Consider the following 72,089-nt stretch of genomic DNA (forward strand, 5'->3'; position numbering starts at 1 on the left):
TGTCTAATATTAACTCTCTACCTACTTATGAGTCCTGCCTAAAAGGAAAAATGACTAAATCTCCTTTCAAAGGGAAGCCTGAGCGTAGTCAAAATCTGTTGGATTTGATCCATACAGATGTTTGCGGACCATTTAGTATCGGTACTAAATTTGGTCACACCTACTTCATTACCTTTACTGATGATTATTCTAGGTATGGGTATTTATATTTAATGAAATATAAGTCTGAATCATTTGAAAAGTTCAAAGAATTCAAGGCTGAAGTAGAAAACAAACAAAGTAGAAGTATTAAAGCACTTCGATCGGATCGAGGTGGAGAATACTTAAGTACCGAGTTTTTGAGCTATCTAAAAGAGAATGGGATTCTCTCTCAGTGGACTCCTCCTATGACACCTCAGCTGAATGGTGTCTCGGAGCGTCGCAATCGAACTTTGTTGGACATGGTTCGATCTATGATGAGCTTCACTGAGCTCCATCCTTCCTTTTGGGGCTATGCACTTGAAACGGCGGTGTTGTTGTTGAACAATGTTCACACCAAAGCAGTGAATAAAACTCCATACGAGTTATGGAATGGAAAAGCTCCTAAGTATTCGTACTTGAGGATTTGGGGATGTCCTGCTTACGTGAAGCAGACAGTGGGAGATAAGTTGGATAGTTGATCCACCTTATGTTATTTTGTAGGATATCCGAAGAATTCAATCGGATATTATTACTATCATCCTACTGAAACAAAAGTGTTTGTTTCGAGGAATGCCACCTTCATGGAGAAGGAGTTTTTATTAGATAAGAAAGGAAAGATGATGGAACTCGAAGAAATTTGAGAAGAACCTGAGATACAAAATAACGATCCCACACCTCAAGAACCTTCAGTGGACACGCCTACATCTAGGAGATCCGAGAGGACTTCTAGACCTCCTATTCAATATGGTCTTCCTCTTGAAGGGGATCAAAGTGAACCCGACATTGGATGTGATCCAAGAAACTTCAAGGAAGCAATTTCTGATGCGGATTCAAATTTATGGCTTGATGCTATGCAGTCGGAAATAGACTTGATGCATACAAACCAAGTTTGGTCTTTAGTAGATCCTCCCGATGGAATTGTTCCAATAGGGTGTAAATGGATCTACAAGAGAAAACTTGGGTCTGATGGAAAGGTACTAACCTACAAGGCACGATTGGTAGCAAAAGGTTATACTCAAAGACAAGGAGTCAACTATGATGAAACCTTTTCACCAGTCGCAATGTTCAAGTCCATAAGAATCCTTATTGCCATAGCAGCATGGTATGACTATGAGATATGGCAAATGGATGTGAAGATTGCATTTCTTAATGGAAACATTAAAGAAGAAATCTATATGATGCAGCCCAAGGGATTCACATCCATGGGAAGCGAGCATAAGGTATGCAAGCTTCAGAGATCAATTTATGGTCTCAAACAAGCATCAAGAAGTTGGAACCAGAAATTTGATGAAACAATAAAGGACTTTGGTTTCATCATAAACCCGGAGGAACCATGCGTGTACAAAAAAGTAGTTAAGGATGCGGTGACGTTCTTAGTGCTTTATGTTGATGACATCCTACTCATTGGGAATGACGTAGGGATGTTACAGTCAACAAAGATATGGTTATCAGGTAGATTCTCGATGAAGGATTTGGGTGAGGCCTCCTATATTCTAGGGATACAGATCTATAGAGATAGATCTAAGAGAATGATAGGACTCACTCAAGCAACCTATATCGACACCATATTGAAAAGTTTTTCTATGGATGAGTCCAAGAGAGGACATCTACCTATGTGTCATGGAGTTTCTCTATCCAAGACTATGTGTCCCAAGACTGACAAAGAGATAGAGAAAATGACACACATACCATATGCGTCAGCCATAGGTAGTATTATGTATGGGATGATATCTACCAGACCGGATGTAGCCTTTGCTCTGAGTGTCACGAGCAGATATCAGGCCAACCCCGGTCAAATGCATTGGAAAGCCGTGAAGGATATTCTTAAGTACTTAAGAAGGACTAAGAATATATTCATGGTTTATGGAGGAAGAGAATTGAAATTGGAAGGCTATACCGACTCTAGCTTCCAAAGTGACGTGGATGACTCAAAGTCAACCTCTGGATTTGTATTCATGCTCAATGGCGGTGCTGTCTCTTGGAAGAGTTCCAAGAAGGACACCACAGCGGATTCCACCACTGAGGCAGAATACATTGCAGCATCAGCTGCTGCTAAAGAGGCCGTTTGGATGAGGAATTTCGTCCAAGAGTTGGGCGTAATTCCTGAAGCTATTGGTCCAGTTTCGGTGTACTGCGACAACACTGGTGCCATTGCTCAGGCAAAGGAACCAAGGTCTCATCAAAGATCCAAACACGTACTGAGGAAATACCACATCATCCATGAGATTGTGGAAAGAGGAGACATCACTGTCGAGAGAGTGGCCTCTACAGAAAATATCGCTGATCCACTTACTAAGCCCTTGCCAGGACCATTGTTTGACAAACATCGCGAAGCAATGTGATTACGTAGTATGACTAATTGGCTTTAAGGCAAGTGGGAGATTGAAAGAGTGGGTGCTCGGTTAGCCAACTTGTAGCTAAGGGCTTTTATGACTCTATGTATAAAAAATCTTTGTTTAATATAATTTACATTCATTAATGGCATTTTCTTTGTCTTTCTTCATATTGTTATATTGTGATTTACTATTGTTGTTTTGATAAAGACCTTGAATATACTATAGTGTAAGTAAGATGAGATAATGAATAAAAAGAGATCACTATTATGAAACACATCTTATAGTCACTGTATATTCTAAACAGTTCCTAGTCAATTGAGCCGTCCGCTAATAAGGATAAGGATCGCTCGAGATTGAGACTAGCATTTGTGATGCCAAGTACCACGTTTCATTGGTAATGGACATGAAGATGTTCAAAGCATGCAAATGGATATTCATATGATGAATGATCGAACTACCCTATATGGACTTTCCAAGTGGTTATCACTTATCGAGTGGATAAAGTCCGCGGTTTTGGTTGTACACCATTAGTCCTTACTACTTGAAACATCATTGAGACTCTATATGCTAGTACTGTACTTTGACTCATTTATCGACTCTATTGGGGTCATCAGGTGTCGGGATTGGGTAAAGTTACGACACATATAGGAGTCGATGCTTTGTTGTCAAGGATTCACCACATACTTGCGAGTGTGGATATCCTATGCGATCTGAGGAGATATTAGTGTGACGAATCTCTGGCCAGAGTACATGATGTGTTTTAGGTTACTCGGTTTTCCTAGTAACACATGAGATGTCACTATTTGATCTCCAAGATGTAATGCATAGTTATCGAATCTTGAACGACTCTCGATGCACCAATGGTTGTTGATTCGATCGGGATATATGGATGAAGGGACCGTACTGTACGCTAACCAAAATCTACTGGTTCTTGCAGGCACTATCAGTGATACCTAGGGAATCATGGGGCGATGTTGCTAGGCGCTCTTACCATGATTCGATGGGTAAGTCGAAAATTGTTGTTCCAAGTCACAAGGAGTTGTGAGCCCACGGCTAGCTATATCCCTGAACCATTGAGGGTCACACAAGTAATGGATTACTAAACCCCGTTGAGATAGTTAAATTTAAAGAGTTAAATTTAATGAAAGATAAATTGGACTTCTTAACTAAAAGGGAGTGGAATTTCCTAAAATGACATAGGGATGGGCATTTTTGGAAATCACTGAATTCGGATTCAGAAAAATTATCTTGACTTCAAAATATGCAGAAATGGTTTTTGTGCACATTGGTAAAATCAGTTTATCAATCGGAGTCATGATGAATTTTATATTAATTTCTATAATAACAGGCTTGGCTTGTTGGGCTTAAGTTATGGATTGTGGGCCCTAAGGAGTTAGAGTCCTAATACAATTATAATTTAATCTAGTCTAGAAATTATCTATAAATACATGTGTAGTGTTCGAAAATTAGACACAATTCCTCTTGCAATTTTCGAATTACACACATATATTTTCAAGGGGATTTTTCGAAAATCCTCTACTCCTTTTTGAGATAATTCAGTCTGTGATTTTTCTGAAAAATTACATTCTGAATTGACAGATCAAATCTGTTTAATCTCTTCGGTAAACATCTGATTGATTTCTAGTGCAATCAATCAGAGGGTTTCTGTTTTCTATTCGTGGACCTAATTTCGGAGATTGATCGAGCAAGTCATCGGTTCCCGGGATTTACAAGAAGAGCAGATTAAATTCTGTTGGAGTCCAAAATCAAGCCTTAGCTTGAAGAGGTAAAAATATTTAATTGTGAATTTATATTTTTACTTGCAAGATTTTAATCGTTAGGATTTGATACCCACGATATGGAATCGTTCCATATCAAAAATAAAATTTTTAAAACTTTCGCTGCTCCGGGTATCACATCCGTGTGATCAGAGAACGCGTGTTCCAACAAGAATAACTTGGCCCTTGATTCCGAATCTGAAGATGAGTTTGAAGATATGGCTGAAGACGAGAATAACTGCACTTTGATGGACATTCATCGATCATTGGTTGGAGGATATTGATCCAGCATTGTTCGCTCTACAGTTCAGGCGAACATTTTTGAGCTTAAATCATCCATCATCCAGATGATTCAAATGCAAGTTAGATTTGGAAGGGTGCCTTCTGAGGATCCGAATGCTCATCTGGATCAATTCTTGTCAATATGTGACACCTTCAAATTTAATGGAGTGACTACTGATGCTATTCGGCTGAGGCTATTTCCATTTTCTCTACAAGGAGAAGCGATAGAGTTGGCTTCGAGATTTACCAGAAGGATCGATTACTAGCTGGGATGGTCTGGTTGAAGTCTTTATGCATAGGTATTTTCCACCAACTAAATTTACACAACTGCGGAATGAAATCATGTCTTTTAGCAGAAGGATGGGGAATCATTGAATGCAGCATGGACAAGATTCAAAAAGATGTTGAGGGTGTGTCCTGTACATGGGCTATCAGTAGGCCAACAAGTAGAGACTTTCTACTATGGAGTTGATTCATCTGTGCGCTCTATGCTTGATGCAGCTGCCAATGGAAGTCTTTATAGGAACACTCCAACCGCAGCACTTGAAATCATATCGAATTTGGCTGAAAGTAATGTGGGTTGGCTACAACAATAGAGAAAAGAAAGTCGTACTGCAGGCAAATAAGTCGACACCATTAAAATAGGTGAATCATGTCCAAGGAAACACTGAAGCGATAGGAGAACCAACAAGTAATGTTCCATTCATGCCAGATGTATTTTTTTGAAGGGATGCCATTTTTCGATGAATTATGTGGAGAACCAAGGGCGAAAATAGTATAATCCATTCAGTTTCTCATATAATTCGATTTGGAAAAATCACCCAAATTTTAGGTGGAACCAAGCTGAAAATTCGGTTGAGCCACAATATTTAAATCCTCCTCAACAGCCTACACAGCAAAGGCCCCCTCAGCAAGTAGTTAAACCTCCACAAAGTGTTGGACCTTCTATGCCACCGGGTTTCAAACCATTTGAGAATAAGTCAAGTTTGGAAGATATGCTTGCTACATAGCTGGGAACGAGATGAGATGGCAGATTGAAAGAGTGGGTGCCCAGTGAGCCAACTTGTGGCTATGGGCTTTGATGACTCTTTGTACAAACGATCTTTTGTTTAATGTAATTTACACTTTTATTAATGGCAATGACTTTATCTTTCTTCATATTGTTATATTATGATATACTATTGTTGTTTTGATAAAGACCTTGAATATACTATAGTGTATGTAAGATGTGGTAGAACATGGGGATGTCTATCATGAAATACATCTTATAGTCACTGTATATTCTAAACTGTTTCTAGTCGATTGAGCCGTCCGATAATAAGGATAAGGATCGCTCGAGTTTGAGACTAGCATTTGCGATGCGGAGTACCACGTTTCATTGGTAGGGAACATGGAGATGTTCGAAGCATGCAAATGGATATTCATAGGATGAATAATCGAACTACCCTATCCGGACTTTCCAAGTGGTTATCACTTATCGAGTGGATAAAGTCCGCGGTTTTGGTTGTACACCATTAGTCCTTACTACTTGAAACATCATGGAGACTCTATATGCTAGTACTGTGCTTTGACTCGTTTACCGACTCTATGGGGGTCATCAGGTGTCGGGATTGGGTACAGTTACAACACATATAGGAGTCGATGCATTGTTGTCAAGGATTCACCACATACTTGCGAGTGTGGATATCCTATGCGATCTGAGGAGATATTAGTGTGACGAATCTCTGGCCAGAGTACTTGATGTGATTTAAGAAATGGTTTCTTAGTAGCACATGCGATGTCACTAATTTGATCTTCAAGATGTATTGCATAGTTATCGAATCTTGAGCGACTCTCGATATACCAATGGTTGTTGATTCGATCGGGATATATGGATGAAGGGACCGTACTGTACGCTAACCAAAATTTACTGGTTCTTGTAGGCACTATCAGTGATACCTAGGGAATCATGGGGCGATGTTGCTAGGCGCTTTACCATGATTCGTTGGGCAAGTCGGAAATCGTTGTTTCGAGTCACAAGGAGTTGTGAGCCCACGGCTAGCTGTATCCCTGAACCATTGAGGGTCACACAGTGTAATGGAGTTTTAATCCCCGTTGAGATAGTTAAATTTAAAGAGTTAAATTTAATGAATAAAGAAGTTGGACTTCTTAAATAAGAGTAAGGGAGTAGGATTTCCTAAAATGACATAGGGATGGACATTTTTTGGAAATCACTGAATTCGGATTCAGGAAAATTTATCTTGACTTTAAAATGTGCAGAAATGGTTTCTGTGCACATTGGTGAAATCGGTTCATCAATCGGAGTCACGATGAATTTTATATTAATTTCTGAACATGCGGGCTTTGCTTGTCGGGCCTCAACTTATGACTAATCGGCCCTAAGGTGTTAGTGGCCTGCATTATAAATAAGTTATTGCAGTACAGAAATTACAAACAACTGGTCATAATTTGAGAGACAGAAAATCGAAAACCCTAGCTCTCTCTCAAAAGAAATTCGGCCGCCCCCTCCCTTCTCTGCGTGAGAAATTTCGGTCTGTGATTTTGAATTGCAGTCTGGAATAGCGAATCAAATTCGTTTATTCTCTTCGTAGAAAACTTCTGATAGATTTTCTAGTGCAATCTATCAGAGGGATTAAACCTCCATTCGTGGACCTGATTGAAGGAAAGCTTGTTCATCAGTTCCAGGGAGATACAAGAAGCGCAGAGAAATCTGTGTGGTGTCCAATAATCTCGCTTCGAGATTGAAGGTAAAATTTAATAATAGTTATTTAATTTTACACACACAAATAATTTAATCGTATGGTTGATACCCACACTATGGAATTGTTCCATACTAAAAATTTTAAACTTCCGCTGCACCGGGTATCAATCGTGATTGATCTGAGAGCCGCGTTTTCCAACAGTGGTATCAAAGCCAGGTTGCTCAGATCAAACGATTAAATTAATCGATTGTACAAAAATTTTTGAGTCTTGGTTTTTTAAAACAAAATAAATATTTTAAATAAAAAAAAAAATTTTTTTCGGGCAAAACCCGGGCAGCGATTGGATCGCTGCCCGGTGGGGCAGCGACGGTCGCTGCCCCGGGCGGCGCACGGCGCCGCCCAAAGGGGGCGCACAGCACCGCCCACGGCGGCGCACGTCGCTGCCCTGCGCAGCGCTCGGCGCTGCCCAGGGGCGGCGCCAGGCGCCGCCAGGGCAGCGATTGTCGCTGCACTAAAGGGGCAGCCGGGCTGCCCCGGCCCGCGCCCACGGGTGCGGGCCGGCCCGGGAGTGTCCCGGGCGGCCCGCGGGAAAAATTATTTTTTTTATTTAAATTAATTTTAATGTGTTAAAATTTTATTTTTGGTTCGGTCAAAAATTGTTTTTGATTGGTTCACGAGGCATCGGATCGAATTGTTCGAGTCCGAAAATTTTAAAATTGATTTTTGGATAAATTTGAATTTTTGGAAAATTTTAATATTTTATCCTTAAATTGAATTTTGAAATCAATTATTTTTGGTACAATTGATGATAAGATTTGATCTTATGTATATATTAAGTAAAATATGATTTTATCTATAAAATTAGATTCTTTAGATAAAATATGATTTTATTTAATAAAAGGTAAAATATGATTTTATATGTAAAATATGATTTTATATATAAAATATGATTTTATCCTGTTTAAATTTAAATTGCCATATGCATGATATCCAATAAATTAATTTTGAATTAAATGTTATTGGATAAGGATGATCGATTGCCATGACCAATTTTGTAGGTGTATGTTAGGAATTTACATTTGTTTTATTGTTGTTGGTTTTATTAATGGGCCTGGTTTATGGCCCAATATGAATGTCATATGTAATAAAAGAGGGCTTGGTTTATGGCCCGTTCCCACCCCTAAAATGTATCCCCTACTTGTCATTGCTATTTATTGTAAATACATTAGATTTAGTGGGAGATCAAGATTTGAAGATGGAGGTGGGCCCAGCAGACAATAAAGACGAAGAAATGTAAATTGGAAGCTAATGTAATAGGATTGCATTGCATACTGCATATTACCTAGGATTGGACTAAGACTCGTGATTGGCAACCACGAGTCAATTAGAAATGGAATCGATCATCCTATATATAATATATGATATTATGATTGTATGCATGTTTTAGACATAATTGCGTGAATCCGGCAAGCATGCAATAATTTGAAATTGATGAGACAAATTTTTTATAATTAAAAATCCCTCATTTTAAATATGATTTAAAATTGATATCAAGATAAATAAAGGAAATTTAAATTTGTTTAAATATTCCTACCTTCCATCAACGGTCAATGTATGAGATGCTACCCGCGGATACGGTCCGGCTCATATTATTGGGGGGGCCCGTCCGTCGGAAAGCTGTACATTGGATCGACACATGTTGTAAGTTGGGTGGAACTCCCATGGGATCGGCTCATATTATTGGGGGATCCACATGGCGACCGTCCATCACAACTTAATATTGATGGGTCATCTTGACATGTCACTATAAACGGCGTCATATTATTGGGCCCTTATTGGACATGAGGTAAAAACATGGGGGTTGCTTTGGAAGCAATTGGGCTCTACCTTTTGAGAATTATGGTTGGCTGATATTATTCGGGACCATAAGTTTGTCAATTGGACTCCATGTTCTCACTAAGGAAAAAGTTTCCCGTTTTCACTAGAGGGTAGTGAAATCGTTAAAATAGTGGGAGTGAGATTCATAAAATTAAATTCGCCTATTTTATGTCTTAGTAAATTGCTTAAACAATCATTGATATGTCTGTTTTTCTTTTCAGTATTTCATACAATGAATTCGCGTAATCCATTATTCTCGATCCTCGAACAAAACAAGTTGACTGGCGCAAACTATACGGAATGGTTCCGGAAGTTGAAGATTGTCTTGACTTCGGAGAAGATGCTCTACATGTTAGAGAAATCACCTCCGAAGGAAGCACCAGCTGACGTAAGTCCGGAGGAATTGGCCAAACTTGATGCATGGTGGGACCATGACATCAAGACCAAATGCTATATGCAAGCCTCGATGTCTGATGAACTCCAGAGGCGATTTGAGGACACCGTGAATGCTGCTGACATTCACGCTCAACTCAAGGAACTTTTTGGGGCTCAATCGAGGGCTGAAAGGTTCGCTACTGTTAAGGAGCTAATGACGTGTCGCATGCGTGAAGGGACTTCGGTCCGTGATCATGGGGTACGAGTGATTTGGCTCATACAGAAGTTAGCAACTCTTGATTTGGTGTTGGAGCATGAACTCAACGTGGATTTACTGCTTCTGTCTCTTCCTTCTTCGTTTGACGGATTTGTGGTAAATTTTAATATGAACAAGATAGAGGCCACCCTTGAAGAGATGGTCAATATGCTTGTGACATATGAATCCACACTAAAGAAGGATAAACCAGCTTTCTTGGTGGGCTCCTCATCTTCTGCTAAGAAGGGGCCAAGTACGAAGGGTAAGAAACGTTCTGCCCCACCCAAGAAAGTCAAACCCGAGAAGAAGCACAAGACAAAGGCTTCAAACAATGGAAAATCCAAGGATGTTTGCCATTACTGCAAGAAGCCCGGTCATTGGAAGCGCAACTGCAAGGAATATCTAGAGCAGTTGGGAACTGCAAAGGGTATGTTCTATATTGAAATAAACATTTCACTTAATACTACTTCTTGGGTATTGGATACCGGATGTGGATCTCACATTTGCAATGATTTGCAGGTGATGACAAGAAGTCGCAGACTTAGAATGGGTGAGACCCAGCTGAGGCTCGGGAATGGTTCCAGAGTTGAAGCTACAGCCATTGGAGATGTTTGTTTAATTTTGCAGAACGGTTTTAAGTTATTTTTAAGAGATGTTTTATTTGTTCCGGATTTAATTAAAAACATTATTTCTGTTTCTATGCTAGATAGAGATGGTTATTCTTGCAATTTTATGAATGGGATTTGCAATATTTACAAGAATGAATGTTTGATTGGAAATGGACAACTTGAAAACGATCTATACAACTTAAAACTAAAAGACGTTCCAATAAATTATGTTGATAAACCGGCGACAACAAACAAAAGGAAAATCGATAGTCAAAACCCGGCAAACCTTTGGCACGCTAGACTAGGTCATATTTCCTCAAGGAGGATGAACAAGCTAGTGGGAGAGGGCATGTTTGATATGTCTGATATTAACTCTCTACCTACTTGTGAATCCTGCCTAAAAGGGAAAATGACTAAATCTCCTTTTAAGGGGAAACCTGAGCGTAGTCAAAATCTGTTGGATTTGATCCATACAGATGTTTGTGGTCCATTTAGAGTTGGGACTCAACATGGCCACACCTACTTCATTACCTTTACTGATGATTATTCAAGGTATGGGTATTTATATTTAATGAAATATAAGTCTAAAGCATTTGAAAAGTTCAAAGAATTCAAGGCTGAAGTAGAAAACAAGCTATGTAAAAGTATTAAAGCACTTCGATCGGATCGAGGTGGAGAATACTTGAGTACCGAGTTTTTGGACTATCTAAAAGAGAATGAGATTCTCTCTCAGTGGACTCCTCCTATGACACCACAGCTGAATGGTGTATTGGAGCGTCGTAATCGAACTTTGTTGGACATGGTTCGATCCATGATGAGCTTCACTGAGCTTCCACCTTCGTTTTGGGGCTATGCGCTTGAAACGGCGGTATTGTTGTTGAACAACGTCCACACTAAAGCAGTGGACAAAACACCATACGAGTTATGGAATGGCAAAGCTCCTAAGTATTCGTACTTGAGGATTTGGGGATGTCCTGCTTACGTAAAGCGGACAGTGGGAGATAAGTTGGATAGTCGATCCAGCTTATGTTATTTTGTAGGGTATCCGAAGAATTCAATCGGATATTATTTCTATTATCCTGCTGAAACAAAGGTGTTTGTTTATAGGAATGCCACCTTCTTGGAGAAGGAGTTCTTATTGGATAAGAAAGGCGAGATGATGGAACTCGAAGAAGTTCGAGAAGAACCCGAAATACAAAATAACGATCCTACGCCTCAGGAACCATTACTGGACACGCCTGAACCTAGAAGATCCGAGAGGACTTCTAGACCTCCTGTTCGATATGGTCTTCTTCTTGAAGGGGATCAAGATGAACCCGACATTGGATGTGATCCAAGAAACTTCAAGGAAGCAATTTCTGATGCGGATTCAAATTTATGGCTTGAAGCTATGCAGTCTGAATTGGATTCAATGCATACAAACCAAGTTTGGTCTTTAGTAGATCCTCCTGATGGAATTGTTCCAATAGGGTGTAAATGGATCTACAAGAGAAAGCTTGGGCCTGATGGTAAGGTATTGACCTACAAGGCGCGATTGGTGGCGAAAGGTTACACTCAAAGACAAGGAGTTGACTATGATGAAACCTTTTCACCAGTTGCAATGTTCAAGTCCATAAGAATCCTTATTGCCATAGCTGCATGGTATGACTATGAGATATGGCAAATGGATGTGAAGACTGCTTTTCTTAATGGAGACATTAAGGAAGAAATCTATATGAAGCAGCCGGAGGGGTTCACATCCATGGAAAGAGAGCATAAGGTATGCAAGCTTCAGAGATCAATTTATGGTCTAAAACAAGCATCAAGAAGTTGGAACCATAAATTTGATGAAACAATAAAAGATTTTGGTTTCATCAAGAACCCGGAGGAACCGTGCGTGTACAAGAAAGTAGTTAAGGATGCTGTGACATTCTTAGTACTTTATGTTGATGGCATCCTACTCATTGGGAATGATGTAGGGATGTTGCAGTCAACAAAGATATGGTTATCAAGTAGATTCTCGATGAAGGATTTGGGTGAGGCATCCTACATTCTTGGGATACAGATCTATAGAGATAGATCTAAGAGAATGATAGGACTCACTCAATCAACCTACATCGACACCATATTGAAACGGTTTTCAATGGATGGGTCCAAGAGAGGACATCTACCCATGTGTCATGGAGTTTCTTTATCCAAGTCTATGTGTCCCAAGACTGATGCAGAGATAGAGAATATGACACATGTACCATATGCGTCAGCTATAGGTAGTATCATGTATGGGATGATATCTACCAGACCGGATGTAGCATTTGCTCTGAGTGTCACGAGCAGATATCAGTCTAATCCTGGTCAAATGCATTGGAAAGCCGTGAAGGACATTCTTAAGTACTTACGAAGGACTAAGAATATGTTCATGGTATATGGAGGACGAGATCTGAAATTGGAAGGCTATACCGACTCTAGCTTCCAAAGTGACGTGGATGACTCGAAGTCAACCTCTGGATTTGTGTTCATGCTCAATGGCGGTGCTGTCTCTTGGAAGAGTTCCAAGCAGGACACCACAGCGGATTCCACCACTGAGGCTGAATACATTGCAGCATCAGCTGCTGCTAAAGAGGCCGTTTGGATGAGGAAGTTCGTCCAAGAGTTGGGCGTCATTCCTGAATTTGTTGGTCCAGTCCCGGTGTACTGTGACAACACGGGTGCCGTTGCTCAAGAAAAGGAACCAAGGTCTCATCAAAGATCCAAACACGTACTGAGGAAATACCACATCATCCGGGAGATTGTGGAAAGAGGAGACATCACTGTCGAACGAGTGGCCTCTGCAGACAATATCGCTGATCCGCTTACTAAGCCCTTGCCAGGACCATTGTTTGACAAACATCGCGAAGCAATGGGTCTACGTAGTATGACTAGTTGGCTATAGGGCAAGTGGGAGATTGAAAGAGTGGGTGCCCAGTGAGCCAACTTGTGGCTATGGGCTTTGATGACTCTTTGTACAAACGATCTTTTGTTTAATGTAATTTACACTTTTATTAATGGCAATGACTTTATCTTTCTTCATATTGTTATATTATGATATACTATTGTTGTTTTGATAAAGACCTTGAATATACTATAGTGTATGTAAGATGTGGTAGAACATGGGGATGTCTATCATGAAATACATTTTATAGTCACTGTATATTCTAAACTGTTCCTAGTCGATTGAGCCGTCCGATAATAAGGATAAGGATCGCTCGAGTTTGAGACTAGCATTTGCGATGCGGAGTACCACGTTTCATTGGTAGGGAACATGGAGATGTTCGAAGCATGCAAATGGATATTCATAGGATGAATAATCGAACTACCCTATCCGGACTTTCCAAGTGGTTATCACTTATCGAGTGGATAAAGTCCGCGGTTTTGGTTGTACACCATTAGTCCTTACTACTTGAAACATCATGGAGACTCTATATGCTAGTACTGTGCTTTGACTCGTTTACCGACTCTATGGGGGTCATCAGGTGTCGGGATTGGGTACAGTTACAACACATATAGGAGTCGATGCATTGTTGTCAAGGATTCACCACATACTTGCGAGTGTGGATATCCTATGCGATCTGAGGAGATATTAGTGTGACGAATCTCTGGCCAGAGTACTTGATGTGATTTAAGAAATGGTTTCTTAGTAGCACATGCGATGTCACTAATTTGATCTTCAAGATGTATTGCATAGTTATCGAATCTTGAGCGACTCTCGATATACCAATGGTTGTTGATTCGATCGGGATATATGGATGAAGGGACCGTACTGTACGCTAACCAAAATTTACTGGTTCTTGTAGGCACTATCAGTGATACCTAGGGAATCATGGGGCGATGTTGCTAGGCGCTTTACCATGATTCGTTGGGCAAGTCGGAAATCGTTGTTCCGAGTCACAAGGAGTTGTGAGCCCACGGCTAGCTGTATCCCTGAACCATTGAGGGTCACACAGTGTAATGGAGTTTTAATCCCCGTTGAGATAGTTAAATTTAAAGAGTTAAATTTAATGAATAAAGAAGTTGGACTTCTTAAATAAGAGTAAGGGAGTAGGATTTCCTAAAATGACATAGGGATGGACATTTTTGGAAATCACTGAATTCGGATTCAGGAAAATTTATCTTGACTTTAAAATGTGCAGAAATGGTTTCTGTGCACATTGGTGAAATCGGTTCATCAATCGGAGTCACGATGAATTTTATATTAATTTCTGAACATGCGGGCTTTGCTTGTCGGGCCTCAACTTATGACTAATGGGCCCTAAGGTGTTAGTGGCCTACATTATAAATAAGTTATTGCAGTACAGAAATTACAAACAACTGGTCATAATTTGAGAGACAGAAAATCAAAAACCCTAGCTCTCTCTCAAAAGAAATTCGGCCGCCCCCCTCCCTTCTCTGCGTGAGAAATTCCGGTCTGTGATTTTGAATTGCAGTCTGGAATAGCGAATCAAATTCGTTTATTCTCTTCGTAGAAAACTTCTGATAGATTTTCTAGTGCAATCTATCAGAGGGATTAAACCTCCATTCGTGGACCTGATTGAAGGAAAGCTTGTTCATCAGTTCCAGGGAGATACAAGAAGCGCAGAGAAATCTGTGTGGTGTCCAATAATCTCGCTTCGAGATTGAAGGTAAAATTTAATAATAGTTATTTAATTTTACACACACAAATAATTTAATCGTATGGTTGATACCCACACTATGGAATTGTTCCATACTAAAAATTTTAAACTTCCGCTGCACCGGGTATCAATCGTGATTGATCTGAGAGCCGCGTTTTCCAACAGCAGAATCATGATGCCATGATTCAAAGAATGGAGACCCAATTGGGAAAGTTGGAGAACCAGTTCGCTACAGGGCGCTAGGATCACTTCCTAGTGACACAGAAAAGAATCCAAAGGGCGTCAATGCAGTCATAGTAGCTGGCGCCGTTGCTGGGGACTGTTTTGATATCAGAATTTTTATTTCACTTGAGATTAGACTTTATTTATTTTCTTAAATTCTGAATTTTATTTCTTGGTGATTTTCAGGTACTATCTGTTGTGCATGCATATCATTCGATCTAGGAAGCTACTACCACTTGATTTGGAGATCGAACGTACGCTCAGCAGGATCCGAAAGGCCAGGAGACTTATTAATCTTGAACTTGAGACATAATCTGAATCAGATGAAGATATGGCGGACAACAGAACTGTTCTAGACTTGATTTATCCACCTACTGAAGGCTATGGATCTAGCATCATTTGCCCTACTGTGGAGGCGAATAACTTTGAATTGAATCCTTCGATTATTCAGATGATTCAGATGCAAGCAAGATTTAGGGGCACATATGTGAAAGAACTCTACGCTCATCTGGAGCATTTTTTGTCGATTTGAGACACTTTCAGGTTAATGGGGTAACATCTGATGTAGTGTGACTGCGGTTATTCCCATTCTCTTTGCAAGGCAAAGCAATGGAATGGCTGGATGATTTGCCTGCGGGTTCTATCACTACATGAACCCAACTTGTTCAATATTTTAGAACAAGTATTTCCCTCCCACGAAGATGTAAAAATTATTTTCTGACATCATCTCATTCAAGAAGAAGGAGGCTGAATCTCTTCATGCGGCATGGACCCGATTTAAAAAGATGTTGAGGATGTGTCCTCAACATAATCTTACTCAGAGCCAGCAGACTCAGACTTTCTACAATGGAGCTGATCAATCTGTTCGATCCATGTTGGATGTTGCTGCTAATGGAAGCCTATTCAGGAAAACACCAGCAGAGGCGTGGGAAATCATTGGAAACATGGCTGAAATCAAAATTGGATGGCCAGATGTGAAGAAGGAGAAAAAGGCTGGAGTACTAGAAGTTGATGCACTGACAGCACTGAATGCCAAAATTGATGCTCTTACACATCATATGGCGATTATGCAGACAGCTCCAACCAATCAGGTACAAGCCCAATAGCCCGAGGAACAACAAGTATTTGAGATTGATGCGGCGAACTTCATGAGAAATCAAGGGAGACAGCAGTACAATCCTTACAGCAATACTTATAATCCTGGCTGGAACAATCATCTGAATCTCTCATGGAAATATGCAGATCTCACCGTCAACAAATCCAAGCTAGTTGAGCAGAAACCATCCTTTGAAGAAATTATGATGAAGTATGTAGCGGGTACTGAGACTCGCTTGCAAAATCAAGAAGCAATGCTGCAGAGGTTGGAAACACAAATGGCTCAGATAGCGACAAAATTGTCAGCCAGGCCAGAAGGGTCGTTGCCTAGCAATACAATCCAGAATCCAAGGGATGTAAATGCAATTATAGTGGTGACAAGGGCACAACATGAGGAGTCAAAGAATAGTGACAATGGGAAGAACATGGAGAGGACAAAATCTTCAGCAGTCAAGGAGGACACGCATGGTGCAGAACATTCTGACATGACATGTAAGAAAAAGAAAGGTAAGACTTCAAAATTTGAAGTTAATGATGATGTAGATGTGTCTAGCCTTCCCTTTCCTCAGCGAGCTAAGCAAGTACTATTTGATCATCAATTTAAAAAGTTTATTGAAATTTTCAAAAAACTATATATTAACCTTCCTTTTGCAGATGTTTTAGCTCAGATGCCGAATTATGCCAAATTTCTGAAGGACTTGCTGAAAAATAAAAAGAATTTGTATGATATAACGCAAGTCACAATGAACGAGGAGTGTTTGGTTGTGCTGCAAAACAAGCGCCCACGCAAATTTCAGGACACAGGAAGTTTTTCTATACCTTGTCAAATAGGGAGTTTGTCATTTGAGGATGTATTGTGTGACCTAGGAGCAAGTATAAACCTGATTCCACTCACTTGTTAAGAGGTTGGGTATAAGCAACATTGAACCGGCAAATATTTCTCTTAAATTTGCTGATGGATCCATAAAATACCCAAGAGGAGTTGTGGAAAATGTTTTAGTCAAGATAGACAAATTCATTTATCCTATAGATTTTGTTATTCTTGACATGGATGAAAATTGTGAAGTTCCTCTGATTTTAGGGAGTCCTTTCTTAGCTATGAGTAGAGCATTAATTGACGTGGAAAAGGGCGAATTAGTTCTAAGGATGAATGCTGAGCACGTCGTATTTCATATGCTTAAATCGGCTAGCGATAATCCTCACTCCAATTCTTACTCTGCTATGAATTTTGTAGATGTGTTTGAAGAATTTTTTGATAAAAATTTGCAGGTTCAGCCTTATGAAAGCATAAATCTCGTACACCAAATTTGTGGAAGTGAAGCACGCAGCAGTTGCAGGATTGTTCAGACATTATTCAAGGGGGTGGATAAGCCACCATGATTTTGTCACTAAATAGGGGAATATAGTCGGGCTATAAAAAATAAATTTAGTGCTGACTGGGAGGCAACCCAGTGTTCTTACCTTGTTTTTTAGTTTTTTTTTGTTTAGTTTTATTTCTATCTTTATTTTATTTTTGCTTCTTTCTCATTCCAATTTGTCGTGACTGACTGCTATACCCAGTCTGCTACTGTCACCCCAAAAGATGCTGCCGAGGAGGAATATGAAGAGGATTCTTTTGACCAGAGGAGTGTTATTTTTGTTTTCATTGTGTTTTGTTTGTTTTACGTTATGTTCATTGTTTCTGAAGCATTGAGGGCAATTTTTTGGCTAAGTATGGAGGGTGTTATTTAGTTATGTGTTATTTAGTTATGTTTTGTTTCGTTAATCATTGTGTTTTGCATTCATTCGGTTTAGTTCATTGCATATAGTTTGTATTCATGCATCTCATTATGTTTTGTGTTTGTGTTGTGTGAATAAGTAGAATGATGAATGTTGGCCGATGATGATAGAGTTGTGAAAAAAAATCTGTTTTTTTTTATGCTTTTTGTGAAATTGTTTATTTTGATTGAACATGAGAAGCTGTTGGTTGAATCGTGAATCTTTTTAAGAACACATGTTAGACTGGTGTAGTGTAGTGACGTAATTGATGAAGTTCGTGTTTGTTTGACCATTGCACGACAATAGGTGTTTGTTGATCATGATAGTGTATTTGGATTCCCGATGATTGTTAGGCATTGCATGTATGATTTTGGGCGTACCTATAAATTTTTAAAAAAAATTTGGTTGAAACTTAAGTTAACTCCATCCGGGTTACGAGTAAGGGATTGAAATCATAATCCCTTGTTTGTAACTAAGTATGCGGATTCTATGGGGTTAAAATTTTGAAAATTTTAAAATAACAATTCCATCCGGGCATGGAAATGATTGAAATCCTAATCAATTTTCCATAGCTAAGTTTGCGGGTTAAATAGGATTGTTGCTTCATCCGGGCTATAGATGAGGGGATTGGAATTCTAATCTTATCTTAGTTATAGCTAAGTTTGCGGGTAATTATTGGGGCTTAAGAAAACTGGGCGTAAAATCCGGAGGTACGTAATTAATCTCAAGAAAGTGCATGTTTTTGTTGGGGATTGTTGGGATGAAGGAGTGCTGGATTGTGACACTTGCATTGAATTGTCATATGTTGCTAAGCAGTCTTAGGATGAATTATTTTGAAGTTGCATGAAAATTGAATAACATGGCACACACACACGTTTACGTTAAACCGACAGTGTATTGTGGACAATCAGAAGTTGTGGTTTTTAGTTGTTGAAGTGGACTTATCTGAGGCTATGCTGTACATGAATCATTCTCACTTATGTCGTTATTGCATTTTATTTTTGTATGTCTTGCTCGAGGGCGAGCAAGGCTTAAGTATGGGTGAGTTGATAACTGTGTTTCATATGCATATTTTTGTGATTGTTTTTCATGCATTCATATGTTTTTGTTGTTTTTTTATTTGGTTTTAGCATATTTCATATTTGTCTGCATAATATTCTTCCTGGTTCATTTTTTAGGAAAATTCAGCAAAAACAAGATTTTGGACAGCTTTACACTCGCTCGAGCGGATGGTTATGCTCGCTCGAGCAAGGCCGAGAAGACAGGAATAATTCAGAATATTGCTCGCTCGAGCGCATCTTGTGCTCGCTCGAGCGAGAGATGGGAGATCATCGAGAAAGAGTAGTTCTCGCTCGAGCGCACTTTGTGCTCGCTCGAGCGAGAAAGACGGGCCAGGAAATCTTTGGAGCAGGAAGATGCTCGCTCGAGCGCACTTTGTGCTCGCTCGAGCGAGTCGTACGTACAGAGTTTTTTAATTTGGAAATTCTTTCTCGGGAAGGATATTATCTTTTGGGGATCTTGGACACTTATAAACCGGCTCATTCATCAGAATTAAGGGTTTACACAACATTCTTGAAGGCAAGAAGGCGGCCAACATCATATTCTATTTTACCTTTCTTCTATTATTTTATTTTTGATTTTCAGTTGATGTTTTGGATTAAAAACTTTTGTTTTTGAATTATGTTGAACGTTGAGCAGTTTTTCTCTTTTGATCAAGGCTACGTGATTGGGTCAGACAAATTAACGTAGAAAACTTGGATGTTTATTTGGGATTTTTCAGACTTGATTTTATTTTATTGATTATCAAATTTATATTTGTCTTGTGAATGATCTGGCCAATTATTTGCTTGCATGTTAATCGATTTCAAGTAGACAGATGAGGTATTGATTTTGATCACTTTGATAATCAACACATGGTAAAACTGACTAGAAATAGAATTTGTTTTCAGTGTGCGGTTTAGGTGTTTACTGAATTTTAACAGTTCGTCATGCATTCAAATTTGATTAGAATTACGAAAGATTAATCCGCCAATATTTGAATAGGTTTGATTGTTCTAGAAATAAACCTTTGAAAAAGATAGGAGATTTTTCGTAATCTAAGATTAAATCTGAGTCTTGAATCTACTACTTGTTACATAATTTGTCTGGTACCTACGTGTGTCCTTGATCGAGATTTTTTCAAATTGAATTTAATCCAAAATCTCTACTGCGTTTTCCATTGAACTCTTTTTGTAATTTAATTTTTTAGTTTAAAATCTGAAATCACTCTTATTAATTTGTCTAGATTAAGTATGAATAATCATATTCTGGTACTCATACTTATACAGTCTCTGTGGGTTTGACATCTGGACCTTTGTCCACTTTACTATTACTTGATCTGGTGCGCTTGCCAGTAGATTTTTAAGCGATCAGTAGATGAACAAGTGAAGAAGGAGGATGCTGAGGTTGAAAATCTGTCAAGGAGAAAGAATCAAATAGGCAAAGAGGCGAGGACTCAGGGCAGAAAGGTAAGTCTGTAAAATCTAATGTTGATATTGATATAAATTCTTTCCATTTTCCACAAAGAGCAAAGAAACTGCAACTGCAACTCGATAATCAATTTTAAAAAAATTTTGAAATTTTTAAGAAGCTGCATATAAATATCGCTTTTGCAGAAACTTTAGCTCAAATGCCCTCATATGCAAAATTTTTGAAAGAAATTTTATCAAACAAAAGGAAATTGGTAGACTTTGAAAATGTTAAGCTTTCGGAGAAATGTTCTGCAATTTTACAAAATAAATTACCTCCGAAGCTTAAGGATCCTGGTAGCTTCTCTATTCCTTGTACCATAGGAAATTCATTTTTTAGCAAAGCTTTATGTGATCTTGGTGCAAGAATTAATCCGATGTCATATTCATGTTTTGAGAAGTTAGGAATTGGTGAGGTGAAACCAACTACAATTTTCCTACAGTTAGTAGATAGACGCCGCTTTTTAGATCACTTAAATATTAATATTTTGAAATATATTAATTTTAGATCTATATTGTATGCTTGCAACCACTGTTTTAAAAAGCGATAAGCGAAAGGCGGGCGGTCACCCACCGCCTAATGCCTAGATTCTTAGGCGGCCTAGGCGGGTTTTTTTTTTCTTTTTAGCCTAAATATCTAATTATTCTAATCCGATCCATCTTAATATTTCTCAAATAATTCTTTTTTATCGAATCACTTGCATAAGTGGTGTTTTTTAGTCTAAATATCTAATTATTCTTCTTCATCTCAATATTTCTCCATTAATTTCTTTTTATCGAATTCAAACTTGAATTACATGACATATTTCTCGTATTCATTCGATTCAAATTGAAGGAAAAATATATCAAATAATCTTTTTTTAAAAAATTAAAATTAAAAAATATTATATGTTAATCTAGGCAGTTTTGAGGCGTCTAGGCGGCGATTAGGTGGTCTAAATGGCCAATTATTGTAATAACTCTTAGAAGCTTCAACTATCTAAAAATCGGAGCGGTGAACAATCTCCTAGAGCCTAGGCGGTCCTAGACGGCGCTTTTTAGAACACTCCTTGCAATACATATAATCGTGATTGTAAAAGTTCAAGAAAAACGTAGATGAAATAAAGAAAAATTCTTTATAAACTATCATTAATGAACTACACAAGTTTCTATTCAATTTTATTTTTTAAAAAAGAAATTAGTTGCAGAAAAAAAATGATATATTTTCAATGGTGGCGAAACTGTGGGAATGACCAAATGACTCTTAAAATATGAAGAAAATAAAAAATAGAAAGATATGACGCATAAGAAGAAATCGTGAGAAAAAATCTCAAATAAAGTGAATAATGATGAAAAGGAAACCACGATATATGATGAAAGCATTGTTGAATTTGATCAAAGAAAGAAGGAAAAAAACCGATGAAAAGAAATGAGTCCGTTGAAAAATCAAGCATGAAAACATCATAGATTATGGAATAATATTGCTATAATGAGAAATAAAATAAATTATATGTATATATTCATTTGCAAAATAACAATAATTATTTCTTCCAAAAAAAAAATTATGATAATTCTTATTCTACCATGTTCGTTATCCACGTGCAACGCACGTGCTTGCTACTAATATGACATATATATGTGTAATCAAAAGGTAATTGGTGCCTTACTACACTCTCAAGCTCGTGTTTTACCTTTGTTATGATGATGAAACTTGCGACCGTTATCTTTGTACTGAGAGCAAAACTTGTAAACTGCACTAATTCGATAAACAATGCTGGACAAACTTCATATGACTGCATACTCATCGGATAAACTATAAAGTGTTGATACGAAAAATGAAACTCATAGCTATTGGTTAATCCGACACTTGCTCCACCTAACTCCATCTTATGGAACATCTCAAGCTGGTTTTTCATTTCTTATACATTCTAAAAGTCAAATCGTGGAAGAAATGTCGGGCACGTATAGAGCATGTTTTGGTGAATTTGTTAACAAACATGTTAAAAGGGAAATTAAGTGGTTTGCTCCGTTTTACGCGGTATTTCCAAGTTCCAACTACACAAATATACCTTTGCAAAATAATTTTAATATTGTACGAAAAAAATCAATTATATATCACATGTTATATTTGTGAAACAAAAAATGGTAGTTTGAAAAGTAGTGGTTTTCCAGTATTAAATTATTTTAGAAAAAAAAAAAAGCAACTTTTTGATGAAAAATCAGAAGTAAAAAAAAGTGGTTTTGATTGTAGGGTATTATATTTTATTTAAATTTTTAATTATAATTCTTTGGGTAAGGCTAAGCCATGAAAACGATCGTGTTCACCCCACTTCTAGTGTGTTCTTTCCAGTCGCTTCTTCTGCGATGTCCGATTACTTTCCAGCTGAGCTTCTCGTTGAAATCCTTTCGAGACTCCCCGTCAAATCGGTAATCCGCTTCGCCACAGTCTGCAAATCTTGGCAGTCCCTCATCTCAAATCCCAAATTCATCTCCTCGCACCTATCAAATCGCAAGAATCAGAAAACCACCCTCCTTCTCAGGCGTTACGATGCACGCGACAACGCAGAACACTATTCACTGCTTGAGCGCGCCGGCGGCGTACCCTTTTCCGTCGACTCTGCGGCCGAACTCGAGTTCCCGTTCAAATCCCAAATTGGGTACTTCAGGATCGTGGGTTCTTGTGATGGGTTGATTTGCTTGTGCGATGATTACTTTGCTAATCGTTCTCGACCCATATTTTTGTGGAACCCGTCTGTTAAGAATCATCTGGATTTGCCCAAGCCCACCATCAATCCAAACGGAGCCCACGTTTTTGTTCTTGGCTTTGGAGCTGACGGTCACGATTACAAGGTTGTGAGGGTGGTGTATTGCAAAAAAGACGATGATTTTTGTTACAGCGTTCCGCCCGAGGTTGAGATATTTTCGCTCAAGACCGGAAGATGGCGAAAGATGATGGGCGTGGACGTTAGGGTTCAGATAGTTGAACTCATGTGGTATCAAGTGTTTTTGAATGGGGTTGTCCATTGGATTGCGTATCGATTCCTACCGGACAATAGTAGCAGGAATTCGATTCTGACTTTCGATTTCGGGCAAGAGACTTTCGGTGAAATAATGCTACCTGATGAGTTGTCGCGGGTGCCCACCATGAGCATGTTTATCACAAAAATCATGGAATCGGTCGGAGTGATCCGATACGAGAGAGCTGTGGGTAGTGAGTACTGTGATGTTTGGGTGATGAAGGAGTGTGGTGTCCAAGAATCTTGGACTAAGTTGTACAGGTTAGATATGGTCGAAAGGTTGGAGAAAGTAGTTTCGTTTTTCGAAAACGGTGAAGCTCTAGTGGCCTCACAGGGACATGGTTTGGTTACATATAATCCTCAAACAAGGCATATCAAGGGTCTTGGTATCTCCGGCACCGCTCACTCGTTTTACATCAGTAATTATGTGGAAAGCCTTCTTTTGCTGAGAGGACAAAGTGGCGTTGCGATGTAGGAGTTCTCGGAGGGGCAGAAGAACTGTTGATGGAGGAGGTGGTTGGTGCATCGAGTAAGATAGCATTTGGATTCTGGCATTGCGTGGATGGTGGTTGGCCGAAGAAGACGGGGGGGAGTTTTTAGACACGGGCAAGCTTGTGATTTAAGGTATACGGTTTGGTGTGTTCTTGAAGCAAACTGTGGTTTGGTTTAAAGTGAATGTTTGTGCTTGGAAAAATAATGTTGTTGTGTGTTTTTTGCTGCCTTTGTTAGATACTAACAAGGTATGACATTTTTTTATGGAAAACTTCCGGTATTGTGATAAACTTTGTAATTTGTTGTCTGACCATGTGTATGTATTGCTTCAGGATGAACTAATAAGCTTGCTAAATTATATTTATATGAAAACAAGTGTTTTATTTGTTATGTGATCTCTTACAACCTTTTTCGCCTTGGAGCTATTTAGCTTAGGATTGGAAATTTGATCTTGGTTCATCATGTAGATTCTTAGACTCTGGTTGGTCACTGTCATAAATGGGACTCTACCAACGTGTTGGACTTCACTTGTTTTTTGTTGTGCATACAAAATGCAGATTATCACAAGTACATTTAATTTGGTGTAAGGGTGAGTTTGAATATAAAAGTTCTTGCTTAAAAACATTTAAATAAGTCTATTTTTTTTTTTAAAGTGGTTTTATTTTATTTGTTTTTTTTAAAAAAAAAATAAAAGCGGTTTCGGCGCTTGGATAAATGTTGAAAATTATTTTTTTTAAAAAAATAATTTAAATAGAAATAAAAGCAGGAGTCAAAAATCCAATATTTCTAACTTCTGAAATGCTTTTGTAATCGAATCGGTTTGTTTTTCTTAAAAAACTTTTTTTTTTTTAAAAAAATAAGTTTTTTGAGTTGCTTCTCAAACCAAACGCAGTGTTGTTGGGAACAGAAGCTTTTGGAACGTGGGAAAACCTTTTTTTGTTTTTTTTTTTCATTTTTTTCAAAATCACCAAAATGGTTGTTGTATATGCTTTCTTTGAGATGCATAAAGGAAGCCAAAAGTCGTAAAATTTAGGTAGAGTTTGGGAGAGTTTTTGGAAGCACTTCTCAGTTTTTTTTAACAAAATTTGACAAAATTTCAAAATTTTGTGAAAGTAAAGCTGAGAAATGCATCTTAAAAGCGCTCTCAGACACTACCTTAGTTTTGATATTCTTCTTTAGCTTCTCTTTTAAAATCAGTAAAAACAGAACATTTTGTCACCGAAATACAGAATTACATAGTTCGAGAAATATTAAATTTCTTGCTTCGTGACACGGGGACACAAGACAATGCATTTCTATGTTACTGATTACCATATGCTCCCCCAGAGATGAGAGATCCGTTATTTGTCCGACGTACATTTTAGCATATAGAGTCGTGGGCAGATGTTAAGAATAACGTATGTATTTTAAGATTAAATATTATATGATACACGGTATATACTTCAGCCGTAGCGCTTAGTAGCTTAAAACACAACACTTTCTTTACCATGTCTCGGAGGATGATTGAGTGGTTTGTTTCTTGTTCTTTGCTTGGGGATCATTGCAAGTCTCTCGCAAATTCACGAGATTTTGTTCTGCATTTGAACTTCAAAAAGTTACAGGAAATGGTGCCGCAAATCACGCTCAAATAGGAAGGCAAAGCAAGACTAATCCGTCACCGCAAAAAACAAAATAACCATCTGGTATATAGATTAATCATGGAAGGATATGTTCATACAGAATATCGAAATTACTAGTAGTCACGAAAAAGTGCACTGATATTAGAACAAAATCATGAGGTTTAAAATCTTATTTCCTTAACATATGTATGAATTTCCTATACAACAATTCCAATCCAGACGAATACTTCTTCAAATGTCATCCACTCGGACCGACAATCGATATGCCCTTCCGTGCAGTCTCATCCATCAGCAATGTCAAAACAGACCCAGATATCATAATCCATTGAAGGCGGTTATAATAAGAAACCAACGAAAAGCTTGCTCCCGAGATCTGGAAACTTTTACCCGGTGATAATAGCATCCACTTGCAGTCATTTCTCTTTTTTTTTTTTATTAAATCTTTTGGGCTAATCTTTGATAAGCCATCTACGGCCACGAATCTGATAGCCACTAAAGGTTTGATCACTGCTGCTTTCACCACCACTTTCTGCACTGGTATACCCTGATTTCCGGCGATGCTTCCTTCTCCTTGAATTACCACTGTCACTCATGCTTCCATTTAAGAGAGGATCGTCTATTCCTCGGATCACTTTGCGTGCTGGTGATGATGTGGCTATGAAACTGTCGTCCATGGTTTTCCTACCTTTGTCGTGTCTCTTAATGTTCTGAGAGATCTTATGCAACTTCTGATTGAACTTAGTGAAACCCTTCTCCATAGGTTCCACGGCTTGATTGACTGTAAACTTGACATCATTCACAATCTGCAAAGTCACGACAACAAAATGCTTTGATCCACCGATTCTAGCCATTCGTCTCAAAAAGGGGAAATAACTGCATCTCTAGGTCAACTATGAGAACAGAAAAGCTAAAAAGACAGGTTCTAACAAGTAACATACTAGCTCCATATTTTGCTCAGTGTGGCAATAAGAAAGTTAAGAAACCTGTTATTTCCCTTGTATTTACAATGCAGCAGACAACTATGTATATTAAACTTTATTCCAAAGAAACAACTACAATCAAATGAAACAGCATGCACTTTGAGAGGCAGAGTTGAATTCAAGACAATGGTTTAAATCAACTTGGTGCCTGTAAGTTCCAATCTACAATACTATCAACGAAAATCAGATAAAAGGGACAGAAGATTTAATAAAATTAGATTTGGTGCTTGACTTGATTAAATGATTTAGTTATGAATCAAATATGGGCACACCATGGCCGGGCACTGAGCTACACAGATGCTGTCTTAAGCCCAGATATTTCATGTTTACCACGGATGAAATCCCTTTTGCGGGTGCCATTTCATGCCTGTTTTGTAAATTCACTTTCTGGTTCAAGTGTAATGTTTTATGGACAGGAATATAGTTCCTGTTGTGTAGGAGAGTGTGAAAGATTCTTACAAAAAGATAAGCATGACAAACTTTAATCCTTATCCTTTCTCTCAATTTAGAGATGTTACTAATTAAAGTCAAGCAGTTGAGTAAGGACTACATAGATATTTCCCTGCTTAAATCTGATTAAGTTAGTTGAATAGCAAAACTGGTAAATCATATCATCCAAGGTTGCATTTGGATTCATCAATCCGATCTCCATGGATTCACAATGAGTTGTCCAAAACTCAAAATCCATCACGGTGTTGGGTGAAAAGTACAAAGCTCCGCATTTCACATTCTTCATTCTTTTCAAACTCGAAATTTTTAGGTAATATTTGAAGCATTTGAAATTCCTTAAAAAGAGGTTCTTTGGCTTCTTTCAAATTCACTAATTCTCTTTACTTTGCGTCCACCACATTAAAATTAAGCAATCCAAAATATGCAGCCATAAGTTATTTCTTTTCCAATCGCGTATCACTGGAATTGTATTTGTAAAAGCAGCCATAGTAAATCAAGTTTTTCATAATCAAAACAGTAACCTGAGCAAGAAAATTTGGTTGGAGTAAAAAGGAACAAGAAGAAATGCAGAATAAATAACCACCAAAAGGTAAAAGCAGCTTGAAGAATCAGCAAGAATGAACACCTACATCCCTGATTCCTCCATACTATCATTTAACTCAAAATTTTCTCCTATTACTCAGAAAATGCTTATCGTCGTATAAAAACAGAAACCGTTGGATTTCGGCATTTTGCCAATAATTTTTGTGTGAGCCATAGCATTGGCGAGAAGGATTGATATGCTGATGAAGGACAAATAAGCCTTACAATGATTATAAATATCATTGAGCAACAATATCACGAAGTAGACCATGTTTAATGAGAGAAAGACTTACATATTCACCGCCGCCAATAAAGACATCCCTCACACTTTCTCTTATGGTCATTCCACTCCTAACATCAAAGTCAGGTTGTGGAAGGCGCAATTTTGTGGGCCGTTCACTATCCCTAACCTCATCAGGATCTAGAGGGCAATCAACAGATGCATAATCTCCAAGGACTGCAATGGTTCCAGAAAAACGATCTCCCATTAACTCATAAGGCTTTGCAGGGAACACATAAAGGTGAGCCACGGAAGCAATGCCCATCTGTGCTGGATGAACGCATATACCTGTTAAACTTTAGTCCTTACCTTAATAACTTGGAATAAAATAAATATAAGTCTCTAAATAAAATATCGGTATTTTGTCTGCTAAATTACTTGTTCATAACTTTTTAAATCTCAGCCTCCCTAGGATTTAAGCCTTCCTATTCCCATTTTCTCAGTTGCTATTTAAATCTCATAAATGTGTTCAATGACAAAAAAAAACACTTCACATCTTAGATGCTCCAGATTCATTTGATTGTTCTTCCACATTCATCCTATATAATTCTAGGTGTTTCCAAAAGAGCTGAACAAGCATTGAACGTTTAACACAGAAGAACACTTACACTCTTCTATTTTCTATGCTCAGAAACAAAACATCGTCGTAACTGGTAAATAAGAATATTTGAAGAGCTGCACTAAAGAAATAAACTCAGCTTAAAACAATTACCTCAATACAAATAATAAAGTCCTGGATACTCGACTTAAACTGCAATGCTTGAGCTATTGGACTTTGGAATAAACCAATTGAATAGAGAAGAGCTATAGCAACACCTTGCCACCAAGTTAAGAACACAATTGACTTGAATGTCAAAAACTTGTAGAGCGGTTTGATGTGTGCTAATTCATCCTTCGTACTAGTATAAAATTGAACTAAGCAATATAAAGCCCATGACTGACTGAAATTTAAAATCACAGCCATGTATGCATACCTGAAAGAAACAAAATATACCATGAGAGTTATTTCGTCTCCGTTCACATGTAACATCTTAAGCTCAAGTAAATTCTTATGCTGAAATTCAAATAGCAATTTCAGATGGATTATCACAGGAAATTATGCAAAGAAAGGATAAAAACACAATAGCAAAATTAAATGGCTGATGTTGAATCAATCTACCGTCAATCTGTTGTGTATAAGCAGTCGTGATTTAATATCAATAAATGATGAAGTTTAAGGTACATTTTTCTCTCTAAAATGAGCGCAATTCAAAAATTAATTCAACAAAAGATATTTCTGAATATCCTGCAAGACAAGCAAAAAAGCTGTAACACAATAAAGTATTAAACACCACACACTCATTAGGGCTAAGTCCCGTATGTATAGCATTTCATTTCAGTTTCCACCTGTTCAAGAATTTATTATGATGAAACTGATTAAATTGAACAAATGTTCCAATTGTGTACAAAATTCATAGTCCTTAGATGCAGAACCATCTTACCCACAGTTCAATTTGAAGTCTCCTTCACAGTAAACATCAAAAGCCTCAAGAATTACAGCTGAAATAGCAGTAAATGCTTTTATAATCATCTGTTACCAAAATTTAGGCGGTTAATTAAACATGGGGAGATAAAATATGGAGAAGAACAAATAATGGAATATATTGAGATATTCCTTTTACAGATGAGGACGTACATACTGAACTATTCCAAACTTGATGACCTGATATACCCACTGACCAAGTTTCCACGGCTTTAAAAAACAATTCATGGGAAAGGGATGCTTTACAAGTCCTCTTTCAGGGCCATGATCTAGGAGGGGTGTTTTCATGCTTGTGCGCCCTTCCCTCTTCATAAATTCAATCGTCCTCTCTTCTCCACCTATTTCACCATAAGAAAATATAATGAGCTGATCTCTAAACACACAAGTCAATTAGGGTAGCAAGACTCGCATACTAATAACAATTCGGGTAAGCATCTCGATCATGAGCATAAAACAGGAAAATAAATTGAAAAGCTAAGTACGAAATCATAGTTTTTATATGAACAATTTTTTAAATTTAAAAATGGATAGGACTAACAATACCTAGACAAGCAACAAGGTATCTTCCAAAGCAATACATGGCGAAGGATTCATAACAATCTCGAAGGATCTCAATATCAACGCTAATTGCTGGGTCTACCAGCGATACAAACTGCACAAAAAACAATGTATCCAAGAAGAAAAGAAATCAATAAAAATGCTCTACAGAAGAAATCTTCACAGCTAAAAGTACAGGAACCATGAAATTCAAGCAGATTTCCAGGTGGAAAATAGAATTGTCAAAGTTGCTGAACCCTTTCAGAAGACCTCAAGATATCCATATGAACAAGTTAAGAAATAACATAGAAAAACTAATCTTAACAAAATTAAAAATGACAAAAACCATGGAACTCAAGAAAGATTTTCAAGTGGAAGAGATAAATTTTCTGCGCAGAAAGAGCTGATAAGAGAACCTTCAACTGACAACTAGGAACCACATTCAAACAAAGTAAAAGGAAAAAAAATTTCCCAGAAATTGAATGTTTCACCGACAAAATATATATCCAGATTTGTGATTCTGAGCTCAATGGATCACAAGAAAGTCTTTATCTCCAAAAAAATATGTGAATAAGATCAGAATAAGACATAAAAAATAGCAGAAGAAGAAATAAAAGAAAAATAACGGAATAATAAAACGGAGAAATGCACGTAAATCACAAAAAATGAACTGAAATTCTAGCATAAAAGAGTAGACAGTTCAAGGCGTCAGCAGAAAAACTGTGATCATGGCAGGACAAATATGATAAAATCTTAATGTAATGATTTTATTTTCAAGGATAAAATGATTCAAACATTCTAGGATGACTATACATCAACTTTGATTTGTTATTTAGCAAATCATGAAGTAGTTAAATGATTTTTCACTCTGATTCGATAAATTATTAGCTATAATATGAGTAAACAACCGTTAATTTTCCAAAGCTTCAAACACACTGTGGATTAGCTATTATGATGTAAAACATTAAACATGCCATATTCTTCAAGTTCTTCGTACATTTTCTCAGATTCAAAACATGATAACACCAATGGAACAACTCAATTGTCATCCATTAAACAGAGTCAAAAAAATATAAGAATTTAAAATCAAGGACAGAGACAAATTCAAAATCAAAAGAAGAAAAGGCTTTGATTTCTATATTATTAAACATAAAACAATAACCAAAAGACATGATTCTTTGTTACAACAGCTCCTTCCATTCTATGCCCCTGTCATAAAATTTGCAACCGAAAAACTTAATATATTATACTTTTTACAGCAGCTCCTATGATTCTCTGCCACTGCCATGACGCATTTGACCAAAAGCTTTCAAAGGCGAATTATTATCTCTCCTACGGAGAAAATCTTTTTTTGATAGGAAACAAGATTATATTATATATATATAATAATGTAATAATTATGAAAATCGGATAAGATATCTGCACAAAGAACCCCTAAAACTCAAGACATATTAGCAATATATTAAATTCTAATCTCTGAATAGATCTAAAACCGAAAACATAGCAAACTCTTTATGATTCCTAATCCAATTAGAAACCCGCAACTTGATCTTTTCCCAACACTTCATTTGAGTCTGCTATATCATCAAAAATTCTCCTAATCCTCTCCAGCTAAACAGACCAGGAAATACAATAAACCACCACCGTCCAAAACAATCTTCCTCTCCTACCAAGGTAGCACCTAGATCAGCAGCAAATAAATCCTTCGCTAACCTCAGAGCTACCCAAACCAGACCCAACTCCTCCAAAGCTCTAAACCAAAGGAGACTCATGAAAGTGCAATGGATAAAAATATGGTCCTGGGCTCCACCTCTAGTCGACATAGCACACACCAACTTGGGCAAAGAGAACATGCTACTACGAAAATCATGTGCATACAACTATTCAATCTGCGATATATCCTTCCATTGTTCTTAAGACAATTCAAATTAAACTATTAATAAATTAGATATGGCGGGGGGGACCAAAATTCTCGAGCTGGAAAATCCCAGAATTTGTGATGGATAATATCAAGAGTCAAGCGCAGAAAACATAAGCACATTTTTTGCTTACTAAAATGGCTTCCAGCCCATTTCTTCTCCTAAAATGGGGCCCTAGATCATGCATAGAGGATACGATCAATGTACTAAATCACGCATTCAATTTTTTTGTTTATGTGGTGAGTTTAATCAGTTAATTCCCTCAATTCTCTTCATATATCTATGCATATGATCTCCCTAATGTGAGTGCAGCTCGGTCTTGCGTTGTTTTCACTATACCCTACTGTGCAAAAACCAATCAAATAAAATTAAATTAAATACAAAATCACGGTAGTTTAACACCCATAGAAAGGAAAACTTACTGATTCCACAGCATAACAGGGTACCATCAATATCACTCCAATCAAAAACTTTTGTTCCTGGAAAGCGAAAAGTAGCTCAATACCCAAGACAAAACATCCATCTTCACACATATGGACATAAACATGATAGGGGAATACCTCGGGATTCTTGTATGCAGATAAATGTTCGAAGATGAGATAAACGGAAAGGGTCAGAGTCAGGACGACAGAAACTCCGGCGATCAGAGAGGCCCATGTGGGTGTGGAATACCCGCCGCCGCCGCCGGCGACGATTAAGGTGACCCTATTCAAATAGTAATAAACTTGATTTACTATGTCCTGCAGCATCAATTCAATTAGCCTCAAAACACAAATCTAGAGTTTGATTTTTCCTTTCTCGATCGAAGATCATACAATTTCTTTCAAAATAATCGATTTTTCTGATTTGGATTAATGAAGAGCGAGGGTTTGAATTTGGTCAGAGACTGTATGATTGGTAGGCCGATTAGAGCAGCTGAGACAATGATTCACAGGCTCATTAATTTATATATATATATATATATATCAGCTCCTCAACCATGTTTCCTACTTGGTCCGCGACCACGATAGTGGATTTTAGTAGTTTTTGTTTTTTTTTTCACATCACTAAAACCCATTACCAAATTTTAGTGGTCGCGGACCAAGTGGGAAAACATTGGTTGTACAGCTGAAAATATATATATATATATATATATAAATTTTGAGATGCCCAACAAGTGCCCAACAAATAATGCCCATTTCATGCCCGACTAGAGATATTCATTGGTCGGTTTGATTTTAATTTGTCTAATTTCGATTTGATTTTTCGGTTTTCGGTTTATAAAAAATGTAATCCGAAGTCAAATCGTTCTACTTCGGTTCGGTTCGATTTTTGTACTATAATGGATTGGTTTATACGATTTGGTTTGGTCGGTTTGATCATTAATAATACATAACACAATAAAAAAAACATAAATTTCATCCAACATATAATTTATATACTCCATCTCACAACTTAAAGTTTTAGTCATATAGTTAAGAAACAAAAAATAACAAACAATACAAGGACAAACATCCAACCACATTCTTATAATATTTTCAAAAAGACAAAATAAATTTTGATACGATTATTTCGATTTTGACAATTATTAGAATTAATAATAAAAAAATATTGTAAAATATAATATATTTTTTAACATGATTTCGTAGTAAAAACTTTAAAAATAAAGTCTAAATGACTTACATAAACAATAATCAACTAAAAATTACATAAAAATCAATCAACTAATCAACAATAAATTACATAAACAACAACAATGAATTAAATAAACAACAATCAACAAAAAATTATTCAAAATAATTATTCATTCACTAAATATTATCTCATAACATATAACATAAATAAAAATTATTAATTTAATTCAATTTCGGTTTTTTCTGTCGGTTCGGTTTTGACATATATAATCCAAAACCGAACCAAATAAACTTTGGTTTTAATATTTATATCCGAATTATAAAATACGGTTTTCGGTTCGGTTCGGTCTTTCATTTTTTCGGTTTGGATTTCTGGTTTTTTTGCTTTTATCCGAAATATGAACACCCCTATGCCCGACCACTAAAACTCGGTGCCGTGTTTTAGTGTTGCGAAAAATAAAAAACCAAAACTACTAAAACCCGGCATGGTCGGGCACGAAGTGGGCAGAAATTTATTGGACAGTTTAAAACTTATATATATATATATATATATATATATATATATATATATATATATGAAATTATGTAAACGTAGAATGTAGTGTACGTCGGAGTTATTAAAACCTGAAATAAAATTACCACAAAAATTTATGTATAATAAATTTTCTATTTAGGTCATTCATGTATGATTATTAATTTTTATATCAAAAATATTATTTTTATATATAAATATGAGCAGAACTCACTCGTTTTATGGATAAAGATCATTGAAACTGTCTCACAAGAGACCTACTTTAAAATTAATTAACTCAACGAAATATAATGATAATAATATCATAAATTTTGACAATTAATGTTAATAACTCATATATAATTAATTTAGAAAAACATGTTTTTTTTCTTGTTTTTTTTTATTTTTTAAAAAGATTTGTACTAGTAAATTTTTTCTCATATTTGTTTGTATCATATCATTTTTTTTCATATTCTATCAATAAATGCATATGTTTTCATATTTTCTTCAATTATTACATTTTTTTTGGGAAATCAATGATCTGAAATTTTTTTTATTTACAATGGTGTCGTCTACTCTCTTTTCTGCTGATTAATAATTATTATTACTGGATTTTTGTATTTTCATAGTCATCTTTAATTTATTAGACATCTATACATGATGAAATATAAATTTCATATTATTATAACAATCTATCAGCATATAAAAGTATTGTTGTACTGATAAAAAAAAGTATTGACTAAATGTTTACATTTATTTTAACTTTATAAATAATAATATTTTTGGCAATAAAACATCTTTTTGCTAACTCTTATGGCACATATTTAATGTCTCATATTAAGCATAAGCATAATGAGCACAATTAAATTACTAATGTCATATTGGTTATCTCAAGATAATAATATCTTTGATTTTCTTGATTGTTATATATCTTCATGGAATAATTTGTGCATCTTTATTTTGAGAAAAATCTACCGCATTTATAAAGTTTGATATGTTAGGATCGAAAATGTATGTAGAAAGAGGGTGGATACACATTTTAAATATATTTTAAAAACATTTGTGACAATTAAGTTGAGTCACCAGTTTGATTATTTAGTTTCGCTTAACAACCCACTTGATGCGAGAACTGAACTGCAGTGAGGAACATTTTCACAGTCAAAGTTTGAGTTGGTTACTTAGGTAGATGAATATGCAATAAAGAAAATAACACAAAGATTTTTTATGGAAGTTCGAAGTCTAAGCTTCTACATCTCCCCTTCTCTTGTTTCCAGAAAAATTTCCATTAAAAATGTGACATTTCGTATTTCTCACTCATGCTTTTGAAAATATGAAATGCGGAAAAATGCGGAATACTTTTTTATTTTGTAAGACATGTATCGTGCTCGTAAGTATAATAAACCGTACATAAAATTAAATTCATCAAACGACTCAAAATCTCATGGCTCAACACTTGTATAAATATCTCTTCGAACATAATGATACTAACACATACAGGAACACCAGAACTACCTCTCACATGCAACCTGAACTATAAAATATACGATCTCAAAATAACGCATTTAAAACATGTCTCGATCTTACAATAACATGCTAAAACATGAGTTCAAATAAAAAATTCATAGCATTAATCAAATACATAAAATTTCGTGGACATGCTTGACATAAGGTTCTCGGACATCCAAGTCATGCAAATCCATCTCGTCTCCTCGACTACTCAGCCCCATGATCATCTTTTAAATCATTAACTTCTTCATTTTCATCGGCACGGTCCAAACATAGTGAGTCTAATACTCAACAAGCATACATAAGTAATAACATATACATGGTAAAATCTTGTAACATGCATAGGACGTGACTAAAGCATAAAAACATGACATTCTTTTCCTTTGGATGATGAGATTCATGCAATTGTAGTAAGCATTAGAGCATATTCATTAGGTCCATGATCATGTAAATAATTGCGCAACATCAAATAAAATTTGGTACAACTCATACTAGCTGAAGCCAATGTACCGTCAAATACCGGTCGTCATCAATATGCACATAAATTTTCATTCTTTGGAAAGACCCTCTCTAGAGCTCATCCCGAGACACCAATCCTGTCACCACAAGAACATTTCAAACATCAAAATTTAACTTTTCATTCATCATCATATCATCATACTCATCATTCATCATACTCCGTAAAACATAATAAACTTCATCCTTTCATAAAACATAATCACATTCATAAATTTTTTCATCATAAAACTTATTTTTGTGACATGCTCTTTAAGTTCTTCATGCTTAAAATCATGCATGCTAAATCAAAATAAAAGCAAGCACGTCCCTAACATTTCATAAAATTTAATGCCTTTCATAAGAACATATATTTCATGATGAAATAATAACATCTAGATACATACATAGCTAAACCGATCCACATGAGTCATTATTTCCGTTCTTGGCTTCAAAACTTGAAAATCATTCCATGAAACATCTTATAAAGATTTCAACACCTTAAAAGGCCTTAAAAATGAATCTAGCACTTCAAAATATCAATAAAAAAGAACCCAGGGCAGCCCCTAGAGCTGGGGCGCCCGTGGAGGGCACCTGGGTGTGCTAGGGCTGTAGCCTAGGCAGCACCTAGGCGCCAGCACTTCGACCCTAGCGGCATTGGGGCGCCTCTGGGTGGCACCTCGGCGCCTTAATGCTGCGAAAAGAGGAAAAATTCGTGATTTCTTTATCTTTTTCGATCCTTTTCGATCCCTATTCAGAGCTACTCATTCACACATTGAAAATTCAATCACCTTTATGAAAAGTTTCAAAACTTGAAAAGGATTGGTCCGAATACTGCCCACTTCAAAAGTTTTGAATCAAAACCTTAGCTTACAGCATACACACACCAAAATATGAGATTTAAATGTCTCTTGCATCAATTCTAAAAAATCTTTACACAAAACATCAATAACGATTTATGTATCACAGTTCTACAACATTCTCTTCAAAATCTTTCAAAAATCATGCAATATACAATACATACATATCAACATACACTTTTTTTATATCAAAATACCTATATTCTTGAATGGTAGTTTCAAAAGTTTGAAGAAACTTGTCTATTTTTTCCTTGGTATGGAAATTCGAACTCCATAAATATGATTCTAGCATTCTTACGATCAAATGATGATTCAAAAATTTTCTTTAACATAAAGTGGAATTTTCGAAAGTGAGGGGAAGGGGAGAATGGCGGTTGTTTCGCGTGAAAGGGGGAGGGGGAAGAAAAGATTTACTGAGTTAAATTTGAAATGTAACCTTTAGAAGAAAGCCTATGGGCCGAAGGCTGACCCATTAAACTTAAAAAATAAAACTTTCAAAATATTTCTCCATAAACTTAAAAATTGAATATCATGCCAATTTTAAAATAAAAACTTTCATAAAACCTATTTGACATGAAATTTCTTAAACCTTGATCATAGGCTAGTCTCGATTCCTTTCGTTATCGAAATTAAACTCATACATGAAAAAAAATCAAAAACTAAATTTTACATAGGAATTCATAATTAAACATATAAATTTCACAATAATTTACTAAAATATCCCACGAGTGAATTTGTGAATTTTCGGACATTACAAGAAAACTTTGATTTATTCAACCATTTGTACAAACCTAATCCAAACGACTCTTCGATTAAAACTCCTAGCAACTTGTCTTAACAATACTCTATTTCAAATCAGAACTAATTCGGATAGAATTACAACAACAAGTAACAAGTAATTTTGATTGTAGACTTGCTCCGTAATCACTTACTAGTTAAACTTAAGCATTCAATTAAATCTTAAATAACATTAATCAGATAAATCAGCAAAAAGTGGAATTCACGAATCTGGATAAAGCGGCTATCTTCCCTGTCAACCGCTGAACCTCTCTTACCAAACTGGGTGAGGTCATATCCCGGATGGTCCTTACCTTTTATAGATTCACTTCAATTCCCCTTTCGGTCACCATGAAACCAAGAAATTCACCACTTATAACCCCGAAAGTACATTTAGCTGGATTGAGCTTGACACCATACTGCTTTAAATTAGAAAAGGTCTCTTCCATGTTTGATATGAAGCAATATGGGGTCTGAGATTTGATCAGCATATCATCCACGTACTTCCACATTCTTCCCAACTTGGCCCTCAAAGATCTTATCCATCAACCTCTGGTACTTAGCCCCGGAATTTTTTAACCCAAAAGGCATGACCACATAGAAATAGGTCCCTCCCTAGGTAATGAAACTAACCTTTCTTGAACTTCCCGGGCCAAGGGGATATTATGGTACCCCTGGTAAGCATACATGAAGCAAAGAAGTTCATACCCCGAGGTAGAATCCACCAATTGATCAATCCGGGGCAAGAGATAACAATCCTTCGGACAGGATTTGTAGTGACCTGAATCCAAAATTGGTGATTAAATGGTAATTAATCAAGTAACCGTTTATAATTGACAAAACATGATTAAGGAGTCTCCAAATGGGAATAAGGAATTTAAAATCGTATTTAGGACGTCGAAAATGGCCCGGAAGGTTCCAAGTGATCGGGTGGATCGGATGATCCAAACTCCTGGATCGGAGGATCGAAGGGTAGTGTTCGGAGGCCCTGATCAAGTTCGGAAGGAAAAAGATCGGACGATCTGATCGTGATTTTGGACAATCCGAACTATTGAGTGTTCGGAGGCATTGTTTGAAGATCGAAGGGTCCGAGGAGATCGGACGATCCGAAGTCCAGGATTGGACGATCCGATCTCCATTGGATATGATAAGATAAGGGAGGAGATTTGATTGGCCAACTATGGGACTTTGGATTATACGAAATAGGATATCGGACGATCCGAAGTAAGCCAGCCAGGTGTCCAAGATGATGTCATCATAAGAGATGTCACGTATGAAGTATTATTGAGATCGGACGATCCAAAGTCCAGTTCGGACCATCCGAAGTGCTGGTAGAGACAGATGTCACGCATGTAAGTTTGGACGATCTGAAGGGGGGGTTCAGACCATCCGAACTCCAGTTATAAATAGAGTGTCCGAGAGCATCATTTTTGCACCTTCAAAACTTCTTCCTCTCTCCTATCGAGTATTTTAGGTGTTCTAATCACCTAAGTAGGTCTGGGAGTTGGTGGAATCGTCTCTGGAGTAGTATCAGAATTGTGCCCAAGTTGTGGGGCAATCGCCATCAACGGACTGATGACGGACGCAGGTATGGTGCGAGATCCCTAAAAATATTAGGGAGTATTTTTTAGCTTAATTAAGGCTTTTTGAGCATTATTAGTGATGCATGGTTATCTTGCATTGTAGTGTTGGACTATAGATGCGGGACATCTAGGAGTATATTATTGAGGTACGTAAGTACTGACTGAGATTACCAGCTGGTATGCATGCTAATGTGTTGCATTTATGTGCCATGATTTCATGTTATTACATTGATATATTATGCGGCATTTTCATATCATATTGTGTCTGTACATCTTTTGAGACGAGCCAGTTGAGTAGGGATGCTCAGCCCTGTTGGACGGTTGGGGCACTGAGAGTCACTCTAATCGACAGGTCATGCAGGCTCTAGTGCTTCCGGGGACATCCTAGATCCACGTCCAGTTAAGAGTGAGTGGTTGGGTCTAACGGTTTGATTTCCAGAGGCTACAGCTCATGTCCTAGGCACCTGTTTGAGCAGGTTGATACAGTATATCCTAGATACGGATACCCGGACATTCTCATGTTGCATCATCATATATGTATGTTTACTCGTACTAGCGTATTGAGAATTAGCGCCCACTTCTAGTGTTTTCTGTGTTTTTTGGACACCCCATTCAACGGGGCATATACAGGTGTTCCTCCAGGACTTGGGATTAAGTTGGTATCCAAGAAAGAGCTGCAGGAGTAGTAGCTAGGTTATTATATTTTTTCAATTGAGTTGTATTTTGGTTTTTATCCGATTGTATTATGTCGGTCTAGCATTATTTAAGTTTCCGTAATTTATCTCTGATTATTTTCTATTGCATGCTTAATTAAGCACTAATCTCTGATAAGTAGTGGATCCGGGTTGGGTCACTATATTTATTGGTATCAGATCATGCAATAGGATTTTTGGGACATAGTGTTAAGATTATTTGGTGATCCTTGTAGGGATGATGAGACATTAGAGGTGATGATGATGAGGCGATTGGGTTGCCCGAAGACTATCATCATCGGAATAATTTTCAAAAGCTCTTATGGGATTTCAGCAAGATCGGACATGAGAGAAGGATCGTGTTCGAGATATCATGATTTTGACTCATGTGGATCCTAGCTTTGGATCGAGTACCAGATGTCAGAGGCACTGGAAGAGGATTGGTTATGACATGTGTGATGCTTGCATCTATCTCGTTCGACCAGGATAACACTTCTCTGAAGATTCTCTACAAACAGTTGGAGAGATTATCATAAAGGTCTTATCTCGTCTACCGGAGAATATACTATATAACAGTAAAGTACCCGGTAGATTAGTATGGATATTTTGGAGATCGTGGGGAAATAGGTCTGTCAAGCATGCTTGTATTCATGCTTTCGAGGTGACAGACAGAAAACTTCACGTTCAATACCAGTTGACGGAATGAAAGACTTTCGCATGAACTTGGGTCTTAAATACTAAAACGTCCTAAACTTCTAAATTTCTAAAATGCGGAAAATTTAAAATTTTTTTTTTCTTTTAAAATAAATACTAAGTAAAATATATATACATATATGCCCATACATATATGTACAACAATAAAAGAGATTTAAAATTTTATAAATAATTATGCAACATAAAAATAATTACTAAAACGTCTGAATCATGCAATACTTAAAATAATTCAAAACAATTTAATCAACAGTGCATACACTAAAAAGTTGCATAAAAATAATACTTAAATCTCAACACTGGAATAAAATCTTCAAATAAAATAGTGTTTAAAATATTCATGCATAGAACACTAGCACGATGCAGACTACGGTCACGGGGCCACTGCAGCTTCGCTCATACGTCTTCACCACCGGTAGGGGTAACCTGCTCCTCTACGTACTCACCTGCACCATATCAGTGTAGTGAGCCTAGAGGCCCAACATGCATACTAACAAGGGTTTAAAATAATTTAATACACTTTCATACATAATACTTATCCTATAAATGCATGGGCATGCTTCAAAAATAATAACATAAATGTTGCTTAAAGAAATCACTGAATTATACATAACATACATAATATCATACATACTTGAGTTGTTGAGCACTTATTTTCTTAACATCGAATGGTCCTATCCGTAAATGTGACCCATACTTATAGTGCGACTGATCAGTCTAAGAAACCATCGTACGAGGCTGGTGGCGAACCACCCATACATAAATGGCAGAAACTGCCCATACATAAATGGCCACACTAATTCAATTTCCACCTAAAATATTTTATTTGCTCAACCATAGAACTTCAATCATAGCATAAAAATTGATTTCATGAATGCATGTACTTAAATAAATTGTGTGTCCTTCATTTATATTTAATTTATTTTCTAATATCATATAAATATTCAAATAACTTTTCATGCATAAAATAATTAAATATAAACTCAGGACACATGCAATTTCTCATGGTTTGATTCAACTGCTGGCCCTAGACATACAAGCCCATTAACTTAAGACTTGGCCCATTAGTGTACTTAAGCCCATTAACAACTTTTCTAGGCCCAATAAATCAACCAAAGCCCATTAAGACTAACTTAGGCCCAATAACACTGTCCCTGGCCCAATGGGCCCAAAAGCCCAATAACAGGCCCAATAACTTTCATGGGCTCCCAAGCCCATAAAAATTTCTGGCCAACTTAAAAATTTAAATAAAAATTAATAAAAGCCCAAAAATAATTAAATTAACCCAAAATAATTTAATGGAGCCCAAATAAATTAAATGGTACTAATTAAATTTTTGGGAATTTAATTAGCCCATTTAACTCCTAATTAACTTAAAAACTTAAAAATAAAAATACCCGAGCCCAATTAAAATAACCCGGACCCGGACCCAACTAACTTAACCCATATTATTTTAGACCCGACCCGGACCACATGACCCGACCCGGATCCACCAACAACCCAAAAACCCGAAACCCTATTCTTCCCTCTTCCCCCTTGTCGCGGCCGCACGAGCAGCAGGCCTTCATGGCCTGCTGCAGCCCAGCTCCGACCACCGTGGCCGGAGCCCCGCCGGCAGGACCTCCCCAGGGTCCTGCCGGTTCGAACCATGCCCTGGCCCGAACCCCATGCTGCCTCCTTCCCCAACACCGAACCCTCTTCCAAGACAACCCTAACCTGCGCGCCCATGGCTTCCCTTCTGAAACTCGATCGGCCGTGACTCCTAGCCCCAACCCAGCCAAAGCCGACCCATCTAGACACTCTAGGGACCCCGTAGGACCTAGCCAGCAGCCCCCTTCAAGCCATGGATAGTAAAAACGTGAGCATGAACATCACAAAGCCAAAACCGAGTGCATAAGAGAAAGAATTTGAAAACTTGCTGTCAAAAATGATAGATCTCGATGCTACACACCCACACACATACATACACTGATATAGGATTGAAAAGAGAAGAAAATCATGCCTTTCACCGTAGACGAAGAGAAAAACCGAAAGCGAGACGATTCCGGGACGACGGGGCGACGACGATGAACTTTGGACCTTCAAGACCGAGGCTATGGAGTTTTCTTGGGGATGACTGGCCGAAGAAGATGAATATTGAATGGGGTTGGCGGCTGAGCTTAGGGAAATCGTGGGTTTGGGTAGCTTAGGGTTAGTCTAGGTTTTTTAGTTTTAATTAAAAAAATAGGTTTTAGGATAATGAAATAATAATTAAAAGTTTTAAATATAAAACATAAAATTTTAAAACTTTAAATATAAGTTACAATCTGATAATTTAAATTAAAAATACAAAAATCCTGAAATTACAAATTTAGGGAATTTTAAAAATACTAAAAAGTCAATATTTTGGCTTATTTTGAATAAAAATGGACTCCTAAAATTATATAAAATTAAATACTTAAATTTTTGAGATAATAAAACTCAAAATAATATTTTAGGGCTCTAAAAAGGCTCATAAAATAATTTGGGTGGAAAGTTGTCATCTCGTCCGTCCACGGTCCCGTCTACGCGATCAAAACAATTAATTAAAATACTAAAAATCCTAAAAATCACTAATTATGGGTTAAATGCTTAAAAATAAATTAAATCATGCACAAATAATTCACATAATTATTTAACCCATAAATCTAAAATTTAAATAATTAAATATCCTAATTATGCATACGGATTTACGTATTTAAAAATACCGTGTGTTACAATTCTCCCCCCCTTAAATTGAATTTCGTCCTCGAAATTAAAGTACTTACCCGAACAACTCCGGGTAGCGAGTCCTCATGTCTGCCTCGGTCTCCCAAGTAGCTTCCTCCTCCGAGTGATTCAGCCACTGGACTCTGACCATCGGTATGACCCGCGTCCTAAGCCTCCGCTCCTCCCTTGCCAAGATCCGTACTGGTCTCTCCTCATACACTAGATCTGGTGGCAACTGTAAGGGCTCGAAATCCAACACATGCGACGGGTTGGAGACATATCTCCGAAGCATGGATACATGGAAAACGTTGTGCACTGCCGCTAGCCTTGGAGGTAGAGCTAAACGGTAGGCCAACGTGCCAACTCTCTCCAAGATCTTGAATGGCCCTATATACCTCGGATTAAGCTTGCCTCTCCGGCCAAAACGCACTACTCCCTTCATAGGTGACATCTTCAGGAATACGTGATCACCTACAGCGAACTCCAAATCTCGTCGTCTGGCATCTGCATAACTCTTCTGCCGACTCTGAGCAGTCCTCATCCGATCCCGAATCTGATTCACAATGTCAGCTGTCTGCTGCACAATCTCAGGACCCAGCAAAATCCGCTCACCAACCTCATCCCAATGCACAGGAGATCTGCATCTCCTCCCATACAATGCTGCATAAGGAGCCATACCTATAGACGACTGAAAGTTGTTGTTATAGGTAAACTCCACTAATGGTAGTCTAGTCTCCCAAGAGCCCCGAAAATCAATGACACATGCTCTCAGAAGATCCTCGAGAACCTGGATCACTCTCTCAGACTGACCATCTGTCTGGGGATGAAATGCTGTACTGAACAAAAGCCTCGTCCCCAATGCTGTGTGCAGACTCTTCCAAAACGCAGATGTGAATCTCGGATCTCTGTCTGACACAATAGACACTGGTATTCCATGCAGTCTAACAATCTCTCGGATGTAAAGCTCTGCATACTGTGTCAAAGTATAAGTAGTCTTCACCGGCAAGAAATGAGCTGACTTGGTGAGTCTATCCACAATCACCCAAATCGCTGTGCAACCTCTGGCACTCCTCAGTAAGCCAACCACAAAGTCCATCGTAATATTCTCCCATTTCCATTCCGGAATAGGAAGAGGTCTAAGAAGTCCTGCTGGACGCTGATGCTCTGCCTTGACTTGCTGACAAGTCAAGCATTCTGACACCACTCTCCCGATGTCACTCTTCATCCCGGGCCACCAATACAATAGCTGTAAATCTTTGTACATCTTCGTACTTCCGGGGTGAATGGAGTACGGAGATGTGTGAGCCTCTGCCAAAATCTCAGCTCTCAACTGATCGACGTTCGGTACCCACATCCTACCACGGTACTGAACGATACCATCCTCCACTGTATACAAGAGATTACCTCTAGCCTCATCTCTCTGTCTCCATCGCTGCAACTCCTCATCAGTAGACTGTCCCTCTCTAATCCGATCTCGCAGAACTGGCTGCACCGTCAACACTGACAAGCTCGGTGCACGACCACTCGGATAACACTCCAAGCCAAACCTCTGAATCTCGCTCTGTAGTGGTAACTGTACGGTCAAACATGATACCACTGACGACTTCCGACTCAAAGCATCGGCCACTACATTAGCTTTACCCGGATGGTAGCTAATGTCACAATCATAGTCCTTCACCAACTCCAACCATCTGCGCTGTCTCATGTTCAACTCCTTCTGTGTGAAGAAGTACTTGAGACTCTTGTGGTCTGTGAAAATCTTGCACTTTTCGCCATACAGATAGTGCCTCCAGATTTTCAAAGCAAAGACCACTGCTGCTAACTCCAAGTCATGCGTCGGATAATTCTGCTCATGAATCTTCAGCTGTCTCGACGCATACGCAATAACCTTACCACACTGCATAAGCACTGCGCCTAAACCCAGTTTAGACGCGTCGGTGTACACCACTAACTCCTCATGTGGCACTGTCATAGCTAACACAGGTGCTGAAGTAAGTGCATCCTTCAGTTGATCAAAGCTCCTCTGACAATCTGGACTCCAAATATACTTCGCGTTCTTCTTGGTTAAGGAAGTCAAGGGTACTGCAATAGAGGAAAAACCCTTGATGAACTTCCTATAGTATCCTGCTAAACCCAAGAAGCTGCGAATCTCCGAAGCATTCTTTGGAATCCTCCAATCCCTCACTGCCTGCACCTTGGACTGATCCACTGCAATCCCATCCCTAGAAATAATGTGGCCTAGAAACGCCACCTGCTCCAACCAAAACTCACACTTACTGAACTTTTCAAACAGTCGATGCTCCCTCAAAGTCTGCAAGGCTGTATGCAAATGTTGTATATGCTCCTCAATGCTCCTCGAGTAGATCAATATGTCATCAATGAATACAATGACAAACTGATCTAGATACGACTGGAAGACACGATGCATGAGATCCATAAAAACTGTTGGAGCATTGGTCAACCCAAAGGGCATCACCAAGAACTCATAGTGTCCATATCGTGTCCTAAAGGCAGTCTTAGACACTTCTGAATCTCTGACTCTTAGCTGATGGTAACCAGATCGCAGATCGATCTTGGAGAATACCGAAGCTCCCTGCAACTGATCGAATAAATCCTCTATCCTCGGTAGTGGATACTTATTCTTCACTGTGACTCTGTTGAGCTCTCGGTAGTCGATGCACAATCTCATGCTACCGTCCTTCTTCTTTACAAACAACACTGGAGCTCCCCATGGAGAAAAGCTAGGACGAACAAAGCCCTTCTCCAACAGCTCCTGAATCTGCTCCTTCAACTCTCTCATCTCTGTAGGAGCAAGTCGATACGGTGCCTTAGAGATAGGCATAGTATCTGGCAACAACTCAATACTAAACTCCACCTCTCTCACTGGTGGAACTCCTGCAACATCTTCAGGAAAAACATCTGGATAGTCACGTACCACCTCTATATCTGATAAAGATCTGCTAGAAACGTCTGAGGTAGTGACCACACTAGCAAGAAAGCCCTGACATCCATGGCGCAATAATTTCCTCGCACGAACAAGTGATATCATCTGAGGAATACTGCTAGACTGAGATGCAAAGAAAGTAAACATCTCACCTCCTGCTGGCTTCACTGACACTGTCCTACGTCGGAAATCAATCGAAGCTCCATTAACTGATAGCCAGTCCATACCCAAAATCAAGTCAAACCCAGTCAATGGAAGAACCACTAGATCTGCTCGAATGGAGTGTCCCTGCAACTCCAATTCCAGATCCCTGATGACACTAGTGGTAGTGATAGTCTGTCCGGATGACATGGTAACATCGTAACCACAGTCGACAACCTCCGGTGTAATGCCTATCCGTCTGATAAAATCTCGGGAGATAAACGAATGCGTGGCTCCTGAATCTAGCAACGCAAACGTGGAGTTGCCTCCAACTAGAATTCTCCCTGCACGCAGAAGATTCTCAACAATTCATACCACTACGCTCCCAAGGTTAAAACACTACAATCCTTAATTCTAATCACAAAGAAACAAAATTCTTATTCTAGCATGCTGATAGTTAAACTCAAGTAACAGGCATTCAGATATAATCGCAATAAGCAAAAGCAAAGAATTGAAAAAGTTCTAGGGGTTAGGTATACCGGTGATCAAGGAGGTATCTGGGTCAGCCTCCTCTGCCTGCATCACATATACTCGCCCACTGACGTTCTGCCTCTGCGGGCAGTTGGCAATCTGATGCCCCGACTCTTTGCAACGATAGCAGACTCCTGCTCCCATAAGACACTGCCCGGAATGCATCTTCTGACACTTCGGACATACTGGATATCTCCCTGGAGTAGGGGCCCCGCCCCTAGTCTGCTGCTGTGGCTTCCCCTGAGGCCTCTGCTGATTCGGGCCCTTAGATGGCCCTGTAAACTACTTCTTCGCAGGAGGCTGCGAAGATGGTCGCTGATACCCCGTCTGCTGAAGCTGCCTCTTACCCTGCTGCTCTCTCTGGATCTCTCTCCGACCCTCCTCGGAACGCAAGGCCCTACTGACTGCAGACTCATAAGTAAGTACGTCTGCCATGCGAACATCATGCTTGATATCCGCCTTCAAACCTTCCACAAACTGCCTCAACTTCTCTGGTGGACTATCAGAAATCATAGGCACAAAGCGACAGCCCTTCTCGAACTGTCTCACATACTCGACCACTGTCTTGTCCCCCTGACGGAGACTCATAAACTCCCGGATCATGCAACTGCGCACATCCTCAGTGAAGTACTTGGCGTAGAAGATACGCCTGAACTCGGTCCACGTCAGTGTAGGTAGATGGACTCCTCTAACTGCACCCTCCCACCAAAGGGCTGCATCTCCTCTCATCATGTACGTCGCACAGCTCACCCTGTCGGTGTCTGTGATCCCCATATAATCAAAGATGGACTCAAGAGAGCGAATCCATCCCTCAGCCACCAAAGGATCGGTGGTACCAACAAACTCCTTGGGCCCCTTCTTCTGGAACCTCTCAGCAACGTCCTCCTCATGGGACAGTCTGGGACGTGCAGCCTGCTGCTCCAATAGAGCAGTAATACCCGCCATCATATTAGCATTGGCCTGCTCCAATGCTGATAAAGGATTCTGCGGAGGTGGCGGTGGAGGCGGAGGTGGAGGTGGAGGTCCCCCACGTCGGTTCACTGGTCTGGGAGACATTCTGCACCACCACATATTACTTTACATAAATCGCCATGCATAACTAAGTGGTTTAAAAGTAATGCTAACTTAAATTCAAAGAATTAAATCATGCTATAAACACTTAAAACTTACAGACCGGTAGCGTGGATTTCTGAGCTAGCATAGCAGTAATGACCCCTCCAAGAACCGTGCTCTGATACCAACTAAAACGTCCTAAACTTCTAAATTTCTAAAATGCGGAAAATTTAAAATTTTTTTTTTCTTTTAAAATAAATACTAAGTAAAATATATATATACATATATGCCCATACATATATGTACAACAATAAAAGAGATTTAAAATTTTATAAATAATTATGCAACATAAAAATAATTACTAAAACGTCTGAATCATGCAATACTTAAAATAATTCAAAACAATTTAATCAACAGTGCATACACTAAAAAGTTGCATAAAAATAATACTTAAATCTCAACACTGGAATAAAATCTTCAAATAAAATAGTGTTTAAAATATTCATGCATAGAACACTAGCACGATGCAGACTACGGTCACGGGGCCACTGCAACTTCGCTCATACGTCTTCACCACCGGTAGGGGTAACCTGCTCCTCTACGTACTCACCTGCACCATATCAGTGTAGTGAGCCTAGAGGCCCAACATGCATACTAACAAGGGTTTAAAATAATTTAATACACTTTCATACATAATACTTATCCTATAAATGCATGAGCATGCTTCAAAAATAATAACATAAATGTTGCTTAAAGAAATCACTGAATTATACATAACATACATAATATCATACATACTTGAGTTGTTGAGCACTTATTTTCTTAACATCGAATGGTCCTATCCGTAAGTGTGACCCATACTTATAGTGCGACTGATCAGTCTAAGAAACCATCGTACGAGGCTGGTGGCGAACCACCCATACATAAATGGCAGAAACTGCCCATACATAAATGGCCACACTACTTCAATTTCCACCTAAAATATTTTATTTGCTCAACCATAGAACTTCAATCATACCATAAAAATTGATTTCATGAATGCATGTACTTAAATAAATTGTGTGTCCTTCATTTATATTTAATTTATTTTCTAATATCATATAAATATTCAAATAACTTTTCATGCATAAAATAATTAAATATAAACTCAGGACACATGCAATTTCTCATGGTTTGATTCAACTGCTGGCCCTAGACATACAAGCCCATTAACTTAAGACTTGACCCATTAGTGTACTTAAGCCCATTAACAACTTTTCTAGGCCCAATAAATCAACCAAAGCCCATTAAGACTAACTTAGGCCCAATAACACTGTCCCTGGCCCAATGGGCCCAAAAGCCCAATAACAGGCCCAATAACTTTCATGGGCTCCCAAGCCCATAAAAATTTCTGGCCAACTTAAAAATTTAAATAAAAATTAATAAAAGCCCAAAAATAATTAAATTAACCCAAAATAATTTAATGGAGCCCAAATAAATTAAATGGTACTAATTAAATTTTTGGGAATTTAATTAGCCCATTTAACTCCTAATTAACTTAAAAACTTAAAAATAAAAATACCCGAGCCCAATTAAAATAACCCGGACCCGGACCCAACTAACTTAACCCATATTATTTTAGACCCGACCCGGACCACATGACCTGACCCGGATCCACCAACAACCCAAAAACCCGAAACCCTATTCTTCCCTCTTCCCCCTTGCCGCGGCCGCACGAGCAGCAGGCCTTCACGGCCTACTGCAGCCCAGCTCTGACCACCGTGGCCGGAGCCCCGCCGGCAGGACCTCCCCAGGGTCCTGCCGGTTCGAACCATGCCCTGGCCCGAACCCCATGCTGCCTCCTTCCCCAACACCGAACCCTCTTCCAAGACAACCCTAACCTGCGCGCCCATGGCTTCCCTTCTGAAACTCGATCGGCCGTGACTCCTAGCCCCAACCCAGCCAAAGCCGACCCATCTAGACACTCTAGGGACCCCGTAGGACCTAGCCAGCAGCCCCCTTCAAGCCATGGATAGTAAAAACGTGAGCATGAACATCACAAAGCCAAAACCGAGTGCATAAGAGAAAGAATTTGAAAACTTGCTGTCAAAAATGATAGATCTCGATGCTACACACCCACACACATACATACACTGATATAGGATTGAAAAGAGAAGAAAATCATGCCTTTCACCGTAGACGAAGAGAAAAACCGAAAGCGAGACGATTCCGGGACGACGGGGCGACGACGATGAACTTTGGACCTTCAAGACCGAGGCTATGGAGTTTTCTTGGGGATGACTGGCCGAAGAAGATGAATATTGAATGGGGTTGGCGGCTGAGCTTAGGGAAATCGTGGGTTTGGGTAGCTTAGGGTTAGTCTAGGTTTTTTAGTTTTAATTAAAAAAATAGGTTTTAGGATAATGAAATAATAATTAAAAGTTTTAAATATAAAACATAAAATTTTAAAACTTTAAATATAAGTTACAATCCGATAATTTAAATTAAAAATACAAAAATCCCGAAATTACAAATTTAGGGAATTTTAAAAATACTAAAAAGTCAATATTTTGGCTTATTTTGAATAAAAATGGACTCCTAAAATTATATAAAATTAAATACTTAAATTTTTGAGATAATAAAACTCAAAATAATATTTTAGGGCTCTAAAAAGGCTCATAAAATAATTTGGGTGGAAAGTTGTCATCTCGTCCGTCCACGGTCCCGTCTACGCGATCAAAACAATTAATTAAAATACGAAAAATCCTAAAAATCACTAATTATGGGTTAAATGCTTAAAAATAAATTAAATCATGCACAAATAATTCACATAATTATTTAACCCATAAATCTAAAATTTAAATAATTAAATATCCTAATTATGCATGCGGATTTACGTATTTAAAAATACCGGGTGTTACAATTCTCCCCCCCTTAAATTGAATTTCGTCCTCGAAATTAAAGTACTTATCCGAACAACTCCGGGTAGCGAGTCCTCATGTCTGCCTCGGTCTCCCAAGTAGCTTCCTCCTCCGAGTGATTCAGCCACTGGACTCTGACCATCGGTATGACCCGCGTCCTAAGCCTCCGCTCCTCCCTTGCCAAGATCCGTACTGGTCTCTCCTCATACACTAGATCTGGTGGCAACTGTAAGGGCTCGAAATCCAACACATGCGACGGGTTGGAGACATATCTCCGAAGCATGGATACATGGAAAACGTTGTGCACTGCCGCTAGCCCTGGAGGTAGAGCTAAACGGTAGGCCAACGTGCCAACTCTCTCCAAGATCTCGAATGGCCCTATATACCTCGGTTTAAGCTTGCCTCTCCGGCCAAAACGCACTACTCCCTTCATAGGTGACACCTTCAGGAATACGTGATCACCTACAGCGAACTCCAAATCTCGTCGTCTGGCATCTGCATAACTCTTCTGCCGACTCTGAGCAGTCCTCATCCGATCCCGAATCTAAGTCACAATGTCAGCTGTCTGCTGCACAATCTCAGGACCCAGCAAAATCCGCTCACCAACCTCATCCCAATGCACAGGAGATCTGCATCTCCTCCCATACAATGCTGCATAAGGAGCCATACCTATAGACGACTGAAAGCTGTTGTTATAGGTAAACTCCACTAATGGTAGTCTAGTCTCCCAAGAGCCCCGAAAATCAATGACACATGCTCTCAGAAGATCCTCGAGAACCTGGATCACTCTCTCAGACTGACCATCTGTCTGGGGATGAAATGCTGTACTGAACAAAAGCCTCGTCCCCAATGCTGTGTGCAGACTCTTCCAAAACGCAGATGTGAATCTCGGATCTCTGTCTGACACAATAGACACTGGTATGCCATGCAGTCTAACAATCTCTCGGATGTAAAGCTCTGCATACTGTGTCAAAGTATAAGTAGTCTTCACCGGCAAGAAATGAGCTGACTTGGTGAGTCTATCCACAATCACCCAAATCGCTGTGCAACCTCTGGCACTCCTCGGTAAGCCAACCACAAAGTCCATCGTAATATTCTCCCATTTCCATTCCGGAATAGGAAGAGGTCTAAGAAGTCCTGCTGGACGCTGATGCTCTGCCTTGACTTGCTGACAAGTCAAGCACTCTGACACCACTCTCCCGATGTCACTCTTCATCCCGGGCCACCAATACAATAGTTGTAAATCTTTGTACATCTTCGTACTTCCGGGGTGAATGGAGTACGGAGATGTGTGAGCCTCTGCCAAAATCTCAGCTCTCAACTGATCGACGTTCGGTACCCACATCCTACCACGGTACTGAACGATACCATCCTCCACTGTATACAAGAGATTACCTCTAGCCTCATCTCTCTGTCTCCATCGCTGCAACTCCTCATCAGTAGACTGTCCCTCTCTAATCCGATCTCGTAGAACTGGCTGCACCGTCAACACTGATAAGCTCGGTGCACGACCACTCGGATAACACTCCAAGCCAAACCTCTGAATCTCGCTCTGTAGTGGTAACTGTACGGTCAAACATGATACCACTGACGACTTCCGACTCAAAGCATCGGCCACTACATTAGCTTTACCCGGATGGTAGCTAATGTCACAATCATAGTCCTTCACCAACTCCAACCATCTGCGCTGTCTCATGTTCAACTCCTTCTGTGTGAAGAAGTACTTGAGACTCTTGTGGTCTGTGAAAATCTTGCACTTTTCGCCATACAGATAGTGCCTCCAGATTTTCAAAGTGAAGACCACTGCTGCTAACTCCAAGTCATGCGTCGGATAATTCTGCTCATGAATCTTCAGCTGTCTCGACGCATACGCAATAACCTTACCACACTGCATAAGCACTGCGCCTAAACCCAGTTTAGACGCGTCGGTGTACACCACTAACTCCTCATGTGGCACTGTCATAGCTAACACAGGTGCTGAAGTAAGTGCATCCTTCAGTTGATCAAAGCTCCTCTGACAATCTGGACTCCAAATATACTTCGCGTTCTTCTTGGTTAAGGAATTCAAGGGTACTGCAATAGAGGAAAAACCCTTGATGAACTTCCTATAGTATCCTGCTAAACCCAAGAAGCTGCGAATCTCCGAAGCATTCTTTGGAATCCTCCAATCCCTCACTGCCTGCACCTTGGACTGATCCACTGCAATCCCATCCCTAGAAATAATGTGGCCTAGAAACGCCACCTGCTCCAACCAAAACTCACACTTACTGAACTTTTCAAACAGTCGATGCTCCCTCAAAGTCTGCAAGGCTGTATGCAAATGTTGTATATGCTCCTCAATGCTCCTCGAGTAGATCAATATGTCATCAATGAATACAATGACAAACTGATCTAGATACGGCTGGAAGACACGATGCATGAGATCCATAAAAACTGCTGGAGCATTGGTCAACCCAAAGGGCATCACCAAGAACTCATAGTGTCCATATCGTGTCCTAAAGGCAGTCTTAGACACGTCTGAATCTCTGACTCTTAGCTGATGGTAACCAGATCGCAGATCGATCTTGGAGAATACCGAAGCTCCCTGCAACTGATCGAATAAATCCTCTATCCTTGGTAGTGGATACTTATTCTTCACTGTGACTCTATTGAGCTCTCGGTAGTCGATGCACAATCTCATGCTACCGTCCTTCTTCTTTACAAACAACACTGGAGCTCCCCATGGAGAAAAGCTAGGACGAACAAAGCCCTTCTCCAACAGCTCCTGAATCTGCTCCTTCAACTCTCTCATCTCTGTAGGAGCAAGTCGATACGGTGCCTTAGAGATAGACATAGTATCTGGCAACAACTCAATACTGAACTCCACCTCTCTCACTGGTGGAACTCCTGCAACATCGTCAGGAAAAACATCTGGATAGTCACGTACCACCTCTATATCTGATAAAGATCTGCTAGAAACGTCTGAGGTAGTGACCACACTAGCAAGAAAGCCCTGACATCCATGGCGCAATAATTTCCTCGCACGAACAAGTGATATCATCTGAGGAATACTGCTAGACTGAGATGCAAAGAAAGTAAACATCTCACCTCCTGCTGGCTTCACTGACACTGTCCTACGTCGGAAATCAATCGAAGCTCCATTAACTGATAGCCAGTCCATACCCAAAATCAAGTCAAACCCAGTCAATGGAAGAACCACTAGATCTGCTCGAATGGAGTGTCCCTGCAACTCCAATTCCAGATCCCTGATGACACTAGTGGTAGTGATAGTCTGTCCGGATGGCATGGTAACATCGTAACCACAGTCGACAACCTCCGGTGTAATGCCTATCCATCTGATAAAATCTCGGGAGATAAACGAATGCGTGGCTCCTGAATCTAGCAACGCAAACGTGGAGTTGCCTCCAACTAGAATTCTCCCTGCACGCAGAAGATTCTCAACAATTCATACCACTACGCTCCCAAGGTTAAAACACTACAATCCTTAATTCTAATCACAAAGAAACAAAATTCTTATTCTAGCATGCTGATAGTTAAACTCAAGTAACAGGCATTCAGATATAATCGCAATAAGCAAAAGCAAAGAATTGAAAAAGTTCTAGGGGTTAGGTATACCGGTGATCAAGGAGGTATCTGGGTCAGCCTCCTCTGCCTGCATCACATATACTCGCCCACTGACGTTTTGCCTCTGCGGGCAGTTGGCAATCTGATGCCCCAGCTCTTTGCAACGATAGCAGACTCCTGCTCCCATAAGACACTGCCCGGAATGCATCTTCTGACACTTCGGACATACTGGATATCTCCCTGGAGTAGGGGCCCCGCCCCTAGTCTGCTGCTGTGGCTTCCCCTGAGGCCTCTGCTGATTCGGGCCCTTAGATGGCCCTGTAAACTACTTCTTCGCAGGAGGCTGCGAAGATGGTCGCTGATACCCCGTCTGCTGAAACTGCCTCTTACCCTGCTGCTCTCTCTGGATCTCTCTCCGACCCTCCTCGGAACGCAAGGCCCTACTGACTGCAGACTCATAAGTAAGTACGTCTGCCATGCGAACATCATGCTTGATATCCGCCTTCAAACCTTCCACAAACTGCCTCAACTTCTCTGGTGGACTATCAGAAATCATAGGCACAAAGCGACAGCCCCTCTCGAACTGTCTCACATACTCGACCACTGTCTTGTCCCCCTGACGGAGACTCATAAACTCCCGGATCATGCGACTGCGCACATCCTCAGTGAAGTACTTGGCATAGAAGATACGCCTGAACTCGGTCCACGTAAGTGTAGGTAGATGGACTCCTCTAACTGCACCCTCCCACCAAAGGGCTGCATCTCCTCTCATCATGTACGTCGCACAGCTCACCCTGTCGGTGTCTGTGATCCCCATATAATCAAAGATGGACTCAAGAGAGCGAATTCATCCCTCAGCCACCAAAGGATCGGTGGTACCAACAAACTCCTTGGGCCCCTTCTTCTGGAACCTCTCAGCAACGTCCTCCTCATGGGACAGTCTGGGACGTGCAGCCTGCTGCTCCAACAGAGCAGTAATACCCGCCATCATATTAGCATTGGCCTGCTCCAATGCTGATAAAGGATTCTGCGGAGGTGGCGGTGGAGGCGGAGGTGGAGGTGGAGGTCCCCCACGTCGGTTCACTGGTCTGGGAGACATTCTGCACCACCACATATTACTTTACATAAATCGCCATGCATAACTAAGTGGTTTAAAAGTAATGCTAACTTAAATTCAAAGAATTAAATCATGCTATAAACACTTAAAACTTACAGACCGGTAGCGTGGATTTCTGAGCTAGCATAGCAGTAATGACCCCTCCAAGAACCGTGCTCTGATACCAACTAAAACGTCCTAAACTTCTAAATTTCTAAAATGCGGAAAATTTAAAATTTTTTTTTTCTTTTAAAATAAATACTAAGTAAAATATATATACATATATGCCCATACATATATGTACAACAATAAAAGAGATTTAAAATTTTATAAATAATTATGCAACATAAAAATAATTACTAAAACGTCTGAATCATGCAATACTTAAAATAATTCAAAACAATTTAATCAACAGTGCATACACTAAAAAGTTGCATAAAAATAATACTTAAATCTCAACACTGGAATAAAATCTTCAAATAAAATAGTGTTTAAAATATTCATGCATAGAACACTAGCACGATGCAGACTACGGTCACGGGGCCACTGCAACTTTGCTCATACGTCTTCACCACCGGTAGGGGTAACCTGCTCCTCTACGTACTCACCTGCACCATATCAGTGTAGTGAGCCTAGAGGCCCAACATGCATACTAACAAGGGTTTAAAATAATTTAATACACTTTCATACATAATACTTATCCTATAAATGCATGAGCATGCTTCAAAAATAATAACATAAATGTTGCTTAAAGAAATCACTGAATTATACATAACATACATAATATCATACATACTTGAGTTGTTGAGCACTTATTTTCTTAACATCGAATGGTCCTATCCGTAAGTGTGACCCATACTTATAGTGCGACTGATCAGTCTAAGAAACCATCGTACGAGGCTGGTGGCGAACCACCCATACATAAATGGCAGAAACTGCCCATACATAAATGGCCACACTACTTCAATTTCCACCTAAAATATTTTATTTGCTCAACCATAGAACTTCAATCATATCATAAAAATTGATTTCATGAATGCATGTACTTAAATAAATTGTGTGTCCTTCATTTATATTTAATTTATTTTCTAATATCATATAAATATTCAAATAACTTTTCATGCATAAAATAATTAAATATAAACTCAGGACACATGCAATTTCTCATGGTTTGATTCAACTGCTGGCCCTAGACATACAAACCCATTAACTTAAGACTTGGCCCATTAGTGTACTTAAGCCCATTAACAACTTTTCTAGGCCCAATAAATCAACCAAAGCCCATTAAGACTAACTTAGGCCCAATAACACTGTCCCTGGCCCAATGGGCCCAAAAGCCCAATAACAGGCCCAATAACTTTCATGGGCTCCCAAGCCCATAAAAATTTCTGGCCAACTTAAAAATTTAAATAAAAATTAATAAAAGCCCAAAAATAATTAAATTAACCCAAAATAATTTAATGGAGCCCAAATAAATTAAATGGTACTAATTAAATTTTTGGGAATTTAATTAGCCCATTTAACTCCTAAATAACTTAAAAACTTAAAAATAAAAATACCCGAGCCCAATTAAAATAACCCGGACCCGGACCCAACTAACTTAACCCATATTATTTTAGACCCGACCCGGACCACATGACCCGACCCGGATCCACCAACAACCCAAAAACCCGAAACCCTATTCTTCCCTCTTCCCCCTTGCCGCAGCCGCACGAGCAGCAGGCCTTCACGGCCTGCTGCAGCCCAGCTCCGACCACCGTGGCCGGAGCCCCGCCGGCAGGACCTCCCCAGGGTCCTGTCGGTTCGAACCATGCCCTGGCCCGAACCCCATGCTGCCTCCTTCCCCAACACCGAACCCTCTTCCAAGACAACCCTAACCTGCGCGCCCATGGCTTCCCTTCTGAAACTCGATCGGCCGTGACTCCTAGCCCCAACCCAGCCAAAGCCGACCCATCTAGACACTCTAGGGACCCCGTAGGACCTAGCCAGCAGCCCCCTTCAAGCCATGGATAGTAAAAACGTGAGCATGAACATCACAAAGCCAAAACCGAGTGCATAAGAGAAAGAATTTGAAAAATTGCTGTCAAAAATGATAGATCTCGATGCTACACACCCACACACATACATACACTGATATAGGATTGAAAAGAGAAGAAAATCATGCCTTTCACCGTAGACGAAGAGAAAAACCGAAAGCGAGACGATTCCGGGACGACGGGGCGACGACGATGAACTTTGGACCTTCAAGATCGAGGCTATGGAGTTTTCTTGGGGATGACTGGCCAAAGAAGATGAATATTGAATGGGGTTGGTGGCTGAGCTTAGGGAAATCGTGGGTTTGGGTAGCTTAGGGTTAGTCTAGGTTTTTTAGTTTTAATTAAAAAAATAGGTTTTAGGATAATGAAATAATAATTAAAAGTTTTAAATATAAAACATAAAATTTTAAAACTTTAAATATAAGTTACAATCTGATAATTTAAATTAAAAATACAAAAATCCCGAAATTACAAATTTAGGGAATTTTAAAAATACTAAAAAGTCAATATTTTGGCTTATTTTGAATAAAAATGGACTCCTAAAATTATATAAAATTAAATACTTAAATTTTTGAGATAATAAAACTCAAAATAATATTTTAGGGCTCTAAAAAGGCTCATAAAATAATTTGGGTGGAAATTTGTCATCTCGTCTGTCCACGGTCCCGTCTACGCGATCAAAACAATTAATTAAAATACTAAAAATCCTAAAAATCACTAATTATGGGTTAAATGCTTAAAAATAAATTAAATCATGCACAAATAATTCACATAATTATTTAACCCATAAATCTAAAATTTAAATAATTAAATATCCTAATTATGCATGCGGATTTACGTATTTAAAAATACCGGGTGTTACAAATACTATATTGAGAATTATTGTAAAAAATATTTCAGTTGTAAGCGATTGAATCATTGTATTATTGATTCCAGGTTGTTGGAATTTCTTTGTAGATGTAACTAAAGATTTGTAATAAGAATTGTATTAAACCCGGTTCAGTGGTTAAATAATTTTCAGTACTGAGTTATACAAGTAATTTCCAGTAATTTTCGACTATTGTTCAACTATTGTGGCTCATAGGTTTTTTGAGTAACCTGATTGTAAGTACTTGTGATGTGATTAGTTCTAGGCATTTTCCAAGAATGGTTGGGTAAGTATATGACTTTAGGATTAATGTCAGGAATGATGTGTTTCATTAGGAGAATGACTCATACTAAGTTATTGTATGATTTATCTAGGTAATTTCCTAGACCAATTGATAGGAGTTTACTTTGTTGGGTTGCTGCCAAGTGATGATGGATTTTCATCAGAGGCAGGAGGATAGTTTATACCATGGGATGGGGACCGTGTTGGTTGATGGAGACGGTGAGGAAGCGCGACCCTATGCCGATGTTTTCTGGAAGGTTTATTCCAGATAGGCTTTCAGGGAAGGCTACCTCAGTCTTGATATTTTACGCAGTTTTAGCCAGGGGTATAACTATCAAGATGGTTTTCAGCAATAGCTAAATTCATTGAAATAAATTTTGGTGCTGGGTTAGTGCCAGGGAATTTTGATTATAACCAAGTTGTTTGGAATGGCTTTGGTATTAGGTTTGTACTAAAGTATAAGATTGCATCTCGACGGGATTTTCATAGGCAGAAGTTATTCTTTGATATTGAATTAGGACTGAACTAAGTCTTGGATAAGATTGGGATAATTCTGGTGAATAGATTCAGATTTACAAAAGGGTTGTGGCAATAGATACTTGTGGGTATCATCTGGCTTGGTCAGGAGAAAAAAATGTGAATCTTTGGTATTAGATCCTATGATATTTTGGGATCGGAATAGTCTTGGAAGGGATATTATTAGACAAGGGATCATGATGAGAAGATGGTTTGAGTGATTCGGTATATCACTAGATTGGTGAATCTAGTAGGTAGATTTGTTAGTACTAGTGCTCATCAAGATTATCGTTTGACTACGTCAGAAATCTAATTTGAGGTTTTCATTGTGACAATGATTGTCTAAGTTAACAGAAGATTACTAGGATTGAGAATTTGTCTACGAGTGAATTCATAACTTAGTATTCATTTCCTACTTGACAAGGACAATTTTAGTAGTAGACCGGATGTGGGGACCTCGGGTGCTAATTTCATAATCACAATAATGATTCAATCCGAACAAACTAAGAATAATTAAGTAGAAATATTCAATCTGAATATTAATATGCTTAATTTAACAAAAATCATCCAGGACATTTGGCGACGCGAAACCTTACATTCGGCGACGAACAATCAAGTCGCAAAAGGAATAATTTTTTTTTAAAAAAATATGGGCGCGGGTGCGCCCCTGACCAGCGCCCCCGCGCCCAATTGGGCAGAACTTTTGTTCTTCTAGGGCGCAGGCGCGGGTGCTACCGGGCCAGCGCGGGTGCTCCCGGACGGACAGAAACATTCCCAACTTGGCTCTTTTGCTGTCAAATAAAGTTTACTAAAGCATAACACTTATAATCAACTCAAAATACATCTAAATGAAGAGAACAACATCAAAACACAATTTAAACATGCATTGATACACTATTCTTCCAAGAGTTGATACAAGTATTCAAGTTTGAATCTAAACTTTCAACAACTAAGTCCAAACATTTGTTTGACATCATAAACACATTCTAACTTAGTTCAAAATATAAGTTTGACAACACTTATATTTGTAACCCTAAGTCTCCACGTCTATTCTTTCATTCTCGCTCTATCAAGGTCTTTTTTGAATCGCTTCTGCCTCAACCTGATGTAATGCACACATACAAACAAAGCACCAGCCGGATAATTCCGATGAAAAATATATATCTCAGTATGAACGACACGTATATAAAGCATAGAAAGTTCATACCATTCATGTCATAGATCATCTCTATATCAAAGACATATAAACATATAGGCACTTACCATTCTTGCATTGACAATCATAACTTTCTTCTATAGCTTGAGGCATAGCAAAACAATAACCTCAAACATATCATATCTTAACATGTCAAAGAATTCTAACATCTTGGCATCAACTCTGAAAACAAGTAATCTTATATCATATCAACACATTCAAATATTAAATGGAATACCAGAACATGCTAGCATTCACGAAAGCATAAGCAATTTAAATGCATGCTTTAAAAATCAGGTGATAAACTCTATATTGGTCCTTGGGATCCCGTGGAAGAAGAATCACAACAGCTCTCCCACCTACTCTCTCAGTCGAGGTGGCGTTGAGTTCTTTTCCCGAACTTTGGCCCACTATATCGAGATTCTACAATAGGAGTAACTCTATCTCCTAAGCCATCGATATAAGTCCAAACATCCATATTCTTCAATTCAAAATCTCAAAGGAATAGTTGGCTCAATATGAATGCAACATAACCTTGAAGCACAAGAGCTAAGCCAACATAAGCTATAACAAATCTTTAACAATCAAATAGATGCATAACAATCTCTACGCATCATATCTGAACAATACAAATGCATAAGTAATCTATATGCATCAATCTATATCAAATACATGCTACTCAAGCAATGTCAAAATCATATAAATCAAACAACAAAATCTTAACAAATAATTCATGCAAGTATGTGATTTGAGAAACTCGAAAACCACCATGATCTCAAGTTATTCTACCTATCGAGAATAATGTCCAATCATACCTTTCGATCTTGGTTTGAATCTCTGACTCTAATAATTCTTGATCAAACACAAGGTTCTAGTTGCTCAGGTCTTGTTTCAACTTCAAACACTTCAAACCATTCGAACTCGAACTTGTCAATTCGAATTCAATAAACTTTCACCTCACTTTTGAAATAAAGTTATACATATATCAGTAGAATCAGTCCTCATATTCAATTTATCAGCAAATACACGTGAATATCAACTCTAAACTTTTAGAATTTATAACAATTCAAAATCTCGAACCGTCGGCATAATGGATCGAAACCAAAAATTCCGAAAGCTTAAACATCATTATAACAATGATCTAAACTCAATATCAATCTCAATTCATCATCTAAAATTTGAAATCCAGCAGAAATAAATTTCATAATTCTGAAAATTCTTCTTAAAATAAAAAACATGTTCTAACGACGATCTTTTCTCGATTCATCTTAGATATGCTATCGTCGTATATACTAGAACACATTTATACAATCAAATCTTAATTCTAACAACATCTTAAAAATTCAAACATCGTAGAACTTCGTAATACTTACGTCAAAATGTAGCACTCGAAGCTGTGATCGCAAATATACGATCAATCTTGAATTCTACCGGGCAGATCAAAAGAACCGAGCTAAAAGGTAAATAAAAATGGCTTTGGAAGCCTTCTCTCTCGCCTCTCTCGTTTCTTCCGCCAGAATGGGAAAGAATACACGTGCAAAGTGCAATATATATCTCTTGTTGACAAGTCAAACTCCATATTTGTGTTTTAGTCCCTGCACTTTTGCATATTTGAAATTCAGTCCTTATTCAATCTTTCACTTCTAATTAAATCCTTTCTCTTTCCAAACTCAAAATTTAAATCTTAAATTCCATAAATCTTAAATTAAATAATTCAATCTTTTAATTTAATAATCCTGGAATTTAAATCTCAAATTCCGTAAATTCTCAAATTAAATATTTTTCCCAAATCCAGAATTTAAATCTCAATTCTGTAATTAAGATCTTAATATTTTAGGGTCTTACAATTCCTCCCCTCTAAGGAATGATTTCGTCCTCGAAATCGCATTCACTCTTACTATTAAATTTGATAGACTGAATGAATGTTTGAAGTAATACTCACTTTATTCCTGTAGCTCTGAATCTTTTATCTCATCTCTTAATCTCCTTTCAGGTTACTCCTTCCATTCTGTGTCTATTCTATTGTACTTTAATTGGCTGAGGAGAATTCTCTCCGAGCTGTTTCTCTTCTCAATCAAGGATATGTTGAATACTTGACTTAGCTCATAATCTTATCAAAATCTGTCTCGTCTGATTGAAGTACATAGGAAAAATCTAACTGATACCTCCTTAGCTTAAACACATGGAACATATCTGATCTATCTTATCGAGCTGGAATGAATAAATCTGTCAGTGAAACCACTAACTCTATCTGAAATCTTATACAGTGCAATTCAGCTTTGGTGATGACTTTCTTCTCTTTCTAAATCGTTCTATGCCCTGAAAAGGACATGTCTCAAGTCTACACTGTCATTCTGCTCACAACTTCGTAATCTGCATCTAACATTAATATTCTTAATCTGCCTATATTTTTCTATTCTTATTCTATTCTGAATCGATCTTCACTTTTCTCTGTCATCTTTCTGATCAAATCTGACCCAATAACTGCTGCCTCTGACACAGTATCCCAAAATAAGCAAAAATTCTGTCACTCTTATTTTCTAATGATTCTAAAAAACTATCTCTATATCTATCTGATAGCTGTTGATAATAACAGTAAATAAGTGACAATAAATCTTGTCAACTAGTGCCTAGATCTTACACTACAACTCTGATCATATTCTTAAAATCTAGATAATCCGCTCTGATTATCCATCGGGTCTGAGCATATCCTCGAAATCTGGTTAGTCTACTCTGAATACCCATCAATCTAAGGATAATATGATGTACTCTAATACCTAATAGTACTCAGAGCTTCTGAAAATCTGTAATATAATTAAATAGTAAACCGAAAGTCCCAATCTGAAACAATAAATCTTGGCTTACTATGCAATCTCACAATAGTTCTGACCTACATATCAGCTATCTGGTCATATCTATATGTCATCTTATATAGAAAATATAACCAATTTGGCGATAACTATCACAGTCTGCATCACAATTTCTTACCTATCTTTGTATTTTAGTGACATAATTTTTCAAAATGCGATCTCATTTCGATTCTGGAGTTGCTAAACTATAACTTAACCTATCTGGTTGTTGCCTTTCAACTCTTTATACTTAACTCTCTATACATATAGGCTCTAAAACACATGATGTAACGCCCCGTTTTTATCTTAAATGAGTTTATTTGAGTTAATCGGAGATTACAGAGTTCACGAGCCGACTTGATTTTGATCAGGGTCCTTTTTGCAAAAATTGGATTTTTCAGGGACTAAAACACAATTATTGGATTTTATATATTATCTACACTTGTATTGACTTGGTCATCCACTCTTCTTCCTCCCCCAAATAGAGAACACCATTGAAGACGCCTCCAAGCATTTCCAAGCTCCCAGATTTCAGTCCGAGCTCAATCCGACCGTTGGAATTTATTTCTGAAGGCAGATTATCGATCACTGCAATGAGAGCTCTGTTATATTGTAAGTTATTCTACGATCGGATACATTATAGTTTTTGGATGTTGTTAGAATCGTTCGAGATTCGAGTATGTTGTTCTAGACAGAGTTCTGATCGTTTATTATCTGTCGGTTTTGAATTAGAGCGACGTTCGGATTTGTTATGATTTTTTGAAGCCATTTTCGAAAATGTGGATTTTGAGATTGATGGGTTTGCTTTGTTATTGTTGTTTTGGGCATTGATATGAGGTTATATCAGTATTGAACTGCTGTCTGCGTTTTCGGTTTGTTCAGTTTATAGCCGTTATGCCGTTGGTTTGAGTTTTGGGTTTTCGAATCGTTTTTGTATTGATTGAAGCCTTGGCTTGTGAGTGATCGTGGTTGTTGATCAACTCTTGTATTCGTACAGATTCGTTGGAGTTTGTCGAGCCCTGTGTTATTAGAATTGTTCGTCGAGAGTTGGACGAAGAACAGTAAAGAGATTTCCTTGAACCATTGTTTGTTGTTTAGGTTGTATAGTTGTTGATACAATCTTTTGTTGTAGCTTGTCCGGAGTTGGATCTACGACATTGAAAGGTAAAAGCAGTCATCGTAGCGGGATAGCATACTCGGGACAGTTGGTTCTCGAGTTTCCCTTAAAATCACATATTGCATTGATACTGGTTCTAGTTTATGGAACCTGTATTTTGGTTGATTATTTGAATTAATTATATGGCTAAGTTCCTTTTGTTCCCATATGCATTCATATTGAGCCATCACTATTGTTTCGATGGGCAGAACAACCCTTTTGTTAGACGTTTGGGAGCTATAGTCGAGTGGCCTAGGACGTAGTCGTTGCGCCTAGTGCTAGCATACTCATTATAGTTGCTCAAAGTCTAGAGGAGTGAGATACGTGGCACCACCTCGATTGGGAAAGTCGGTGAGTCGTCACGTGATCTCATCCTCGGGATCCCAAAAGCACAACAGCAATCCTTTGTTTATCAGTTTTGATATCCCGGTTTAAAGACATGCATTTCATTACGTTGTTATTGATTGTGTTGTTGTTTTGAAAGCATGTTTATTGTTGTATTACTTGATATGTTGCTTTTACTGGGATTATCATTCTCACTGGTTATCCGGCTGTTGCTTTGTTTTGTATGTGTACTTGGCAACAGGAAGGGCATGATCAAGTCAGCATAGACCTGGTTAGCGTCCAGAGCAAGAGATAGAAGTGAGAATCGTTTAGAAGTCGAATCAGCATGTCAACCTAGTTATGTTTTGCGAACATGTTTAGTCATTCGAACTTCTCGTAATTGTTTTGTAAGAAAGAATCGATGTAGGTACTACCGTATTGAATGTTTCTCTTCCCTAAACCTTACTTGTATTGTTATTGGCATGTAAAATACTCTTAATGCAAGTGTTTAGGTTTTGATTGAGTTTATTTCAGTGCCTTAACTTTTCTGGGCGAGGGGACGGCGCGGGCGCGCGGCCTCTTTGCGAGGTATGGGCGCGGGCGCGGGCGCGGGCGCGTTGGTTTTTGCGGGGCTTAGGCACGGGCGCGCTGATGTCAGCGCGGGCGCGCGAGCCTCCTTTAAAAAAAAAATATTATTGGTTTCTTGTTTACATATCGCTTGTTGTCTGATATTAGTTGATTAGAAACGAGGTCTCACACATGAATTCTGTCACTTATGCTTTCTTTCTCTTTTGACAAGAGACCCATTGGATGGATATTGGATTTCTTGTTGTGCGTTTCTTTCAGAATCTGATATCTCATTTCTAAAATTTCTGACAACACATATACTTATTCACAACAAAATCCATCCACTCTGATCTGAGGTTTCAACTCATATCTTGATCTGGCATTCTCTACTGACTTCGAACTGCTTCGACCTACTTTCTGTGTTTCTTCAATCTTCTTTAAACAATTCTGGCTCATCTTCGATTGAAAAATTCTGGTTGGTTGCGCATTTATCTGAAAATTCTAGCCAAAACACACAGAAATCTGTAATTAATTACTCATGTGCCCATCTGATTTTCTCTTTCTATTTCCCAAGTGTTGGCAAATCATACAATTAACCCATAAATCTAAATGGTACTTTAATCCTTCTATCAGTTACGAGCCAACAATCTCAAAATACGCCGAAATATCCATCAAATGATCAATAATTCTCAAAATCAAAAGAAATGAATCAAGATCGAGGTAACTCTCTCAATCATGATCATCAAATATCTTAACAACAAAATCTACAAAGCGAAAACAACTCACTTGCATCTCATAACTCAAAGCAATTGAATCAAATCTGGCTCTATGAACAAAGCAATGAGAGCCAATCTATATCGATTGAGGTTGAATAACAAGGACCCCAAAATCGATATCAAGCAATTCAAGAATCATATCCCCAATATGATGTAATAACTTTAGCATAATCGAGAAAAGACTCAACTGTACCTGATTTTCCTATCTTTATCGGATCTATAAACTCTTATTAGTTGTACACAATTCATTATGTTATCAACTCTCTATTGAATTCCAGTTCAAAATTTAAAGTAAAATCTGAAATTTCACCTGGAACATATCTGCAAATTTTAACCATAGAAATATCTACCAATTTTGGTTTACTTATTAACATATCTAGTGCATAGAATATACTTATTTCGGAACTTTTCTGTAGTCAAACTTCATATACACCATACCGAAATGAAAAAAAATCCAAGGTCTAGATCCCATACCATAACATCATATTCATATGCACTTTCTGCTCTCGCTGATCTAGCTTAATCGTTTCTTGAAATCAATCTTCTGCTACTTGGTTAGTGCAACATTATCTATAATGCAAAAAAAATAGATATCCCAAGTACGAACAAAATCATGTTCAATCTCGTTTCTTCAAAAATGTAGCTCAACTCTTCAATTAAATTCACGGATTCTCTCTTCTTATATAGAGGTTAAAACATAACAAAGCTTTCAGCCATCAATATATATCTTGCACCAATAACATAAACAGGTTAACAAAAAAATAAATATGTTACCTGAAATCTTATTCTCAGGTGCAACTCAAGTCTGATCCTCTGTATGCCTCTGGGACTGTTCCTCATTCTGATTTCCTCTGAATCTGCTTTGGTTAAGACACATTCTAGAAAAATGTCCCACTTGCTTGCACCTATCACATCCGCCAAGAAATTAATATACCTCCATCAGTGTGAGCATAGCATCCATTGGTTCTATAGTATACTGTTCTGTTCAGTCTGAGGTGCTTACTTCACCTGAGGAGTACTGTTCTATTCAGTTTGGGGAGCTTACTTCACCCGAAGAACATGGCTTAATTTAAAATAAAATCTATAAGCAACACAGAGATTATACAATACACTCTGTATAGCACACTTGTAATCTTAGTGCAATAACCTCATGGTTTTTAGGGATAAAACATGCTTATAGAGCATTTATATAATCATGTAAGCACATACTCATCTAAGCATGTAATTATTAAATCAGTAAAACATGCATTTATTTAATCAATAAATCATATTTCTACAATTTATAAATCATGCTCGCATACATTCATATAATCATGTAATGCATCAGTCTTACGCAATTTCACGAATGCATGCGACTCGATCTACCCCGCTCACGCACTTCTATCTCAGTCCAAGAAACTTATGCTCTGATACCACTTATTGTGTGGACCTCGGGTGCTAATCTCATAATCACAATAATGATTCAATCTGAACAAACTAAGCATAATTAAGTAGAAATATTCAATCTGAATATTAATATGCTTAATTTAACAAAAATCATCCAGGACATTTGGCGACGTGAAACCTTACATTCACAAAAGGAATAATTTTTTTTAAAAAAAATATGGGTGCGGGTGCGCTTTTGACCAACGCCCCCGCGCCCAACTGGGCAGAAATTTTGTTCTCCCATGGCGCGGGTGCGCCTGGACGGACAGAAACATTCCCAACTTGGCTCTTTTGCTGTCAAATAAAGTTTACTGAAGCATAACACCTATAATCAACTCAAAATACATCTAAATGAAGAGAACAACATCAAAACACAATCTAAACATGCATTGATACACTATTATTCCTAGAGTTGATACAAGTATTCAAGTTTGAATCTAAACTTTCAACAACTAAGTCCATACAAGTGTTTGACATCATAAACACATTCTAACTTAGTTCAAAATATAAGTTTGACAACACTTATATTTGTAACCCTAAGTCTCCACGTCTATTCTTTCATTCTCGCTCTATCAAGGTCTTTTTTGAATCGCTTCTGCCTCAACCTGATGTAATGCACACATACAAACAAAGCACCAGCCGGATAATTCCGATGAAAAATATATATCTCAGTATGAACGACACGTATATAAAGCATAGAAAGTTCATACCATTCATGTCATAGATCATCTCTATATCAAAGACATATAAACATATAGGCACTTACCATTCTTGCATTGACAATCATAACTTTCTTCTATAGCTTGAGGCATAGCAAAACAATAACCTCAAACATATCATATCTTAACATGTCAAAGAATTCTAACATCTTGGCATCAACTCTGAAAACAAGTAATCTTATATCATATCAACACATTCAAATATTAAATGGAATACCAGAACATGCTAGCATTCACGAAAGCATAAGCAATTTAAATGCATGCTTTAAAAATCAGGTGATAAACTCTATATTGGTCCTTGGGATCCCGTGGAAGAAGAATCACAACAGCTCTCCCACCTACTCTCTCAGTCGAGGTGGCGTTGAGTTCTTTTCCCGAACTTTGGCCCACTATATCGAGATTCTACAATAGGAGTAACTCTATCTCCTAAGTCATCGATATAAGTCCAAAAATCCATATTCTGCTATTCAAAATCTCAAAGCAATAGTTGGCTCAATATAAATGCAACATAACCTTGAAGCACAAGAGCTAAGCCAACATAAGCTATAACAAATCTTTAACAATCAAATAGATGCATAACAATATCTATGCATCATATCTCAACAATACAAATGCATAAGTAATCTATATGCATCAATCTATATCAAAATACATGCTACTCAAGAAATGTCAAAATCATCTAAATCAAACAACCAAATCTTAGCAAAGAATTCATGCAAGTATGTGATTTGAGAAACTCAAAAACCACCACGTTCTCGAGTTATTCTACCTGTCGAGGATAATGTCGAATCATACATTTCGATCTTGGTTTGAATATCTGAAACTCTAATAATTCTTGATCAAACACAAGATGCTATTTGCTCAAGTGTTGATTCAACTTCAAACACTTCAAAACATTCGAACTCAAACTTGTCAATTCGAATTCGATAAAGTTTCACCTCACTTCTGAAATGAAGTTATACATATATCAGTAGAATAAGTCCTCATATTCAATTCATCAGCAAATACACGTGAATATCAGCTCTAAACTTTTAGAATTTATATCAATTCAAAATCTCGAACCGGCGGCGTAACGGATCGAAACAAAAAATTCCAAAAGCTTAAAAATCTTTATAAAAATGATCTAAACTCAATATCAATCTCAATTCATCATCTAAAATTCGAAATCCAGCAGCAAAAAATTTCAGAATTCTGAAAATTCTTCTTAAAATCAAAAACATATTCAAACAATGATATTTTCTTGATCCCTCTTAGATATGCTATCGTCGTATATACTAGAACACATTTATACAATCAAATCTTAATTCTAACAACATCTTAAAAATTCAAACATCGTAGAACTTCATAATACTTACGTCAAAATGTAACACTCAAAGCCGTGATCGCAAATATACGATTAATCTTGAATTCTACCGGGCGGATCAAAAGAACCGAGCTCAAAGGTAAATAAAAGTGGCTTTGGAAGCCTTCTCTCTTGCCTCTCTCGTTTATTCTGCTAGAATGGGAAAGAATACACGTGCAAAGTGCAATATATATCTCTTGTTGACAAGTCAAACTCCATATTTGTGTTTTAGTCCCTGCACTTTTGCATATTTGAAATTCAGTCCTTATTCAATCTTTCACTTCTAATTAAATCCTTTCTCTTTCCAAACTCAAAATTTAAATATTAAATCTCATAAATCTTCAATTAAATAATTCAATATTTTAATTTAAGAATCCCTGAATTTAAATCTCAAAATCCGTAAATTCTCAAATTAAATATTTTTACCAAATTCAAAATTTAAATCTCAATTCTGTAATTAAGAACTTAATATTTTAGGGCCTTACACCAGGGACGATACAAGATCGGTGCCAGTTACTACTCTTGAGTACTGCATGACTCTGTCAGAGGTAGGATAATTAACTCAGTTAAGGAATCCTGTGATTCTAAGTGTTTTTGGGACTTCTTTAGTAATTTAAGTACTAAGATCAAGGGTTGTTGATCTGCAGTGTAAGATTCTGGTGATTGAGAATCAGTAGTGGTTGTCTAACTCAATTGATCTTTTGGCTAAAGGGAAGCCGCATTGTATAATTGTTAGTAAGAGAAGATTGTTAATCCTGATCTGTAACGTTCTGGGATATAGTGAATCAGGAGGCACTTGGGGTGGTATTATAATCTTGTATGCTTAAGAGTTATTCCTTGGTAATTCTTCGAAGCAATAAAGTGATTCAGGTGCATTTATGATTATCTAAGCTGTTTAAGAATCTCTAGGAATGCAAGAGACAAAACGTTTATGCTAATCACGGAAGTGATTATAGTTTGACTCGTGTGGTCAGGACTTAGTCCGATAACATTTCCAAAGTTATCAAGTGATAAATAAATATGTTGGGATTAAGTAATTTTTCCGGGATGTTAGTGGACGACAATTTTTGGAGATTGTTAACCAAGTACTTTGCTTAAACATTTCCAACGGTATTTTCGCGAGTTGAACATTGAGACGAGAGTCAGTAAGTGATTTTGGTTTTCAATGAGCATAACAGGATAACATCTGTTGTTTAATTGTGGGATGAGACGACAGGTGAGACCTATGGTTTTTCAAGGTCTGGCGAGATTGTTGTCACTGATCTCCTAGTGTATTTCTGATGCGTTGTGCCATGGAGATGTTATAATTGATCGGGATCGATCCATAAGTTAACCGGATTGCCGCAATGTATTGAGGACTTTGTGTGGGATTGAGGTAAACCAATTTTGTTCATCCCAATTAGCAAGTCAAGTTGACAAAGAATTGTAGTTATCGATAACAGGATAACTAGTGTCGTTCTAAATGTTATCTCGAGTAACGAGACAAATGTAATCATTCGATTCAGACTACTAATGCTAAGGATGGTGTTAGCCCATCCAAGCGTTCGGCATAATGGTAGTGTATTTTCCGAGGTGACGACCTGAGAAGTTTTGCGAGATAAAGAATTGTGAACAAAGATGTTGTCACAATAAGTTCTGATTGGCGAGAGTTGGTCATCTGTTTCTATAGTTGGTACCCTTGTTGGGGATGTAATTCAACAACGGGCAGTATGAGTACTGAAGGTATGAACTTTCATGCTAGGAAAGAGTGGCGACGTGGTCGCCATGCGATGACAATGTCAGGAAAGTTAGCGACACAGTGTACATGTATCATATCTTCTTGTTGATGCGTATCTAGGAGATAACTGATGATAAATTATGGTCTTAGCAAGAACTACCATCGCAAAGATTTGCAGTCAGCATTCCTATTTCAATAGAATTGGTATCCGGTGGATAATCAAAGGACTACGGGAACCTCTTGATATTCGGGTTAGATACCAGATGGATCATTTTAATAGCCAGATAGAAGCTACTGCATCACGGACAAGTGATTGAGATTGCATAAGTTAATTAAAAAGTGATTCGGGATAAACTCCTGTGTGATCTGCTAAAGAGTTTAGATTATCATGTGGAGTCAGTAGGATGAATCAAGATTTAGATGACAGCACAACCAGCGACATTTCTAACTCATGTCTTGAAAGGTATCAAGATTCAATATCAGTCGTGAGACGTGTTCGTTCATGTTAGAGGAAAACTGATCCTGCGATTAGCGAAGAGAATTTTTTTTAAATTGTTTGTCGGACATGGGATTTTGAGGTAATTGTCCGTCTGGTCGTACTTTAACGTTTCTAAAAGATAGAGAATTGATGACC

General features: G+C 38.1%; 3 protein-coding genes across 5 annotated transcripts; 2 read left to right on the plus strand and 1 right to left on the minus strand.

Moving 5' to 3' along the window:
- Positions 1 to 16,390: 16,390 nt before the first annotated feature.
- LOC140861487 (uncharacterized) lies at positions 16,391 to 20,690 on the plus strand. The gene is made up of 6 exons (XM_073264509.1): positions 16,391 to 16,844; positions 16,992 to 17,188; positions 17,241 to 17,606; positions 17,898 to 17,966; positions 20,492 to 20,602; positions 20,661 to 20,690. Exons 1-6 carry the CDS (start codon positions 16,391 to 16,393, stop codon positions 20,688 to 20,690), a joined length of 1,227 nt encoding a protein of 408 aa, XP_073120610.1.
- Positions 20,691 to 22,868: 2,178 nt separating this feature from the next.
- On the plus strand, positions 22,869 to 24,480 carry LOC140864966 (F-box protein CPR1-like). Its single transcript, XM_073269424.1, has one exon. It carries the CDS (start codon positions 22,946 to 22,948, stop codon positions 24,071 to 24,073), a length of 1,128 nt encoding a protein of 375 aa, XP_073125525.1. The 5' UTR covers positions 22,869 to 22,945; the 3' UTR covers positions 24,074 to 24,480.
- Positions 24,481 to 25,752: 1,272 nt separating this feature from the next.
- LOC140863579 (protein LAZ1) lies at positions 25,753 to 32,893 on the minus strand. Of its 3 annotated transcripts, XM_073267106.1 has the most exons (8): positions 32,540 to 32,893; positions 32,402 to 32,458; positions 30,067 to 30,175; positions 29,677 to 29,861; positions 29,483 to 29,571; positions 28,714 to 28,975; positions 28,015 to 28,266; positions 25,753 to 26,512 (listed from the first exon to the last, which is right to left on the minus strand). In XM_073267106.1, the coding sequence occupies exons 1-8, from the start codon at positions 32,726 to 32,728 to the stop codon at positions 26,159 to 26,161; spliced, it is 1,497 nt and encodes a 498-aa protein (XP_073123207.1). In that variant the 5' UTR covers positions 32,729 to 32,893; the 3' UTR covers positions 25,753 to 26,158. The 3 variants fall into 3 exon arrangements, with proteins under 3 accessions (XP_073123207.1, XP_073123209.1, XP_073123208.1); XM_073267108.1 differs by lacking the exon at positions 25,753 to 26,512 and having other exon boundaries at positions 28,066 to 28,271; XM_073267107.1 differs by lacking the exon at positions 25,753 to 26,512 and having other exon boundaries at positions 28,066 to 28,289.
- Positions 32,894 to 72,089: the final 39,196 nt, after the last annotated feature.

This window comes from Henckelia pumila, chromosome 4, assembly GCF_033568475.1.
Source record: "Henckelia pumila isolate YLH828 chromosome 4, ASM3356847v2, whole genome shotgun sequence".
In the NCBI taxonomy this organism is placed as follows: domain Eukaryota; kingdom Viridiplantae; phylum Streptophyta; class Magnoliopsida; order Lamiales; family Gesneriaceae; genus Henckelia; species Henckelia pumila.

Excerpts from the sequence above, each read along its gene's own strand:
- LOC140861487 (XM_073264509.1), top strand. The coding sequence starts at position 16,391 with ATGAGAAATCAAGGGAGACAGCAGTACAATCCTTACAGCAATACTTAT. Across the intron at positions 17,189-17,240 it reads GGAGTTTGTCATTTGAGGAT|AGGTTGGGTATAAGCAACAT; the intron begins GTATTGTGTGAC and ends TCACTTGTTAAG. Across the intron at positions 17,967-20,491 it reads ATTCTTTTGACCAGAGGAGT|ATTTTTAAGCGATCAGTAGA; the intron begins GTTATTTTTGTT and ends GCTTGCCAGTAG.
- LOC140863579 (XM_073267106.1), bottom strand. The coding sequence starts at position 32,728 with ATGCTGCAGGACATAGTAAATCAAGTTTATTACTATTTGAATAGGGTC. Across the intron at positions 30,176-32,401 it reads CCTGTTATGCTGTGGAATCA|TTTGTATCGCTGGTAGACCC; the intron begins GTAAGTTTTCCT and ends TTTTTTGTGCAG. Across the intron at positions 29,862-30,066 it reads ATACCTTGTTGCTTGTCTAG|GTGGAGAAGAGAGGACGATT; the intron begins GTATTGTTAGTC and ends ATGGTGAAATAG.
- LOC140864966 (XM_073269424.1), top strand. The coding sequence starts at position 22,946 with ATGTCCGATTACTTTCCAGCTGAGCTTCTCGTTGAAATCCTTTCGAGA.